Here is a 72,089-nt window from a genome sequence, read left to right as displayed (position 1 = left end):
TTAATATTACTTGTAGGTGATGAAAGTGTTCTTTATCTTTGAATGTGGAATGACAAGTGAAGTTTGCATTAGAAAATCCTAGAACACAACTTTCTTCAGAAGATATCTTACCACTCCATCCACGTTTGAAGGGTAGAAAGATATGGAAGGAGGTTCATGATTTAGTGCTGCTACAAGCCGTGTTGAAGTAAGTTCTAACAGATAATTTTCCCTGCATGTGTCTCTCTCCGAGTTTAAACAATTTACTGTGAAATATGTTCCAAGTTCCATGTTATTAAACCATGAAAGAGTTTTTTAGGCTTGAATACCATAAATTTGTATTGGTATTTCCATTTCATTTGACGATTTGTGAGACAAGAATTTGGATTGGAAGAAGGTATTTTGCTATGCTGCAATGGTGTAACTTCTATTAACTTGATTATTTTCTGTTAAGGCATGGCTATGCGAGGTGGCATGATATTGTTGACGATAAGGATCTGAAGATTCAGAAGGTTATCTGTGAGGAGTTGAATATTCCAGTTGTAGATATACCAGTTGAATTATATTGTTTGTTTTTGATTCATGATAGGTTATATAGTTTTATAACAAATTCTTATCAATCAGTGTTTTTATCAATGTGGTGGGAGCAACAAGACATATGATAGGGGAATGCTTATATTTATACGCTTTTGGTTTAGAGTATTATGAAAAAATACACACTCTTTGTTTAGGATTTAATGATGTGATCCCAACAAGGCTTATAGCTTGGATCAACGCCTAGGCCCAAATCATGCTTAAGGCCTAATACATGGCCCACATGCACCTTCAAGCCCAAGCCCATCAAGAGGCCCAATAACAAGGAGCATGCTCAAAAAGATCCAATTAGGCTTCATTCAAGATGGCCCAAACCCACATGGGCTTCTCATACTCTTCACATGGACCAAAGAAGATATGAAGATTTGAAGAGGTGTCTCAAAGAGCAATAGAATAGCAATAATATTGACCCATTGTTTAGGCTTTGCTTTCTAGAATAATAGGTCAAACAATGAGTAGTTCAATTGATAAAATTGGGCTTGACTAAGCCCAATAGGAGATTTGGCCATGAGCTATCAAAAGAGCCAAGGTGGACTAAGTGGAAGTCAACACTTCTTCCTACACCTCATGGATCCAAAGCATCCAAGGGTTAGGAATGCTTCCTCCTTTTCCAAGGCATCATCCAATGGCCAAGATCAAGCCTCCTTCTCCAAGCTTGATCTAAGGGCCAAGATCAAGGGCCAAGATCAAGGCCCACTCCATCCAATGGCTCTCCTTTCTCATGTGTAAATGGCTTCATATAAAAGACAAAATTTTACTCATTTGTAGACACTTTTGAAATTTTATGCAATAGATGCAACTTGAGTTGAGAGCACTCCTCCCTCTACTGCCTTTGAGAGTCACCACTTTCTAGAGATTTCCTCTCTCTACCTCTAGCCACCTTCCTTAGGCTAGCATAGATTAGGAAATCCTATCACCTCTTTCACCTTCCATTGCTTGCAAGTGCCTTCCAACTTGCTTCCATTCCTTCATCCATTTCCGCTGCCCATGGAGTTCTTCATGCACCTTTGGAGCTCCACCATTTAATATGTCTATTTTATGCTATTTTCACAATTACATTTGAACAAATGCACAAGCTCCATTATGTTTCTACCACCAATGACTCTTCATATGAGGATATCAGTGAAGAATACCTTTCAGCAAAGCTCATTTGGTAGATCTAGCTGAATCTGAACGAGCTAAAAGAACAGGTTTTGATGGAATTCATTTGAAAGAAGGTTTGCAATACATGATTAACTTGAATACCTTGTATATCTGTCAGTTTCATTTGCTTGCCTAAATAACTCGAATTCTTTTGATATTGTTTGTTCGAGTTTGAGTTGTAATAGGCATATATAGACTTAAGTAATGGAATGTAATTCGGATGCAATTATAAGCTACGTTATTTACCTACTTAAACATGAAATTTTTTCATATTGAAGATAGTACGATGGTCAACTAATTCCCCATCATAAACTTTCACATTACCTCCGTTTTGGAAAACTGTAAACCTTAATATTTCAATTGGTCTTATTCTATTGGTTATATTATATATCATATAGTATTCATACCATACGTATCAGCTCTACATGATAATATACTATCATCATTTGCAACGAAAACTCAAAGCAGTTTATTTATGCAGATGATGTCTTAAGGAAAGGATTGCTTGGCTTGAGGCCACTGATGAGTACCTTTATAGAGAACTTCATGAATATCGTAGTAGATGTGCTTCTGTAGAGATGTGAAATTGATGAACCAACAATATGTGAATAGGAAAATACTTCAAATTTAAATGCGATTTTTAACCGTTAAAATTTGATATATTTTGTGATAGTTTTTACTCGTCAAAATATGATCAAATATAAAAAAATAGAAGTAAATTTTGTAGCGGTTTTTGAACACTAGTAATTTTTTTTTTCGTTTTTGACAACAATACCAAGTTAGATTTTTCTTGTCAAAATATGTTTTTGATATGCGTAATTTTGACGATTTTTTAAACCGTCAGAAATTTCATCTGTGATAGTTTTTAACTTCTAAAATTTGTAATTTTAACGGTTACAAATATTCACTTTTTTTATAGTGAGTATGGTCATTGTTAATAAATAATGAGAGAAATAATGTTATTGATATTTTATTTTATCTATAAGGCATTTTGAATTAGACTATATTATTATACATTCGAAGTAATAATTATACTTAGCAAAGAAATGAAGAAGTTAACGAAAATGGTATTTATTTATGAATTTGATTTTTCACTCAAGAAATTAACATAACAAATTGAAATTAATGATTGAAATTTTAGTTTATGTAAGTTTAGTTTCAAATATAGTAAAAGTTCACAATCATTTGATAAATGTATAATATATGTAATTTTTTATATTTTTAGTGTTAACAAATACAATGTAAAGTTGTTGAAATAGTGAGTGTGACTAACGTAGTAAAGTTTGTCACAGAAAACAAAATTAATGTAGATTTGACAAAATTGTGGTTATTTTAATGCATTTAACTCTATCTTTTAACACGTGCGTGCACATTGGCATTTTTTCTTTTAGTGAATATTTTTGTTATGTTAGAAAATATAATATAATTAAATATATTTTTGAATAAACAAGTTTTAAATTTAGTTTAATAATAATATATAAGTACGGTGAAGAAGCAAAAGGCATGATAACATAATGAAAGTCAATAATTTATTTATTAAATAATAAGAAGTACTAAAACCATTTTTATATATAAATTATTGGATATTAAATTGTGTAATGGTAATCAAATGAATATATAATTAGGGGTTTAATAAGATTTTGGTAAGTGAAAATTGAAATTAGCTCATCTTCAAAATTTTGGCATAATTTAGTCCTTTAACTTTAGAAATACGTGGAATTAATCTTTTTAACCAAATTTGATTAAGTTTATTTGATGTTTCAAATACATTTTATTATAATATTTGAGTTAACATTGAAGCAAAAATGTGTCAAACGGTGTAAACAATTGAAATACTATCATGAAATGCACTTGAAACGTTAGATAAACTTAATAAAATTTGGTTAAAAAAACTAGATCCACACACTCTTAGATAGAGCTGTCATCTTTTATTTCAGCCCCTGGGCTGACCCTAGCCCCCTATAGAGCTAGGCCCCATTTTCGTGGCCCATTTATCAGGGGGCTTTTTCAAAGTCCCTGGCTCCCAAAGCCCTAAGTCGGTGGGTTGGGACAAGATAGGACCGGGTCAGCCCCTCAGATAGCTCTTCGCTAAAAAAACAAGGGAAACACATCTTCGTTCAAAACTATTCTTCTTCTTAAATTTCTTTTGCCCAAGCTCAAGCCAATATCTTCCCCAACTGCCATCATCTACGGTGGAGCTTGACGGTAGCATACAATGGTATACGACGGTGGTGATAGTGATAGATGAGTAGAATCGAGAATCATCAACGAAAAAGTGATATCAGAGGTAATCCTTTTGTGTGTGACTAATACCTCTTTGAAATCTGACTACAAAACCCTTTTTACATTTTTTCTTCAATTTTGGGGATTCCAATTCTGATATAGAGTACATTATTTGAATTATCCTTTTTTGCATTTTTTCTTGAATTTAGGGGATTGCAATTATGATATACAGTACATTATTTGTGTTGTATACGTTATACAGGTTGTGCTTGTAGCCTCTGATAGTAGCCCACGATGGCTGACGAAGCATCTACTAAGTTTGGCTTCATGAAGGAGTGTGCCCTTTGTGTTTGTTAGAGATATTAAACACGGTGAACTTGTGCTTTATCATGCTAAGGAGTTTGGCTTCAAATTAAGTGAACTTGTTCAACTCTGTCATTGCTATCGAAATTAAGGTGAGATCCTGGCATCACACCAAGTCTATAACATGTTTTGTTTCTACTATCTTTAGAATAAATTTCACCTGTTATCTTGGTGTCACAATGCAGAGCTAGGCTTTGGAGTAGTCTTGTAGAAAAACCACCACAATATTAAATTTGGAAGGTTTTTTGTTTTGCCAATTTTGTATTTTGTTCTTAATATGGACTCGGTCATTTTGCTTTTGGCTATATCTTAATGAGAGAAGAAAAAACATGATTTCTCTTCACAACCCAGTAACAAGTGAAAAATACTAGGTATAATTATTTTGTGTTCTTTACATTGAAAACCGCAAGTTCTAAATCTAATTCCACCTTAGGTATAAATACAATCAAGCACCATCAGATTGCATGGATATTATAGGGAGTGTCTATAGTGTATAGTGTATTGTTTAAAAAAGTTTAAAACTTATAATATTCTTGCTTTAAACTGTCGAATAATTTAAGCTATACTTTGAAGCTGATATCAATTGTATATGGCATCAAATATAATTGGTTTATGGCTAATTGTCTTTCATGCTCTGTTAGAATTAGAAAATGGTTGTAGTAATCCTTTTCTGGTTGTTATTATTGAATATCGTTATAAGAAATTAATCCAAAGCACTTCTTACTGCTGTCAACACCCAATTTCGTCCGGGTAACAATGATAAAATAAAATAATTAATTAATTAATTAAATTTCAATTGAGAAGAATAAATAAATAAATAATTAAGAAAAGAAAAGAAAAGAAAAAAATATGTTTTGGTTTGAGAAAAATAATTATCTATTTATTTTATTATTATTATTATTATTATTTTATTTTAGTTTTGTTTTATTTATTTATTTGTTTATTTGGGCTTATTATTTTGATTATTACATTATTTTTTCTTTCTATTATTACAGCTCCTTTTTTGTTTTACATCTCTCATTCTAGTTTAATAAAAAGAAAAAAAGAAAAAAGAGAGAGAGGGGAAAGGGGAAAGAAAGAGGTAACGTAAGGCCTCTCTTTTGTCAGACCCATGCATGCTACGCTATCATGGTTTTGTAGTATGGGGAAGGGCCTGTAGCATGGTCATGATGGCTGAAGGAGCAGGAAGCAACATCTGCTCTCAGCCTTGTCCCAAATTTCGAAATTGGAAGGTGCAGAGGGTTACATAATAAAAAGGGGAAAATTCATGAGAGGGGGGTCTTTTTTTTATTACTACAGAGAGGGGAGAGGGCACCAGAGATCAGTGAGGGAGAGAAAGAGTCAAATTTGGAAACGGAAACAAAGCTGCTGTTAGTGCATTAAGTTTTATTTTCACGGTAGGTGTTCTTAACTCCTCTTTAGTTTATGTTACCGTGACTTGATGTTGTTGTTGATGTTCATGGGTGTATGAATTAGAGCTTATGTTAATTTGATATTAATGTTCATGAATGTATAGATAGTTTGAAATGAGCATGGTTACATCTCTTATTCATTTTGTTTATTCCCATCGTACCTGGGTACAGTAAAGAACAGAGCACAATGTTCTTTATTATTATTGTTTTTTTATTTTTTTTATTTTTTTTTTGCCATTGTTAAGACATGTTCTTGTTTAGTGTTATTGTTGTCCGAATGAGTACTGGAAATTGCCAAACCAGAACCCAAACATTTCACCAACAGTTATATTCTGCAGAACACATTTTTCACTAACTTTCTCGTCACGTGCATAAAAATAAAAAATAAAACATGACCCGAAAGCAGTACTCACACACTGCATTCCATCATCCTTCGTAGTCCACTCATCCTTTCATTTTCACTCCACCCCCATTTTTTCCGCGCAACACAAACACAAGATTCCTCCATCATCATTTTCACATTCACCTGTGGCGCTTTTGGCAGCGGTTGGCGCCGTCATCGGTGGCTCTGGTGGCATGCGAAGCTTGCGAGAGAGTGAATCGCGTTTGGAGGACAAGATGCGATTGAGGGAGCGTTCGCGCGCGCGGAAAATTAAAGGAAAAAACTGCAATGCGAACGCCGACGGCCTTCAACGGTGGCCGGCGTCATCGATGCAGGTCATGGCCTGCCCTGTGATGGAGGTCAGCGGCGACAGGATCTTGGGTCGAGAAGAAGGAGCTGCCGTAGTGGAGGGAATGAATTTTATTTTCAATTAGGGTTTTTCTTGAAAAAGAAAGAAAAAGAGCTTCAGGCTTCATCACTACATTACCACACGCACCCCCTCTTTTACCTCAACCGCACCCTCCTCCTTTCTCTCCTTCGTGTACATCCTCTTTTTTTAATTCTTGCACCTCCATTTTGTGTTTCCATAGCACACCCCTTTATTTATTGCACGCACCCCACCTGTTACTTCACGCACCTCCCATATGTGATACTCCTGCACCCCATGTCTTTGTCTATTGTTTTTGGGTTTGTTGTTGTATTTGCTTTGTGCACCCCACCAATTACTCGTGCAACCTTACTTTTTTGTTTTCCACTTTTATCCATCTTAAAAATTTTCATCCTTTTATAAATTTACTTATTTATTTATTTATTTTTATTTATTTTATTTAAAAAAAAAGAAAACAATTATATTTGAACATTATAAAAATTAAAATATAGAAAAAAAAATCAAAAAATGGTTCTCTTTCATTTTTATTGTGTCTGTCCGACCGTCCGCGTCGTGTGACACTTTCTTCCAAATAATTTAAAAAAATACTAAAATAATTTTCTTTCCCTTTTAGTGTTTGCCCGATCGCTCGCATCGTATGACACATGTTTTCAAATAATTCAAAAACACCAAAAAATATATATAAAATTTCAAAATACAAAAACATCGACGTTTTTAAACAAGATATCTTTTTAAGAACTACGTGATCCTTGATTCTCCATTGTGAGATACGTAGGAACAAGGCCAGTCCTTGTCAGGTTCACCTCCAAAAATTAAATCTTTTTTTTTAAATGTTTTCCAAATATCTTTTAAAGAACTACGTAACCCTGATTTCTCATTTTTAATGAGAATACGTAGGACCAAGGTCAATCCTTGTCGGGCCCAAAAAATTAAAAAATATATTTTTGTTTCTTTTCAATATTGTTTGTCTCATTATTTTTGGGGAAAATTAATATTTCGAAAACCACATCAACTTTGCACTTTTAATTAAAGGTACCGCCTTCGGGCGGGCGCGGTAGGGTGCTAACACCTTCCCTACGCGTAACCGACTCCCGGATCCAAAAATCTGGTTTTTTTGCAGACTTGCTTTATTTTTATGGTTTTCCATAGTTTTCCAAAAATAACTGTGGTGGCGACTCCCAATCTTTTTAAAAAACCTGTTTTCTTTTTTTGATTCGCCTTCTCGTCGCGATTCCGGTTGTGACAACTGGCGACTCTGCTGGGGACGCTAGAGAGTCAAGCTATTTAATTAGATATGCGGACTGAATGTGGTTTTCCTTTTTTCTTTCTTTTTATTTATTTATTTTCTTTAATTTCTTTTTTCCCCTTTCTTTTATTTCATTATTATTATTATTATTTTTTTGTCTCTTTTTTTATTTGTATATTCTTGTCTCTATTTTAATTTATTTATATCTATCTCTTGGAATGATTGTGTGTAAATTGTTTCGCATATTTTGCTATATATCTGCCTGGGAAGTTTTCTGGTTGTTTTGCAGGTGGGGGTTATGGTATGCATCATCCTCCCTCCACACACACACACTGTGTGCATATCATGAGCGGGGCCCTATACCCGGGTCTGTGTAACTTAGAGTTAGAGGGGATTGTGTAGCAGTGCCACAGTGGATGAACTTCCCAAGTGGTCATTGTGAGAACCCCAGCTAGAGTTTGTTTACTTCGTTGGTACTCCCACATCTTGTTGTCTACCAACTATTGTGGGAAATGCCTAGAAGTAGGCCATAGCTCTAGTGACCTTGATCCTTAAGTATTAGGGAACTATCTTGGCGAGCGCATATATTTTACCTTAGGACCATTAGGCATCGAACCTCTGATAAGGCACAAGGGAAGACATGTGCATTACCTTAATTCTCATATTATTTTTCTCGCTTTATTCGAATTAGCAATGAAGCCATGTGTCTGTACTTTCTTTCACGGCATCATCATACATGCATTTTGATTATTTGTTCATGCATAACATGTATTTTGTCATGCCATGCCATAACATTTCTTGTGATTCTAGGTCATAAATTTTAAGTCTGTGATTGAGTTTGTGAAAAAAAAAGAAACACAAGAAATTAACATGGGATTTCAAGTCAGAGGGAATTTAGGGTCGGATGCCTTGAAGAAGAAGTTACCTATCAGGGTTATAGATAGCAAACTGAATGGTTTAAGAGAAATAGTGCAACAAATGAAGACTATATAGAAGAATGCTTTCAAGAAGCGGTATGGGAACTTATTGAGGTTGTTGAATGTGGAAGTCCAAGCGTCGGCAGTCACCGCTTTGGCCCAATATTATGATCCGCCGCTCAGATGTTTCACCTTCCAGGATTTTCAGTTGGCACCAGTAGTAGAAGAGTTCGAGCAGATTTTGGGTTTTGTCGGTGGAAGATAAAGTCCCTTACAGATATTCTGAGCAACGAGCATCTATCTCTACGTTGGCAGGAATCTTGAAGGTACACCCTGCTGAGCTAGAGAGTAAAATGGCCTCCAAGGGCAACTCGAAGGGGATCCCCCAAGGGTATTTAGAAGGGCACTTGCGTCGTTTGGCTGAGAAAGATATAGGGGAGACGTTCATGGATGTGTTGGCTCTCACACTATATGGAGTCGTGCTCTTCCCTAACATGGAGAATTTTGTTGATCAAGCGGCCATCGATGTGTTTGTCGCTTACAAGATTCATTCAGAAAGCCCAGTCACTGCGGTTCTAGCTGATGTGTACGGGGGTTTGAATTTGTGCTACGCACTCAAGAGGAAGAAGATGTTATGTTGTGTACCTATATTGTATGTATGGTTTATATCCCGAGTCCGGTTGGGTACAGTAAATGATGAATGTCAGATTGGGGAATTGCCACATGGCGGCGTTGAAATTCGAGGGGCGAAAGAATGAGCCCAATTCTGTGCAGGTTTGAATGGGGGAAAGATTAGATGGTGTGTCCCTGGGCTGCCCAAGTCGCATGTCATTTCTTGTGGGGATTTCCCTAACGTCCCTCTGATAGGTACCAGAAGTTGTGTGAATTATAACCCTGTTCTGGCTCAACGGCAGTTTGGGTGTCCAATTAAGAGCTCTCCAACTCCAGAATCTTTGGTCGCCATATGGACTTATTATGAAGAAGGAATTTCTCAAGATCTAATTCGACGAGTTAGGAGTGCCTGGGGTGAGGTTTTGCGTGCAGAAAAAGACCCAAGGCCATGGGTAATGGACGAGAAAATATCTTACCGACGATGGATTCTGGAAAGGGTTAATATGATCAAGTTACCTTTCAAATCGGACTCTCCTGCTCCGGAGCGATTGGAACCTGCTGAGTCTGAGGAGGTGAAAGGGCTAAAAGAAGAGATCGAGAAGATGAAATTAAAAAATGCCAAATTAATTAACGAGCTTCAAAGTCTCCGACATGAGTATGTGGATCTGAGGCGTGATAATGAGGAAATGACAAAAGCGTATGAAGGGATTCTTAGGCAACAAAGAGAAGAACGAGATCATGCTTTCAGAGTGAAACAGGATTTGGCCGCAGCAAGCACCGCATTAAAATCAAGGGACCGAGAGAGATGCAGCAGTAGCATCTAAGCGCCAAAGGGATCAGTTGTGTGAAGAATTTAAGAGAGAGAAAACTGAAGCACTGAGACGGTTGCACAATGCTCAAATGAGAATTAGTGAGGTTGAACAACAAATGAGAGAGGTGGTGTCGACCTATGAGGTGAAGATGGACGAGGAGCGTTGGCATAGAGCTGAATTGGAAAAGGAACATCGAGAGGTGATCAGTCGGATGAATGAGTACACAACCGAGCAGGAAATGATTATAGAACATTGGAAGAGATGTTTCTCACAGCTAGCTGCCTTGGCGAATGGAGCAATTGAAGAAATCCCACGATTATTACCTGAAGCAGAGGCTGCACTACCGATCTTCAATCCGCCAAGGGAGATTGAAGCCTTCTTTAATCATTGCAAGAAGTTGATGAGGGAGATGAAGAGCATGATAGTCAGAGTTAGGGAATAGGTTTTATTTCTTTTCTTGTTTAATGAATGTAGAAGACTTGTTAATGGTTGGGTTGTATCAGTTTCGTGTTAATTTCTATGACATATTTACCTTAACGTTCTCACAGCTTTAAAATTTCCGACTAGAATAAATGTTTTGCATTCATTTTATTTCTTTTCATTCTTCATAATTCATTTCATTTAACGAAATAATAGAGCAAAATCAAATACGATGGCAAAATTTCCACGACACCCTTATCGCACACGAGCTAACCATAGAAGTATGGAAGATTGGGAAGAAGCCCATGAAGCTGTGAAGGCTGACATTAACGAGCTAAAAGATCAAGTGGGCCAAATCCTAGAGGTTTTGAAGTCACTGAAGGCTTCAGGGGAGGCCTCATCCGCTAGGGTCGAGGAGAATGCTCATTCTTATGGTACGCCTCTAAGCGCGTCAGTTCCGTTCCCAATGTACGGTTTGCCTCCGGGATACACTCCTCCAGTTGGAGAATATTCAGATGCAGAACAAACTTCTTTCTCTTTTCCTACAGCTAACAACGCACTATCGAACGGTACTCAAGGGCCGATGTTAGCTTCGACACCCGTGACAGGAGCGGAGATGAATGAGGCAGTCACATTCACAGGACCGAGGATGATTGTGGCGCCCCAGCCTCCAAAAACATTCATCAATGCAGATGCTGCGACTAAAGCTGCACCACACGCTACAGTCCAAGCAATATCCACTGTTGTTGATGGGGCTAAGAGTAAGCTTGAAATTCTTGAGGAAAGGATTCGTGCCATTGAGGGTGGTGGAGGCTATGGGTTCGGTGATGTGGCGAGATTAAGCCTGGTTCCTGGTGTGATGATACCACACAAGTTTAAGGTCCCAGAATTTGAAAAGTATCACGGCACCACATGCCCTAAAAGCCATCTGACAATGTACGGTAGAAAGATGGCTGCTTATGCCTATGATGAAAAATTGCTAATACATTGTTTCCAAGATAGTTTGGCTGGGGTAGCATTGAATTGGTATACACACTTGGAGCCATCTCGAATTCATTCCTGGATGGATTTGGCCGATGCCTTTGTGAAACAGTATAAATACAACACAAATAGTGCGCCAGATAGATTGCAATTACAAAACATGGCCAAGAAGGATACTGAGTCCTTCAAGGAATATGCACAACGGTGGAGAGAGTTGGCTGCTCAGGTTGAGCCACCTCTACTTGATAAGGAGATGGTGGCGACGTTTGTAAACACGCTGCAATCACCATTTTATGAGCATGTATTGGGGAATGTGTCTTCCAATTTCGCTGATATCATCATCATAGGGGAAAGAATAGAAATCGGGTTAAAAAGTGGAAAGATTGCATATGGCCCATTCGCGGCTGCAACTCCTAAAAAACCTAATTTTATTCCCGGAAAGAAGAAAGAAGCGGAAGTATAAGCGGCCTCAGTGATGCCTGTGTGGGAAAGTCGGGCTCCTACGATTAATTATCGACCACACTTGAACCAACCTCCTTATGTGGCCAATGCAGTGTCTGTTCATCAAACACGACCTCAGCAGCAAGGGTTTTATCAACCGTCGAATCTTTATCAACCACAACGTGCTCCAAACAGTGCTTGGAAAATCGAACCTAACTCGAATTTCAACAGAAACGCGGGACAAAACGCTAATCTAAGGAGGAATCAAGAGAGGAACTTCGTTCATTTCACTCCTATTCCTATGTCATATACGGAATTGTTGCCTCATCTCCTCCAAAAGCGTTTGGTGGCCATTTGTCCGATGAAGCCTGTGCAACCTCCGTTCCCCAAGAATTATGATCCAAACGCCAAATGTGATTATCACGGAGGGGGAGTTGGTCACTCTATTGAGAATTGTGTGTCCCTTAAACACAAGGTGGAAGCTTTAATCAACTCAGGATGGATAAAGTTCCATGAAGACAAACCTAGTGTTGAGGCTAATCCCCTTTCTGGTCTTGGGAACCCTTCGACAAATGCCATTGAGGTTAAGAAACACCGACTGGTGAGGGATGTGAATGAAATTCGAAGCTCCAAGTGGTTTGTTTTTGAGACACTGTTAAAATTAGGTTTGTTAAAAGGAGAATATAACCTGAGTAAAAAGTGTGGATTCCATCCGAGTGCTAAACATTCTATCGATGAATGCACAGAGTTTGAGGATGTTCTACAACATCTTATAGACAGAAACTTTGTGCAAGTATGTCACAGACACATGGAGGATGAAGTATTTGCACAAGATGGTGCGGAACCCGGTGTGACTTTGCCAGAGCCATTGGTGATTCATTTCACTAGATCCACCTCTACCCCTACAATTCAAGAAAGACAATCTATTATTATCCAAACACCCTCCCCATTTCCCTACAAAAGTGAGAAAGCTGTCCCATGGAAATATGGTGCATACGTGTTGGGTGAGAAACAACGGGTAGGTGGTCAACCTAGCAGTGGTGAGTCAGTGGTGAAAAATATATCAGGCATCGGTGGAATTACGAAGAGTGGTCGAATCTTTACGCCTCCAAGCTTGATGAAAGATGGCGTTGGCAATAATGAATCGACGAATACCAAAAAGGCTAAGGAACTCTTGAAAGGGAAAACCATCCAAACCGACGAGGGTCTAAGAAAAGACGATGGGAAAGAAGTATCTCACGAGGAGGCTTGCGAGTTCTTGAAGTTCATACAACAAAGCGAGTATAAAGTGGTCGAACAGTTGAATCGCCTGCCTGCTCGAATCTCACTTTTAGAACTACTCATGCATTCAACCTCTCATAGAAAGTTGTTAATGAAGATACTCAATGGAGCGCATGTGGAGCAAAATATTTCTCTGGACAGTTTTAAGGGAATTGTTAACAATATCACTGCTAACAATTACCTCACGTTTACCGATGAGGAGATACCTACTGAAGGGAGGGGACACAACAAGGCCCTCCATGTCTCTGTAAAATGCTTGGATCATGTCATAGCACGTGTATTGATCGACAATGGATCTTCCCTGAATGTAATGCCAAAAACAACATTGGGAAAGCTACCGTGTGAAGGTATTCACATGAAACCAAGTGCAATGATAGTGAGAGCTTTTGATGGGAGTAAAAGAGAAGTAATGGGAGAGGTAGAATTGCCGATCCAAATAGGGCCATGTGTCTTTCAAATAACTTTCCAAGTGATGGACATCCTTCCAGCATACAGTTGCTTGTTGGGTCGTCCTTGGATTCACTCAACGGGCGTAGTACCTTCAACCTTGCACCAAAAGTTAAAATATGTCATGAGTGACAAATTAGTGATTGTTTCAGGAGAGGAAGATATTTTAGTAAGTGGGCCTTCATCTTCTCGCTATATTGAAGCAGTAGAGGAAGCCCTCGAGACAGCCTTCCAATCTTTGGAAATTGTGGGAAATGCCTATGTGGAGCCCTTTCCAATGAACCCACACTTGTCGCGTACTTCCCTTATGACGGCCAAGGTCATGTTGAAAGAGGGATATGAGTACGGAAAGGGGCTAGGCAAGTACGAGCAAGGATTGATGTATCCTTTAGAAGTCACCGAGAAAAAGAATAAATACGGCCTTGGATACAAGCTTACTAGAGAGGATAAGAGGAGACTGTCGGAAGAAAGGAGAGAGCGCGGTGTGGCTCGAATCCAAGGAAAAGAACTGGGGTTAGGAAAGATTCGCATCTGCGACATCAAAGATAGCTTCCGCAGCGCGGGATGGATCAACACTAGTCAAATAGCAGCTGTCAGAGATGAAGATGAACCTGAAAGCTCGATTTTTGTGCAGCCTTGTGCTCCAAATGCGCTACTCAATAATTGAGAGACTTTGGATCTACCCGTGGTGTTTAATTTGGTTAAAATGTAATATTTTTAATTTGTCCTATTGCTTTACCCGGAGCTTTAGGATTCTTGACTTAACGGGATGACACCTTTTCCTTTATGCTCAGCGTGATAATCAATTTGTGTTTGCTACCTTTGTTATCTTTGTTTGCATTTTTCACTGTTGTTTGTTTATTTATCTTTTTTATAAACTCAAATAATGCAGATATGATAATAAATGTTTTGAAAATAACAATGTCGATATCCCTAACTTCGAGCACCCTATCAATAATATGGAAGATGATTATGAAGGTGACTCGGAACCCTCCCCTGAACTAATGAGATTAGTGGAACAAGAATCTAGGGAAATAAAACCCCATCAAGAAGATGTTGAAGTGCTTGACCTAAGTGAGGGGGATGAAAAGAAAGAAGTGAAAATTGGCACGAGTATGAAGAAAGAAGTGAAAGAAGAATTGTGTGTGTTGCTAAAGGAGTTTAGGGATGTGTTTGCTTGGTCGTACAATGATATGCGTGGTTTAGATACTGATATAGTACAACATAAGCTTCCACTCAAACCGGAATGCCCTCCAGTCAGACAAAAGCTAAGAAGGATGAAGCCAGAAATGTCATTAAAGATTAAAGAAGAAGTGCAAAAGCAATTTGACGCTGGATTTCTAGCTGTGGCAAAATACCCTCAATGGGTGGCAAATATTGTACCCGTGCCCAAGAAGGATGGGAAGGTTCGAATGTGCGTTGACTATAGAGATTTGAACCGGGCGAGCCCAAAAGACAACTTCCCATTACCGCACATCGATACATTAGTGGATAATACAGCCAAGTTCTCGCTATTTTCGTTTATGGATGGTTTCTCGGGATATAATCAGATTAAGATGGCACCTGAAGATATGGAAAAGACCACGTTTATCACATTGTGGGGGACATTTTGCTATAAGGTGATGTCTTTCGGGCTTAAGAATGCTGGGGCCACCTATCAAAGGGCCATGGTGGCGCTTTTTCATGATATGATGCACAAAGAAATCGAGGTTTATGTAGATGACATGATCGCCAAGTCTGAGTCAGAAGAAGAACACATCCTCAACCTAAGGAAATTATTTGAGAGATTGAGGAAATTTAAACTTAAACTAAACCCAGCAAAATGCACATTCGGTGTGAGATCTGGAAAGTTGTTGGGTTTTGTTGTCAGTCAAAAGGGGATAGAAGTCGATCCCGACAAGATGCGTGCGATAATCGAAATGCCTGCTCCGAGTACAAAAAAGGAGGTACGGGGTTTCTTGGGCAGACTGAACTACATTGCTAGGTTCATCTCCCAGTTAACCGCCACTTGTGAACCAATATTCAAGCTATTGCGTAAAAACCAGGTTGTTGAGCGGAATGAAGACTGTCAGACTGCTTTTGATAAAATCAAACAATATCTACAAGATCCTCCTGTGTTACGCCCACTCGAACCGGGGAAGCCACTCCTTATGTATTTGACGGTACTCGATGAGTCAATGGGTTGTGTGTTGGGTCAACATGACAAAACTGGAAAAAGAGAGCATGCCATATACTACCTGAGCAAGAAGTTCACGGAATGTGAACAACGATACTCGTTTTTAGAGTGAACTTGTTGCGCATTGGCATGGGCTGCCCATCATCTAAGACAATACATGTTGAGTCATTCTACCTGGTTGATATCCAAGACTGACCCTATCAAGTATATTTTTGAAAAGCCCGCTCTCACTAGAAGGATAGCCCGGTGGCAAATGCTATTGTTAGAATACGACATTGTGTATGTCACTCAGAAGTCCATCAAGGGTAGTGCTTTGGCTGAATATCTGACCCAACAACCCGTTAACGATTACCAGTCGATGCAACCCGAATTTCCGGATGAGGACATCATGACCTTGTTTGAAGATGACCAAGAAGATGAGAACATAAAGAAATGGACGTTATTATTCGACGGGGCTTCTAACGTCATGGGACATGGTATAGGTGTAATACTAATATCTCCAGAAAACCAATACATTCCAATGACAGCAAGGTTGTGTTTTAATTGCACAAACAATATCGCTGAATACGAAGCATGCGCTATGGGCATCCAAGCTGCGATTGAGTCAAAGGCAAAATTTTTGAATGTATATGGAGATTCAGCGTTGGTTATCCATCAACTAAGGGGAGAATGGGAAACTAGGGATCAGAAGTTGATTCCCTACAAAACTTATATCATGGAATTGGTGGAGTATTTTGATTTCATTAAATTCCACCATATTCCGCAAGAGGATAACCAATTGGCAGATGCCTTAGCTACTTTATCATCGATGTTCAAGATTAATCAGGATGGGGTAATGCCGATGATCCAAATGAAGAGTCATGAAGGGCCAGCATATTGCCATTTCATTGAAGAAGAGTTAGACGGTAAGCTGTGGTATTTTGATATTAAACGCTATATAAAAACCAGAGAATACCCTGAAGAAGCATCTGAGAATGATAAAAGGACACTGAGAAGGTTGGCTGCAAATTTTATCCTGAGTGGGGATGTGTTGTACAAGAGAAATCATGATATGGTTCTCCTTCGATGCGTGGATGCAAAAGAGGCCGAGTCAATATTGGAGGAAGTTCATGAAGGAACTTTTGGCACACACATGAATGGACACTCGATGGCTAGAAAGATCTTGAGGGCTGGTTACTTTTGGTTGACTATGGAGAATGATTGTTGCACACACGTGAGAAAGTGCGAGAAATGTCAGAAGTATGCAGATAATATCAATGCGGCACCCACCACTTTAAACTTAATGTCTGCCCCATGGCTGTTTTTAATGTGGGGGATAGATATCATCGGGGCTATAGAGCCAAAAGCCTCAAACGGACATCGCTTCATTCTAGTTGCAATTGATTATTTCACTAAATGGGTGGAAGCTGCTTCCTACGCTAGTGTGACTAGGAAGGTTGTGACTAAATTTATAAAAAGAGAGTTAATTTGTAGGTACGGGTTGCCTAGCAAGATAATCACTGATAATGCCACCAATCTGAACAATCAAATGATGGCCGAATTGTGTGAAGGATTTAAAATTCAGCATCATAATTCTTCTCCTTATCGTCCAAAGATGAATGGGGAAGTCGAGGCTGCTAATAAGAATATCAAGAAGATTGTACAGAAAATGGTGGTCACGTATAAAGACTGGCATGAGATGCTTCCCTTTGCTTTGCATGGGTATCGCACCTCAGTACATACATCAACTTGGGCAACACCTTTTTCTCTGGTGTACGGAATGGAGACAGTACTACCCTTCGAGGTAGAAATCCCATCCCTACGAGTGTTAATGGAGACCTAGTTGGAAGATGCAGAATGGGTTCAGGCCCGATTTGACCAGCTTAATCTCATCGAGGAAAAAAGGCTAGCAGCAGTGTGTCATGGACAGTTATACCAAAGAAGGATGAAAAAGGCGTTCGACAAGAGGGTGCGCCCTAGAGAGTTCCATGAAGGCGAGCTAGTCTTGAAAAAGATCTTACCTATACAAAAGGATTATAGGGGCAAGTGGACTCCAAATTATGAAGGCCCGTATGTGGTGAAGAAAGCATTTTCTGGTGGGGCACTAATTCTCACAAGGATGGATGGAGAGGAGTTACCGTTACCGGTCAATTCTGATGCGGCCAAAAAGTTTTATACGTGATGATTCCTTGATAGGAAGTGCTACTAGGGGATATTGACATTGTCTCCAAATTTTGTTGTATTCTGCTTTGTTTTTCATTCAATAAACACCATTTGTTTCTCTCCATAAATTTAAAGTAATGAATGTCACGCTGAGTTCGTAAAGAGAATAATGAACAAAAAAGAAGGGAATAAAGTATGTGCATACTAACGAGGCATCACGGGTACATTCACTAAGAGTAGACTCATTTTTGGAGGGTGTCGTGGAAAAAAAATTAGTAAATAAAAAGGCAAAAAAATAAAGCTTCATATGAACTTTATCCATGCATCCATGCATTTATGCATCCTCACCGCATTACATCTTTTGCCTAAAGATTGAATCTTGTCGGTTAAGCATTCAAGCAGTGTTTACTAACACATCAAAATCAAACTTCGGGTTATCCTTTCATATATGGACATTCTCCCCTTAGTTTTCTTATGTTTACATCAAGGCCCTCTCCGATGGAATGGTCATTGATTTTCTTATGTTTACATCAAGGCCCTCTCCGATGGAATGGTCATTGATTTTCTTTATTTACATCAAGGCCCTCTCCGATGGAATGGTCATTGATTTTCTTATGTTTACATCAAGGCCCTCTCCGATGGAATGGTCATTGATTTTATTTCTTTACATCAAGGCCCTCTCCGATGGAATGGTCATTGATTTCCTTATGTTTACATCAAGGCCCTCTCCGATGGAATGGTCATTGATTGTCTTTCTTTACATCAAGGTCCTCTCCGTTGGAATGGTCATTGATTTTCTTTGTTTACATCAATGCCCTCTCCGATGGAACGGTCACTTATTTCCTTCTTCATATCAAGGCCCTCTCCGATGGAATGGTCATTGATTTCTTTGTCACAACATGATCCTCTCCTTTAGAATGGTCGAGTTTGTTTTCTTCTTTTGATCACGACCCTTTTCTTTGAATTGGTCTTTGTATATGCTTGTTTTGTTTTTCCTCTTTTCCTTTAAAACCCAAACGAAATTAGTGTTTTTATCTTTACTCATCTTTTACTTTGATAACCTATGAAAGTTAAAATTTCATACTATCAAGTAAAATCAAAGTAAAGAGGGGCAGCTGTCAACACCCAATTTCGTCCGGGTAACAATGATAAAATAAAATAATTAATTAATTAATTAAAGTTCAATTGAGAAGAATAAATAAATAAATAATTAAGAAAAGAAAAGAAAAAAAATATGTTTTGGTTTGAGAAAAATAATTATCTATTTATTTTATTATTATTATTATTATTATTATTATTATTTTATTTTAGTTTTGTTTTATTTATTTATTTGTTTATTTGGGCTTATTATTTTGATTATTACATTATTTTTTCTTTCTATTATTACAGCTCCTTTTTTGTTTTACATCTCTCATTCTAGTTTAATAAAAAAAAAAGAAAGAAAAAAGAGAGAGAGGGGAAAGGGGAAAGAAAGAGGTAACGTAAGGCCTCTCTTTTGTCAGACCCATGCATGCTATGCTATCATGGTTTTGTATGGGGAAGGGCCTGTAGCATGGTCATGATGGCTGAAGGAGCAGGAAGCAACATCTGCTCTCAACCTTGTCCCAAATTTCGAAATTGGAAGGTGCAGAGGGTTACATAATAAAAAGGGGAAAATTCATGAGAGGGGGGTCTTTTTTTTATTACTACAGAGAGGGGAGAGGGCACCAGAGATCAGTGAGGGAGAGAAGGAGTCAAATTTGGAAACGGAAACAAAGCTGCTGTTAGTGCATTAAGTTTTATTTTCACGGTAGGTGTTTTTAACTCCTCTTTAGTTTATGTTACCGTGACTTGATGTTGTTGTTGATGTTCATGGGTGTATGAATTAGAGCTTATGTTAATTTGATATTAATGTTCATGAATGTATAGATGGTTTGAAATGAGCATGGTTACATCTCTTATTCATTTTGTTTATTCCCATCGCACCTGGGTACAGTAAAGAACAGAGCACAATGTTCTTTATTATTATTGTTTTTTTATTTTTTTTATTTTTTATTTTTTGCCATTGTTATGATATGTTCTTGTTTGGTGTTACTGTTGTCCGAATGAGTACTGGAAATTGCCAAACCAGAACCCAAACATTTCACCAACAGTTATATTCTGTAGAACACATTTTCACTAACTTTCTCGTCACACGTGCATAAAAATAAAAAATAAAACATGACCCGAAAGCAGTACACACTGCATTCCATCATCCTTCGTAGTCCACTCATCCTTTCATTTTCACTCCACCCCCATTTTTTCTGCGCAACACAAATACAAGATTCCTCCATCATCATTTTCACATTCACCTGCATAAAAAATAAAAAAAAAAATAAAAAAAATAGATTCACTATCCTTAGCGACCGCTCCAACGTTTTCACAACACACTAAACCTTGGCGTCTCAAGACCCAAAAATCCAAATTCCAGAATAGAGAAATAGAGAAGAAAGAGAAATCGCCGACGGCAATGTCGCCGGCGAGTCGGACTTCGAACGGGCTGAGCAGCAGCGGCTTCAATCACGGTTGGGGCGCGACAGTAGGGGCGCGACAGCGGGGCTCGCGTGGTGGATTCCAGACTTAGCGTGGCTCGCGCGAGAAGAAGACTGAGAGACTTGGAACGCAGCGGAGGCCGGCGACGCTTTCGGCAGCGGTTGGTGCCGTCACCGGTGGCTTTGGTGGCACGCGAAGCTTACGAGAGAGTGAATCGCGTTTGGAGGACAAGATGCGATTGAGGGAGCGTTCGTGCGCGCGGAAAATTAAAGGAAAAAACTGCAATGCGAACGCCGACGGCCTTCAACGGTGGCCGGCGTCGTCGATGCAGGTCATGGCCTGCCCTGTGATGGAGGTGAGCGGCGACAGGATCTTGGGTCGAGAAGAAGGAGTTGCCGTAGTGGAGGGAATGAATTTTATTTTCAATTAGGGTTTTTCTTGAAAAAGAAAGAAAAAGAGCTTCAGGCTTCATCACTGCATTACCACACGCACCCCCTCTTTTACCTCAACCACACCCTCCTCCTTTCTCTCCTTCGTGCACACCCTCTTTTTTTAATTCCTGCACCTCCATTTTGTGTTTCCTTAGCACACCCCTTTATTTATTGCACGCACCCCACCTGTTACTTCACGCACCTCCCACATGTGATACTCCTGCACCCCATGCCTTTGTCTATTGTTTTTGGGTTTGTTGTTGTATTTGCTTTGTGCACCCCACCAATTACTCGTGCACCCTTACTTTTTTTTGTTTTCCACTTTTATCCATCTTAAATATTTTCATCCTTTTATAAATTTACTTATTTATTTATTTATTTTTATTTATTTTATTTAAAAAAAAAGAAAACAATTATATTTGAACATTATAAAAATTAAAATATAGAAAAAAAAATCAAAAAATGGTTCTCTTTCATTTTTATTGTGTTTGTCCGACCGCTCGCGTCGTGTGACACTTTCTTCCAAATAATTTAAAAAAATACTAAAATAATTTTCTTTCCCTTTTAGTGTCTGCTCGATCGCTCGCATCGTATGACACATGTTTTCAAATAATTCAAAAACACCAAAAAAATATATAAAATTTCAAAATACAAAAACATCGACATTTTTAAACAAGATATCTTTTTAAGAACTACGTGATCCTTGATTCTCCATTGTGAGATACGTAGGAACAAGGCCAGTCCTTGTCAGGTTCACCTCCAAAAATTAAATCTTTTTTTTTTAAAAATGTTTTCCAAATATCTTTTAAAGAACTACGTAACCCTGATTTCTCATTTTTAATGAGAATACGTAGGATCAAGGTTAATCCTTGTCGGGCCCAAAAAATTAAAAAATATATTTTTGTTTCTTTTCAATATTGTTTGTCTCATTATTTTTGGGGAAAATTAATATTTCGAAAACCACATCAACTTTGCACTTTTAATTAAAGGTACCGCCTTCGGGCGGGCGCGGTAGGGTGCTAACACCTTCCCTACGCGTAACCGACTCCTGGATCCAAAAATCTGGTTTTTCGCAGACTTGCTTTATTTTTATGGTTTTCCATAGTTTTCCAAAAATAACTGTGGTGGCGACTCCCAATCTTTTTAAAAAACCCGTTTTCTTTTTTTGATTCGCCTTCCCGTCGCGATTCCGGTTGCGACAACTGCATATACATTTAAAATATGTATTTGTCTAAATTTATATCCAGGCAAAAGTAATAGTATCCATCTAATTGAACATGTGTTAATAGTTGGTTTTCTATTCTCTGTTGCTTTTGCTTGTAAACTTCTCAACTTACTGAATTTTCAATCAATTTTCTTCAAGGTTCTGGGAAAGATTTGGATTGTAGCACTCAAATATAATTTTCGTAGCCACCATATTATACAGTTGTCTTGCGATCACTAGCTTCCTTGGAAGGTACACTATAAATACGACAACAAATTACTTCTTCTAATGTCCTAGCCAGAAATTTCTTATTTAAATTAAATGAACAAAAGAATTTATGTAAAACCTCATTTATTAACAACTTCTTTTTCCCAAAACGCGAGAAAATTTAAATCCAAAGTTAATTTGTTGTCCAATAATTAAAATGCGGCATCCAATAATTACAAACATAATTAAGTTCTTCAAAACCATTACAAAATAATTCATAAATAAAGCTGGTAAAAAGTCCCCTGACGATTCCCCCTTCCGACTCTACGCATCCTCACGCTCACCTGCATCAACCTCTGCTCCCATGTAACAAGTTATATGATCATCGCCACATACACACATTTAGGGTGAGCTCATTTAAATAAACCAAACAACATATCATAATACATACATCATCACAATATTATAACTCGGGTTAGTATTTTTTTCCTTTTTCCTTAGATCCTCACTTCTAACCCTTGCATTAGACCTCTATCATTCCTATACCCTTTAGGTGAGATTGATGATGAATCTTTGCTGCACGAGTGTCTACTCGCCCCTCCGACTACAGGCCACCACCTGATAGTCCACATGTGAGAATAACTTTGCCACGACATCTCACCGCGACACCAAGTGGAGTTCCCCAAAACGAACCTAAGTTCATAAGTCTTCCCAGACTACCAAAAACTCTATCAGATGCACTGAAGAGGGCAATCATCCAAAACCTCGCCGTAAGAGCCACAACTCGCACACTCCTCTAGACTTCCTAAACCACCAGGCTACAACCTAGAGTGACCACGTGTTACGCCAATACAAGATACTCTCGTAACTGGACCCCTAGCCAAAGCATCACATCATGAACTTCACCTAAAGCTGTGTAGAAATCCTCCTCGCGCACCAACTCTGCATCTAAAACTGCCTGGCGCGCCTCTCGTGTCACTAGGCGGAACTTGATTCCAGACCGCCTGGTGCACCTTTCGCGCCGCCAGGCGCCAACACCTTACAGTTCTCCTGCCACACCAACATCACCTGGCGGAACCAACTCTACCGCCAGGCATCACGCGTAGACAATGGCCACTACCACTATTTTGAAATTCTATCGCCTGGCATTTCCCCCTGTGTCGACAAGCATTACGCCAGTAGCTACCACCACACGGTGCATCAGACTCTAAAAAAAAATCTAGATTTCATTGATCTTACGAAGAACTCTAAGATCTCAAAGTTTCGATCCAATCATTTAATTGACCTGAGAATTCATCCTCGTCATGTTTTTCTTACTAATATATCAATACTTAATATATATATATATATATATATATATATATATATATATATATATATATATATATATATATATATATATATATATATATATATATATATATATATATATATATATATATATTAATTAAAGTGAATCATGATTTCCAATTAGAAATCACGTAATCCATCACGTAAGAAAACAAATCACTAGTGCAGATTTGGGATTTTACCTCGCCTTATAGGCCTCGGTTATGGCGGAACCGAAGCCTATAAGGAGGCGGTGGCAATTTTGAAATTAAAGGGAACTTATAGGCCTCGGTTCAGTCAAAAACCGGTGCCAAATGTCGCTTTAGGCCTCGGGTCTTAAGAAACCGGTGCCAAAGAGGGCTTATAGGCCTCGGTTAAGGAGGCCCGAAGCCAAAAGGTTGCCAGAAATTGACCTATAGGCTTCGGTTAGGGAGAAGCCGGTGCCAAAGAGGGGTGATAGGCCTCGGGTGTTAGGAAACCGAGGCCAAAGAGGGGTTATATGCCTCGGTTCTGCGTGGAACCGAGGCCATATCGTTTGATTAGGGCTCAAAAACAGAACCCCTTCTTCCTCGCGTGCGCAGCTGCCATTTCTCCTCTGCAAATTCCAGCGACCACGCGAGCCTCCTGCCACCACGCGAGCCTCCACGCGAGCCACCACCAGCCACCGCAGTCTCGTCGCGCCTCCAGCCACCACCACGCGAGCCTCCACGCGAGCCTCCACCAGCCACCGCAGTCTTGTCGCGCCTCCAGCCACCACCACGCGAGACCACCACGCGAGCTCTTGCGCCGTCTCGTCTGGCGTCCGTCCACCACCACGCGAGACCACTGCCGCTGTCTCGTCCCTCTCTCTGTCTCTCTGCAAGTGTTCCGGCGTCCCTCTACCACCACGCGAACACTTTCGTTCTTTTGCCGCAATTGTCGCGCCGCGGTTTTCTTTAAGGTAAATTCCGAACGCGTTTTTGTTTGATTTTCTGTTTTTGTGTATGTTAATTTTAAATTTTAGTTATTGTGAGTGTTAATTTGGATTGAGATAGAAATTGTTTGGAGTGTTTTGATTAATTTTGTGAAAGGATTGAGTCTCAATTTAAGAGCATTGTGTCTTCAGACGTAGAGCATTAAGTCTGAATTTAATTTAAGAGAATTGTAAAAACACTATAATTAAATAGGTAATATATGATGTTAAGGAAATTGTTGTTTTTGCTTTTATTTGTTACTTATGACTTTCTCTTGTGTTTTTTGTTATCTCTTGTAGCTTTCCAACGCGTTGAATTGCATCATATTGTTTGCTTTATATATTTTATTAATTATTTGTTAAAACATGTTGTTTGTTTTTTCTTATATATGAGTTAGCCTTAGTTTCCCGTTTGAGATTCAATACGTAAATTATGTATTGTCCCCGAGTTTTCATTTTGAAAAAATTACATTTTTTTAAAATTAGATATAAGGGGATACAATACTAATAATTTAAATGTATTGAATCTTGAATTGTCCGATTGGACAGTTTAAGAAGATTAATCACTTTCTAGTAATTTATTAGTGCATATATATTTAAAATACATATCTTAAAATTCATGAATATTTGTCAATTGTGTTTTGTATTGATCTTCGGGTGCATATTTGATTGTGGTTTATAATCACTTTCATTTCGTGTATCCTGAAGGCCAATGCGAAATGCTGGCAAAATTTCGTGAAATTTAAGATATGTATTTTAAAAGTAATATGTACCAATAAAATAAGGAAAGTGAATCTTCTTAAATGGGATAGGGTCACACCTTGATTACGACGTGAGCATTGATTCAAAGATTACTGAAATTGTTCACGCAATTTCAGTATGGATCGAGATTGGATTAATTTACCACGTATTAGCGCTGAGTATGAGAATGGAGTAGAAGAATTTATAAAATTTGCGCAACGTTATGAGGGGAGAAGTGATGATGAAGTGAAGTTCAGATGTCCGTGTGTCAACTGTTTGAATGGAAGAAAATTGAATGCAACTCAAGTTAGGGAACATCTTATTTGTGATGGTTTCCTTAAAAGTTATACAATATGGACATGGCACGACGAATTAATACACATTCCAACTATTTCTCGATCTGAATATCTTGCCAATTCCTCCATGAAAGAGCGACGAGAAGAGCGACGGGAAGAGCGATGTGAAGAGCGAGTAGAAGAAGATAATATAGAGGACATGATACGGGATGTTGGCGCAGAAGCTTTTACACAAGCGCATGTGTATGAGACGATGTCTGTTGATGCGGAAACTCCGTTGTATGTTGGTTCAACTAAGTTCACGCGATTATCAGCGGTTTTAAGACTTATGAATTTGAAAGCGACCAATGGTTGGACAGATAAAAGCTTCACAGAATTGCTCGTGCTCTTGAATGAAATTCTTCCCGAAGGAAATACTCTACCCACTCGAAACTATGATGCCAAGAAAATTCTTTGTCTGATGGGTATGGAGTATAAAAGGATACACGCATGTCCTAATGATTGCATATTATACAGAAAAGAATTTGAAGATTTGAAAAAATATCCAAAGTGTGGGTCATCACGGTACAAGCAGAAAAGAAACAGTGAAGATAATGGTCAAATAGAGAAGGAAGGATCTGCTTTGAAAGTAGTCTGGTACCTTCCAATCGTGCCTAGACTTAAGCGTTTGTTTGCAAATCCTAAAGACGCTAAAAACCTTAGATGGCATGCAACTGAGAGAAGATGTGACGGACTCCTTCGTCATCCAGCTGATTCAATGCAATGGAAAAATATTGATCAGGAATTTCCCAAGTTCGGTGAAGAATGTAGAAATATTCGTTTTGGCTTAGCTACCGATGGAATGAATCCATTTGGTAATTTAAGTACAAATCACAGTTGTTGGCATGTTATATTATTCATTTACAACTTATCTCCTGGACTCTGCATGAAGAGAAAATACATGATGTTGTCTATGATGATATCTGGTCCAAAGCAGCCTGGAAATGACATAGATGTATATCTCAATCCTCTAGTTGAAGACTTGAAGGTGTTGTGGGTTGATGGTGTTGAAGTATTTGATGTTGTTGCTTCTGAAACTTTCATGATGCATGCAATGTTATTTTGCACCATTAATGACTTTCCAGCTTATGGTAATTTGTCAGGGTACAGTGTCAAGGGTCATAAAGCATGTCCTATATGTGAAGAAAACACTGCATCTCATCAATTGAAAAATGGAAGGAAGACCGTGTATCTGCGCCATCGAAGGTTTTTACAAGCTAATCATCCTTATCGAAGGTTAAAGAAAGCATTCAATGGACATCAAGAGAATGACAAAGCACCAACTCCATTAACTGGCATTGAAATTCATGAAAAAGTTAATAAAGTACATCATGTATTTGGTAAAACGTCCAAGAAGTCATCTGCATCGAGCCCTTGGAAGAAAAAATCAATATTCTTTGACCTTCCATATTGGTCGAAGTTAGAAGTTAGGCATTGCATAGATGTCATGCATGTAGAGAAGAATGTGTGTGATAGCTTGATTGGTACACTACTCAACATTCAGGGAAAGACAAAAGATGGAGTAAATGCTCGTTTGGATTTGGTTGAAATGAAGATCCGAGAAGACTTGGCACCAAGGGAGGTTGGTAGGCGCACTTATTTGCCCCCTGCATGTTACACTATGTCCAGACAAGAGAAGATAAGTTTTTGCTTATGTTTAAAGAGTGTCAAGGTACCTCAAGGATACTCTTCAAATATTCAGAGTTTAGTGTCCATGCAAGACTTGAAGCTTGTTGGCCTCAAGTCTCACGATTGCCACATCTTAATGCAACAATTGTTACCTGTAGCTATTCGTGGAATTTTACCCAAAAATGTTAGACAAACTATAACGCGTTTGTGTGCATTCTTCTCTTCAATTTGTAGCAAAGTCATTGATCATTTAAAGTTAGATGAACTTCAAGCCGAAATTGTTATCATCTTGTGTCAGCTAGAGATGTTTTTCCCTCCATCATTTTTTGACATCATGGTACATTTACTTGTTCATGTGGTGAGAGAAATCAAGTTTTGTGGACCAGTATACTTAAGATGGATGTATCCCATTGAACGTTACATGAAGATTTTGAAAGGGTATGTGAAAAATCAATATCGTCCAGAAGCTTCAATGATCGAAAGATATATTGCTGAAGAAAGTGTCGAGTTCTGTTCAGATTACATGGCAAAAGCAAAACCGATAGGAGTTCCTCACAGATCATGGTTGAACAGGTGTTCTATAAGTAACAGCATACGAGGTGTGAGTGTGGTTACCAAAAATCGCGAAGAGTTGATGCAAGCACACCTATACATTTTGAACAACACAAATGAGGTAATGCCTTACTTATCTGCACACAAAGTCATTGTGAAAGAGAACAATCCAAGACAATCAGAGAAATGGCATTTGATGGAACATAATAGAACATTCATGCCTTGGTTTAAATCTGAGGTTTTGAAAGATGCGCAATGCTCTGAGACTTTGATGTGGTTAGCAAATGGGTTGAAATTTGATGTCATCTGTTGTACAGGTTATGAAATCAATAATTGCACATTCTATACAAAGTGTCTTGATGATAAAAGCACAGTACAAAATAGTGGAGTCAGTCTTGAAGCCGAGTCGCTACAATTTTCTACATCTAAAGATCAAAATCCCGTAGTAGGATCAATGACATACTATGGTGTAATACAAGAGATATGGAAGGTTGATTATACCATGTTTACTATTCCACTGTTCAAATGTAAGTGGATTGACAATAAGAGTGGTGTCAAAATAGATGAATCAGGAATGACTCTAGTGGATTTTCGAAAGGTGGGTTATCGAGACGAGCCATTTATCATGGCACAACAAGCATCTCAGGTTTTCTATGTTAAAGATCCTGCGTCTGAACATTGGTTTGTCGCTCTTCATGGAAAAAAACAAATTGATCCTAATGAAGAGAATATGAGTGATCTTAATATTGTTGTCACCCATCCATTTAGAAGAACGACAAATATTGATGAAATCCATCTAGTTGATGATGTACATGCAATTCGAGAAGATCACGATGAAGGAATATACATATGACCAATCAATAACTTTATGTATGAATTTCATATTCTTGTTAACATTTAGGTGTTTTGTTAAATAATGTTTTATATATTAATTTGTCAGTTGCTTATTAATGTTTTTTTATGTTTTCATTTCACAGATACATGGCTGAACATACTTCATCAGAGGATGAAGCACCTACTAAGAGACCCACTAGAGGAGCCACTAGGTTGAGATAGCTCTTAATTAGAAGAGCTAAAGGTCAGAAAACACATGTTGATATTAACGTCGACACTGATGAACCTAGTGGTCGTTATGGGGACGTCTTCAAAAGCTATTTAGGAATGTTGGCACGAGAGAGAATATCAATCCTTACGCCATCTTTTGATCATGTCACTGAAGTTGATCGGGAAATGATATGGCAAGATTTATTGGTAACTAATATTAATGTTATTAAAGTTATACTTTGACTTTGTTGATAATATGATAAATATTGTTGATGACATTTTCTATATTGCAGCTAACATTTGATATTCCAAATGTGCCGACCTTAAGACAAAAATGTTTGTCATCGGTGGCTGAGAAATTTCGTGGTTTTAAGACCAAGTTGACGTCAAGGTATGTCTTTGGACATAAAAAGAATGAAAATCCATTGTTGAAATACACTTGGATTGATGAAGACACATGGCGTCAGTTTCTTGAGCTTCGGACATCTGAGGGATGGCAGTTATGTTTATTTGAAATCATGAATAGCACAATTGATAATTATGCAAAATTTTAACTAATTCATAAAATGGGTTTTATATGTTACAGGTCAAGAGGAAAAAGGCTCAAAGCATAAGTGCTCAAAATACAAACCCGCACATATTATCTCGTGGTGGGTATAGAAAACTTGAAGAGAAGATAATGACAGAAAAGAAAAAATCTAGGCCCCCCACCTTCTGAGGGTGAAGATACTGAGCCTCCTTCACCACCATCACGTCATCAGAAGTGGAAGTTAGCCCGTTTACGCTCATCAGGCAACTACACTTCTGACTCTGCACGAGAAATCTCTGAGAAAATTGTAAGATACAATTCTTATCTAAATTGCTCGTTCATGTTTTATATTGTATTTTGATTTATAAATGTTTTTGTTACCTTGTAGGATTCGTTGGTTGAGCAGACCTCCCAAGGAGGATTCATTCCAGAAGGTCGTCATGACATACTTGCTGCTGCGATTGGACGACCTGAGCACCCTGGACGTGTGCGTGGTGCTGGATCAGGAGTCGGCATACGCCAATTTTTTGGTTCCTCCTCTCGTCAGTCTTCATGCAGTCATGGTGCTGATTATGAACAAAGACTAAAGGAAATGATCACGACGCAAGTGAGAGAAGAACTAATGCGCCAATTTGAGCATTATGGCATTCGTTCGCCAGTGGATCATCCGTCAGAACTAGACCCATTTGTGCCTCCCACGGGTAAATTTGTTTTCTATAAGTTATGAATTGAATAAATGATATTTAATAAAGTAATTGAATAACATTAATAAATCGTTGGCTCTAACAGGTAGAAGCGGAAAGGGGAGTTGTTCAGCTCCACCCGGGGATGACATGGATGACACTCATCCATGTCAGCTATATATTTGGGATGGTACAGAGAAGACACTAGTGGCTCGTGGAAAAGTATTTGAGGCAGCCACAGTTCTTCATGGCATGGAGTTATCAGAGGATGAGGTTAAGGTCACGGTAGAGGAGGTTCTCATGCCGTATGCTTTAGTTCCTGTGCCAACAGATGAGGTGTATACTGTGGCACAGGCATTCCAGTGTTTCCTCGCCTGGCCTAGAGATTTGGTTGATACTGACCCCCCGGTACAGACTCTTAAACCCACAAATATACTACATTTTTAAGTTTACATGTTTATTATATTCAAACTTAAATTATATTCCATTTTAACTGAAATTGCATCAATATAGGAAAAACCTCAATCAAAGAAGATTCTTCTCTCTTTGGATGATCCTCTTGGTGCATTGCTCCAACTTGCAGAAATCATAGCTGATAAGCCGATGCAGGTTCCTTGGGATGCTAACATTTTTGGGAGAGATCTTGACATCCCACTTTACTTGCATTCCCAAGATGTCTTGGAGCTTGCACGAGGACAAGAAGAACTCAATATTACCATTATTCAATTATGGATGATGTAAGTCTTTTAGTCATTATATATAGTTATTTGATATATTTATGTATTTACTTATATCAAATCAATTTTTGGTTTAGGTATCTGTCTGGTGTCACTGAAACTATGGGGCTGAATGATGTATATGGGTTTATAGACCCCCAACTCACCCATGAAGGCAACAAGTTTGATGACATTCAAGCATATGTGACCAAATGCTTTCAACGTGGAAAAGAAATTTATTTTGTCCCTTATCTTGCTGGGTAAGTCATTTTTGTTAACTTATGAATATAATAAGTCATTTTAATGCATAACAATGAATTTATTTTCTTATCAGGCGTCATTGGCAGTTACTTGTGGTTTCCCTAAAGGAGAACCTTGTTGTGTGGTTTTGCTCTTTGCATCGCCCTCCCCCCAACCATCTTAGACAAGTGATAGATTGGTAAGAACCTCAATATCAATCTTATGAATATGACATGTTATATAAAAATATCCTAACTTATTCCCTATATCATAGTTCAATTGCTGCACATAACATGTTGTTAGGGAGATCAACGGCTAAGGCAAAAGGTCTTGTATGGTGTTCTCTCCAGGTTTGATATTTCTATCCATATCTTCATGATTGTTTGCTTGATTTTCTTCATTAATTAATTGTAACGTTGTTAATATAATGTAGTGTAATAGACAAACCGGCTCATATGAGTGCGGTTACTATATAATGCAATGGATGACAACCACTGTGCGTGCTCGTATTACAACAAATTGGGAATTGGTAATATATATTTGAATTAAAATGAATACTTTGCAATATTTCCTTTTTATATACTAACTTAACTTAATCTATTATTTTGTAGACATTCAAGAGTCCTGCAGCAATTCCCGCAAAGTCCATCAAGTTTGGTAGGATAGCATGTGCCAAATATATAATTGAAATGTACAATACTATTGATTAGAACATGTATCTTGATTGTAAATGATTTGTAATTGTCTTTTAAATGAATTTGAATTGTGGATGTGTTTTAAAATATTTTGTTCTGGTCTATTCTGGTCTGTGCTGAACAAAATTTGCAGGTTTAAATGTGGGAATAACACCAAAACAGAAACTGCATTTAAAAAAAAACAGAGTATTAGGCCTCGGTTCATACCACAAACGAAGCAAAAAGTGTGCTTTTGGCCTCGGGTGCAGCCAAAACCGAGGCCAAAAGGGTATCGAATTTAAAAAAAAAAAAAAAAAACACCATATGGCCTCGGGTGCAACAAAAACCGAGGCCAAAAAGAGCCCATATGGCCTCGGCTGCAGCCAAAACCGAGGCCAAAAGGGTATCGAATTTAAAAAAAAAAAAAAAACACCATATGGCCTCGGGTGCAACAAAAACCGAGGCCAAAAAGAGCCCATATGGCCTCGGGTGCAGCCAAAACCGAGGTAGAAGCGCCCTCTATGGCTTCGGTTCTTAACCGAGGCCAAAAGCTATGACCTTTTGGCCTCGCCCCAATATGCTTCGGTTCCCGAACCGGTGCAGAATATTAAAAACAACCGCTGCCAAAGGCCCTTCCTGCACTGGTGAATAGATACCATTTTTTTTTTCTTTTATAAATTATAAAAGATATAGTACACGTATATCTATAACACCATAATGAACTTTAATTAAATTTTAACAACCAGCGGGACCCACGTCTAAATAAACGAAGGAACTTGGAATAACCACTTAAAGAACCCATGCGTATATCATGCACTCCCCTGGCAGAACTCGGAGACCCCAATTTCGTGTACAAAAGTGGTTTTCTTAGTTGCTTTAATTGGAACAAAAGGCTTGCAGTAGTCACATGTAAGATTGGAGAGAAAAACCAATGACTTAGGTGAAAATGTCCCATCAAAATAATCATTGCCTTAAACAAACTAAAGAAATGAAACTACTAATGTAATCCAACCTGGTCGCATCACCAACGAAACTAAAAAAATAAAACTTAATAGCTCATGGATCCTATGTTCAACACCTCATCAATTTAAGTGAAAGGAACCCATATTGCACCGCAGACGTCATGAAACCAATAAAAATCTAACTCACCAATGCCCACAAACATCCTAACCATTAATCGAAGCTATAACAAATTTTCGGATGTTGCACCACCACCAAATCATGGCGTGAACCCTCTAATGGTGAGAGAACGCGACGTGAAAAGAAAAGAAGAAAGGAATAAAAAAAACAACCAACCCATGCAGACCCTTCCACAACCATGAAAACTTGGTTTCCTATAACTCACTCCATCACATAACAAAGACAGTCGCAGGCCACCGTTGCTGCCTTCAAGATTCCAACTTGCTTTACACATTGATGTTTATGACTATTTATTTAATATTTATGATGCACCGCAACCATTAACGAGAGAGAAAAACCAACAGGATTAAGGGTCCTTCATAGAGAACCCCAACACTGATTGTAATACAGTTTTGTAGCACATATATACAAAAAAAGAATGCAATCTTCCCAACACACCACTCCACACGCAAGGAAAGCAACTTAAGACACTCAAACATAAAAAAAAATGTATGCGTAACCAGAAAAAGAAAATACGCCAACGACACAGTACCACATTCATCATCATTCTATACAATTATGCATACTTTCCAAAGCTTCATTCATCAAATAATATATGATCAAGGAAGAAAACAAGGTCGAGCTCCCCTGACCTGGAAATTCCGCTAAAAGTGCTCAAATATCCTTCTTCTTTGCTCCCACGTTGAACCCCACTTGAGACCCTCTTCCAACAATCTCACTCTCCTCCTTCAATTCTTTAGTCTGCTAAACTCCTTAGATGGAAGCCCCACGAAATTCCCTCGATTCCTTCTTTTTCCAACCCTAAAACTAATTAAACTACATTAAAACAAAAATCAATTCCCTTAATGCCTAATTAAATTTCATTAACCCTCTTGTCTGCGTCCAGTTCATAGTACTTACATTACTTACATTCAACTCTTCACCTTCTCATATTATTTCCTAAGGCATAAAAAAAATAAGATGTTATAAATTCACTCTAACCAAGGTTTGAACTCACGACTTCACAATTACTAAGCACATGCACAACCATTAATCCAATTCATGTTTCTTGATATGATTTATAAATTTAGAAATTTATACTGTCTTATCACGCCCAAACATATACTAAGAAAATAATAAAAATTAATTAACACACAGATGGCATACATTAGACTTGAACCCAAGTCCTCTCAACACAATCAAATATTAAGCTAGTACTATTCCACATCATAAAGGCTTCCACTATCCGCATTTATTAAATAATTATTTATTTAATTATTTAAATTTCTTGGGTCTTACACTTCTTGTCTTTCTTATTTAGAGTCTTGCTAATAGTTGTGCTTCTATTTCTTATGTATCATCAATAACTAGTAATTCAAAATATTTGTTTTGTCTTGAACGAACAATCTCAAAAGCTCAAGTTATTTATTCCTTCTATCCTGGGTTGGCTTAATGGATACAGAAGATAATGATAATTTTCTATTATTTCAGATGCTTGCCTACCTGTTACATTTTCTGTGTGATCTTGCGTTTCAATTTTTATTTGAGTTTTAGATAGTGGGTTGAAGAGTTTTAAATATGGACCACCCTAAGAGTAACTCTTTAGTTTTGGTTGATGATCTTGCATCTGAAACTCCTGGTCCATCTAAAAGTGCAACCACAAATAAAAAGGAAGTCTCAAATGTTTGGAATTTTTTCATAAAAGTAGGAAAAGACAAGGATGGCATTGAAAGGGCTACTTCTAAGTATTGTGGCAATAACTATAAAGTTGGAAAAAACCCTATTACTAAAAAAAATTATGGGACTTCACATCTAAGTCGGCATGTCAACGTGTGTAGAAGTATTCCAAACTTAGATATGGATATGAATCTTTATCAAGAAGGAAAGTTTGGGACACGAAGAATCAATCAAAAGATTCATCGTAAGTTACTTGCAAGAGCCATAATCAAACATAGTCTTCCTTATAATTTTGTTGAATATGAAGGAATTAGAGAGTGGATAAAATACATTAATCCTAATGTTGACATGAAATGTAGGAACACTACTATTTTAGATGTGGAAAAGGAATACATGGAAGAGATGGATAAAGTTAAGCAAAGCATGTCTAGGATTCCTAATAGAATTTGTTTAACTTCTAATGTTTGGACTGCAGCTACTTCTGAGGGCTATATTTGCCTAACTACACACTTTGTCGATGAAAACTGGAAATTGACAAGTAAGATTCTTAATTTTTGTCGAATGAAAGCACCACACACTGGTGTTGAACTAGAAAGTGTTGTGTTTGATTGCCTAAAGCAATGGGGTATTGAAAAGAAAATTTTCTCAATTACACTGGACAATGCTTATGCAAATAATATCTTGCAAGACATTTTGAAAAGCCATCTTTGTGTTCATAGAAATTTATTATGTAACGGTGAGTTTTTCCATGTACAATGTTGTGCTCACACCCTTAATTTGATAGTTCAAGATGGTTTAAAGGTGGTTGACAAAGCACTTCATAGTATTAGAGAAAGTGTTAAGATAAATCATCAGATGGAAGAACTCTCAAATTCAAAGAATGTGTTAGTGATGTTAGCATAAATATAACATTGGTTTGAGATTAGATGTAACTACAAGATGGAATTCGACTTATTTTATGCTTGAAAGTGTAATCAAATACAAGAAAGCTTTTGAAATTATCAAAGTGGTTGATAGGAATTATAAAAATTGTCCATCTTCTGAGGAATGGAATAGGGGAGAGAAAATGTGTCAATTCTTAGAACCATTTTATGAGATCACAAACATGATGTCTGGTTCATCTTATCCCACTTCAAACTTGTATTTTATGCAAATTTGGAAAATTCAGCTTATCATTGAAGAGAATTTGTTGAATGAAGATGTCACCTTAAGGGAAATGACTTTGAATATGAAAGACAAGTTTCAAAAGTATTGGAAGGAGTATAGTATTGGGTTAGCTTTTGGAGCTATTCTTGACCCACGACTAAAGGTTGATTTTATAACGTTTTGTTATAAAAAATTGGATCCTTTTACCTATGGAGAGAAAACAAAGAAAGTGTTAGAGAAGTTCAAGAGGTTGTTTAAAGAATATGTAAAAAACTTGTCTATTCCTGGTGTTTCTCTCTCCCAATCACCTACTGAATCCATCTCAATGTCTCAATCCAATACTGAAGGGAGAAAGTTGAAGAGATCGAGGATTATTTCTATAAGCATTTATACCTAGTGTTCATTGTTTTAATATTTTCTTGTTTCATTTTGATAATTAATATGTGATGCATTGTAGGATTTTAAAATGTATCAGAATGAATCAAAATCTATCGTTGGCAAGAACGAGATAGATGCCTATTTAGGTGAACCAACAATAGATGATGATGAAGACAATGAAGATTTTGATGTGCTCAAATATTGGAAGACTAGTGAGAAAAAATTTCCCATATTGTCTATAATGGCTCGAGACGTGCTTAGTATTCCTATTACTACAGTTGCATCAGAATAAGCTTTTAGTAAAGGTGGGCGTGTACTTTCTAAATATAGAAGCTCCATTCTTCTCGATCATGTGCAAATGTTAATTTGTACTCAAAATTGGTTACATGGATTTTCTGAAAATCCTAGTGGTAAGTCTATATGTTGTTAGTTTTAAAGTCACTTTACATTAAATAATTAACTCTAGAATAATGATTTTATTGTATGAATTGGTTATGTGATAGATGAAGTTGTTGAAGATATTTTTGGCCATGAGGAAATCATTGATGAGTCTAAACTTCTTGAAGATGTTGAAAGTCACCAACAATGATACTTCTTCACGTTCTCTTATATGCTTAGTCCATTATCTCAATATATTTGGTGTTTAATTCTTTAAGTAAAACATTTCATTTGTAAAATAGATTAATGTAAAGGAACTGTTGAGGATCTTCCCAAACATATTAAGATTGAAGTTGAGAAATCAATCTCAGATTTTAATTGTCTTAAAAAGACAAATTCTTTGAAGATCAATTAGCTTTTACTTTTTAAATCCTTGGTATTTAATTCTTTGAGATAAACTTATTTATACTGTGTGAAATGTGTCTAATGTTGACATAAAATTGCACTGTTTTTTAGATTATCACAATTGAATTTCTGGACAAGTATAAAAAACAATGAAGTTATATTAGAAGTGTGGATAAACTATTTTATGATTTGGTCTCCTCATGCATTTTCTTATTGCTTTTCCGAACTGTGCCAAATCTATGGGTGTTGAAGTAGACTAACTGAGGCTAAAATCCACTGTGGCAAGGTTACAAATTGTGGCATGGTAGTTCAGAAAATGTCACAGAAACGTGTTAACAATATAAATGTGGATGGTTGGTGATGCTACCCTTTAGTCAATTTTCTCGTACTTTTGTGCACTTTACAATGTCAATGTTGGAATATTTTTTGTTGTTTACAGTGCAATGAGTATCATATTGTTTACAATGCAATAATTTTTTTTTTCATTCTGATACATATGGATGCAAAACAGGGAAGATGCATATGTTGTTTTATTGTGTTTTTTTCATTTATTTCCATTTTTTTGTATTCAGAATGAATATTTTTTTCTAAAAAAAGGCCCATGGACTGGCCCTATACCACAGGGCTTTTGTGGACTTTTGGGTCTTGTGGGCTTTTCCCATAAGGGGCTTTTTGGCCCTGTGGGCTTTTCTAACCCCAGTCCATGTGGGCCAGGGCCAAATCATGAGAAATGGGCCAATTTGACAGGTCTACTCTTAGAGATAAATGACTAAATTGGTCAAAAGTTTCGAAAATGAACTAATTCTAATTTTCACTTAGACTTCATGAAGTAAAAACATATCTACTATATATCTAAGACAATCTTAGTATAGGTAAGTTACTGAAATAGACATTTTAATTTATTGATGTTGTTGTGCTTTTGCCGCCTGAGAGCCTTCTTTAATTAATGATTGACGGCTGACATCAACATCCTTCTTCTCCAAGGCCATCTGTTTCGTCCAATTTAGTTTATGTTTTGCTTCTTCCATTTTACTTCTTCTTCTCAGATCCTTCTTCTTTCTTCTAAGTTAATTTTTTTACTCACTGTTTGTTGTTGTTCCAGCAAAACAAAATTTGTGTTTGGTTAAGGTTATTTTTTGTTGTTGTTCTTCCTTTTTTTCTTCTAGGGTGCCAAAGTTTTGTTTTCTTCTTTAATTTGTGTGGTTATTTTTTGTGGCAAAAATTGTTTTCAATAGACTTGCATGAGAATGTGATCTAGGGTATTTGGATTGGGATATTGGTTGAACTCGATTTGATTTTAGAGTTATTTTTTGTTGTTGTTCTTCCTTTTTTTTCTTCTAGGCCAAAGTTTCATTTTCTTCTTTATTTTTTGTGGTTATTTTTCGTGGCAGAAATAGTTTTCCCTAGATTTTCAGGATAAGGTATTCTAGGGTATTTGGATCAGGATATTGGTTTAACTCGGTTTGATTTTAAAGGAATGTGTATGTTGAAAAATTAGTGATTTTTTTAGAGAAACAAATGTGTTTTTTTTCAACTATTTCTTTCTCTAAAGAATGATTTAAGCTTTCTATTGTGATTTTATTGATTATTAGGTTCAATGAATAAAGTTGTTTTGATTCCATTTATAAAGCCAAACAAGATAGAAGCTAGTAACAATATCTGAAAGGTAAGAAACAATTAGAGATGTCAAAATGGGTTTCAACCCGTGAGCCAACCCGGCTCACCACGGGTTTGAGCCGGGTTGGGTTAAGAAAAATTCAACTTTTTCAAAAGTGGGTTAAATTCAACCCGGCTCACTTAACCCATGGGTTAAACGGGTTCGAGCCGGGTTGAAGGTGGGTTGGCCCACTTAACCCACCAACATTTTTTTACAATTTTTTTTATTTTTTTTTAAATTTTCTTTTAATTTTTTTCAAATTTTTTTAATAATTATTTACTACTCCTATTATATTTGTTCACAATTTCATATTTTTAAATGCTAGAATGTTGCTTAATTATATTTGAATAGTTTGAATGTTTAATTAATTTGATTGTCAAGTTATATATATGTTGATACTTTAATCTTTAACTATAATCTTTATAGTAAATTACTCAAGTAACCATCTTATAAACATTTTTTTCTAAATTAGCATGAAGAAAATGTATAGTTTTTTATTTATATTTTGTTGAATAGCATGACAAAAAATTTGTAATATTACCCGTGCTTTCTTAGACTAATGGATACTTTCTTGGAAATAATTTTTCATATATTAGTGGTGAGCATGATCAAAACATTGGTTCTTGATTTTACTATGATTGTCATCTCATGAGTTACTTAAAAATTTATTTAAATATTTGAATACTAGAAAAAAAAATTTTTTAGGTGGGTTGGTGAGCCAACCCACTTAACCCACCAACCCGTGGTGGGTTGAGCCGGTTTACAAAATTTCTGGCTCACCAGAAAGTGAGCCGGGTTAGGTTCACTCATTTTGAACCCGGCTCATGGTGAGTCAAACCGTGTGAGCCGGGTTGGCTCACTTTGACATGTCTAGAAACAATATATGCCCAGCTTCCATATTGTTTTTGTAAAATATCATATATTGTCTTGTAATGAGGATCTTTGCTATGCTTAAAACAAAATCTAACATTTTTCAATTTTTTAAACAACCTGCATCTTTACGCATTTGTGATTGATTACCCATTATTTCATGACATGCAGTAAAAAAGTTATCAACAAAAAAAGGAGGTGGTGATCTCTACCATTTCAAGCAATGTAGGGAAAGAGTTTCTTAATCAATTTGTTTAGAATGTCATCATTATTATCTCTATGTCTAAGGTCTGAGACATATAATTTGAGTCATTTTTTAGCTGATGAATCCCGTTTTCCATTCAAATTGGCTTTCTGATTTTCCTATGAAATTTTTTGACTAAACACTCAAACAATGACTATAAGGAATTGATCAAAAGCTAAAAGTAACTGATCAACGATTGCAAGAAAATGATCAGGGTTATGCAGAATTCAAAGGTCAATTTTAATCGTTACAGAATATACTCCTCACATTGTTGCCTCTTGACCAATAAGTCCTCCAACAAGCTATATCCAACCTAACGCAGCGTCAACAACAACCTTCACCTACCCAACCTACAAAAGTGTAGCCCAGCCATGTCTAACCAAGTCCAGAGCAGTCCAGCCAAGTGCAGCCCAACCCAGTTCTAGACCCCGAAGACCTTGTTGATTTTGATGACTATGTAGATTATTAGGGTTTCTGACTTATGAAAGTTATGTTTAGAATAATTGTACCTTGGATATATTCACTAATTACTAATACTTTTATGTTTGATTGTCTACACTAAATTTAGAAGTTAATTAATGGATATTTGACATGAATTTCTGTAATTGGCAGATATATGTATGGTTTGAATTGTTTATGTAGGTCTAATTGTGTTTGATTGTGTGTGGTAATGGAGAAATTAAAACTAATTCTACATATATAGTGTTTCCACTACCGACGATGCACAGGATAACACGGTCATTCGTCCTTTACCGATGGATTTATCGATGGCACGTTCGTTGGTAATTACTGATGGACACTTATCCGTCGGTAAATATTATAGACTAACAGTTTACCAACGGATTTTCGCCCGTCGAAATTCTGTTTGTAAAATCATATTTTCGACGGATAATGTCCATTACAGACAGAATCTAGCCATTGGAAATCAGTGATTTTTTTTGTAGTGTATACCATTAGCTATATTTGTAAGACCCGTGAAATTTAATTAATTAAATAAATGATTAATTAATAAATGTGGGTAGCGGAAGCCATTATCACATTAAATGATAATTGTTATGATATGGAGTAGTACTAGCTTAACTGGTTGAGAATCTTTGATTGTGTGAGAGGACTTGGGTTCGAGTCTTATGTATGCCAAATTGTGTGTCATTTTAATTGTGCATTATTTTAATAATATAATTGATTGTGTTGAGTGATAATAAAATCCTAGATTTGTAGGAGTTATCATGAAACATGAATGGGTTGAATGGTTGTTCATTAATTTGACATTGGCATGGTTATAGGTTCGAATCTTGGTAGAACCAAAGTAAACTTTCTTTTTGCCAAAATTCTTTTTTTGGCATGGAAGGGAAAGATAATAGAAACCCTAGCCGTTAGAGCAGCTAGGAGGACTGCGAAAATGATCATGAAACAACCATTGAATGACCATTAAGCTAAGTTTAATGCCAATTTTCGTTTTTAGACATTAAGCTTGATTAAGGTAAAGTTAAGAGAACCATTGAAGATGAAAGAAAGGGCTTTTGAGACTACCAATAGTGAGTGTTGTGAGGAAAGGTTTCTGAACACGTAAAACTGGAATTTGAGAGACGTTGTAGTAAGGAGTGAGAGTGGTAACAAAGGAGTAAGGAGTGTTCACATATGCAGTTTAAGCAAGGAATCCAGGTTAAGGGAGCTAGAACTGTTCCTTTTAATTCGTATTGGTTAATTGTATGAAATGTATAATTCATTGGATGCATATACTCTGTCTAGTTTGTGTATATTTCGTGTTTTCTAGAATTTTTCCAGAAACCGCCAGGTGACACGAGCCAAATTGGTTCGATTTTGATGTTTTTGGGTGTTCTGGGCTATTCTGATCCGAGAGGGTGAATCTATACTTGATGATGTACTGGTGAAATACTATAAATGGTTGAATGGCACGATGAATTGAATTAATTGGAATAAAATTGGTATGGATAAATTTTAGGGTTTGGAATTTGGGGATTGGGAATTTAGGGATGATTGATGCACATATTTAATTGAGAAATCGTAGGTACCCTTTCAAACTAATAATAACTAGTGTTGGGTGTATTGGTTACTTGCTGAATTGTGTAAACCATTATAGGAACGCGTTATGGAAATTTTGGGGAGGGTTGTAGGTGTAACAAAATCTGGGATTTTCCCAGAAACTGATGCACTTCTTGGCGGAAGGCAATTTGTCGCCAGGCGACAAGTGTTGACCAACAGATTGGTGGTTGACTTGAGAAGGGCAGATTGGCTTGCGATATGGAAGAGTATTAAGTAGTGAATCTGATTGTATGGACAAATATATAGTGGAATCAATGTGGTATTAGGAAGGAACTTATGACTTGTAAGGTTAAGAGTGGGAAGCCCTAGAAGATGTTTAAGTATTAAGATGAATCGGACAATATAATGATTAGATTTAGTGCATAGGATCATGTTTGAGCCATAAATTATTCCAGTCCATGCATTTTATATATTTTGACCCATTAAGTACATTCTAGGTTTTCTAGTCTAGCTAAAATTGGGAATTTCATTCTGCATTCATTCTTTTGATAAATTTTCTGTTTTCACAGTTCATTTGCATCATATTTAACATGTTTACATGATAGGTCCATGCATTTATGCACTGTTGTATGTTTTCGACCATGATTGCACAAAAATAGGCATAATTAGCATGGTTTTCTCTTTTGAAAATCGTGGTTTGCATAGTGTTTTTGTGAGTTTGTAGCTACTGGACAATTGTGATATTTATTTCTCCATATTTCGGTGTATTAGAAATTTTCACACCATTCACAGTTTAAGAAACTCAGAATTCATATTGACATGCATAATTTCATCCATTTATAGTAGATAGTTTGCATTCTTCTAAGTTCAAATTTGCAGTTTCTGAATTCATGCATATCTTAGGCAATTTTGTGTTTTAAGAGTTAGTTTGCATCATATTATACATGTTGAAACTATAGACACAATATCTCGTACAAAGCACACAACAGAGCATGAAATCTGCTCCAATTTTCATGTTAAACACTTTTTTTTATTAAAAGTGCTATCAAGCTTGTTTTGATAGGTGATTTTGTGATTCCATCAATTTGATCATGTTTAGGCATTTCATTCCCATGCTCATGCATAAAGAAACATGTCTAGACCTTTTTCATTGCATCTAGTCCAAAAAATCTACATGAAACACATATTCTAAAATGCTATCAAAACTAGTTTGGATGCATTTGTTGTCTAATTTAGTTTGAAACCTGAATTTTGAGCATTTGGAGTATTTGGTTGAGTTTGATAAATCATTTTATGAATTTCTACATATCAAAACATGTTTAGCTCATTCACATTGCATAAAACTAGACCTTTGACTCTCTAAGACCTAAACCACATGCTGGACTAGTCTAAAATAGGTTATAACTTAAGAATTGAACTCTTTATGTATTTTAGCCAATTCTGTATGTTTCTTTGTATTTAAGCATGTTTTTTAGTGCATAGGATCATGTTTGAGCCATCAATTATCCCATTCCATGCATTTTATAGATTTTTACATTCTAGGTTTTCTAGTCTAGCTAAAATTGGGAATTTCATTTTGCATTCATTCTTTTGATAAATTTTTTGTTTTCATAGTTCATTTGCATCATATTAAACATGTTTACATGATAGGTCCATGATTTTATGCACTGTTATACGTTTCCAGCAATGATTGCACAAAAATAGGCATAATTAGCATGGTTTCTCTTTTGAAAATTTTGGCTTGCATAGTTATTTTGTGAGTATGTTGCTATTGGACAATTGTGATCCTTTTTTCTGCATATTTCAGTGTATTAGAACTTTGTCACACCATTCACAGTTCAAGGAACTCATAATTTATATTGACATGCATAATTTTATCTATTTGTAGTAGATAATTTGCATTCATCTAGGTTCAAATTTGCAATTTTTGAATTCATGCATATCTTAGGAAATTTTGTGTTTTAAGAGTTAGTTTGCATCATATTATACATGATCAAAATATAAACACAATATCTCATACATAGCACACAAACAAAACACGAAATCTGCACCAATTTTCATGTGTTGTGAAACAATTTTTTTGATTAAAAGTGTTGTCAAGCTTGGTTTGATAGGTGATTTTGTGAGTCCATCATATTTGATCATGTTTAGGCATTTCATTCCCATGCTCATGCATAAAGAAACATGTCCAGACCCTTTAACCTAGAAGTACACATGACTGAACTTCATTTATATGCATTGATGCATTTTACATTGAAATTTGTATTATCTTAGTGAGCACATGATTTTAATAAGTTTAAGGTGTGTCAATCTGTCTTAGATCACAATTTTTATACTCATGCACATATTTATCCCTTTTCTTTTTGTGGACAGAGTTGCACCATCTGAGATTCTTGCTTGGCTTTGTTGTTGGTGAGAAGGTTAAAGTTCTGGTCCTGAAGTCACACTCTCCTCATAAAACTTCTTTTTAGTACTAGATTGATGACTTTTTGACTAATATCTATTATTTTTGGGTGCATCCATTTGTTACTATTTAAAATTCTGATACAAAAACTTACCACATATTATATATTATATATGTAAGAAATAAATACTATAAACACTACGATAGTTAAATAAATTATATATGTAAGAAATCTAAATAATAATAAACTTATTTTCGATATGGCATTGGTATGAATGCCTCCTCAAAATTCATCCACCAAACACTGTTTTGCTTTCCTAATTCATCTTGGGTGGATCTTGTAGGATGAAGTTAATTATGCGTTGCTAGAATCTTTTTCAAGTTCCAGGTTTCATGTATTTTATTTACTGTTACTAAGTTTCATGTATTTTATTTACTGTTACTAAGTTACTTTTGGTGTATTCATCACTGTTGTTATTTTAATATTGAGAACCCCTTGCTTTTCTTCATACATGATTTTACACCATACACTTTATAATTTGATGTTATATAGATGTTTCATCGTATTTATTGGTTGCTAGTAATTTGATCCTTGCTATTATGTATACCTGTGTTAATTGATCAATGGGTTCAATGATTTGTCTCTTTTTGTATTTATCATTTTTGTAAGTTACACTAGTCCTATTATACTGAAAAAAATAAATACATTTGCATAAGTATCATTAGTTCTGGTGTAAATCAGAATTAGAGTTTTTCCTTCCCTTTATTCATGATAGCATAAAGATATTCTAATATATATATATATATATATATATATATATATATGTATCTTTTTAAAATACACAGATCATGACTTCATTTCCTTCAAGTCGTGGTTGGATGTATGATAGGATGTATAAAGGTAGAAGAGGTTTGAAACCTACTTTTGTAACTGGGGTTGAAGAGTTTGTCGAAATAGCATGTCAACAAGAAAGTTATATTAATGAAAGGTAGCTTAAATGACCATGCAAGAAATGTGAGTGTACAAGGATTTATGATGTTCAAATAGTCAAGGTCCACCTCTACAAGCATGGTTTTATGTCTAACTACTTTATTTGGATTGATCATGGGGAATCCATAGAGTATAATTCCCATAATGTTCATGATGGTTTAGGAAGTGGTATACATGTGACTGAAGGTGAAACAATTAACTCGATGCATGACATGTTGTGTGATGCTCTTAGACAACATGGGTCATTTGAAATACCAGAAACGAACTTAGAAAAGCCTCCAAATGAAGCAACTCAACGATTTTATAATGTATTAGTTGAGTCAAATGAACCATTATTTGAAGGATCATCAAAGTCTAAATTATCAATTTGTGTTAGACTTTTAGCATGCAAGTCGAATTGGAATGTACTTGACCAATGTGTAGATTTTATAACAAAAATGCTTTGAGATATAACCTCAATGAATAGAGCTTTGCCAAAAAATTACTATAATGTTAAACGATTAGTATCAAAGCTTGGACTGATTGCTAGAAGGATAGATTGTTGCATACAAGGTTGCATGCTATTTTATGACAATGAATATGGGAAAAATGATGGAACACCTCTCCAATGCAAATTTTGTGAAAAGCCTAGGTATCGTGATCGCAACATAGGAGCAAACATAAAAAAGCTTATTCCGGTGTAGACAATGTTCTATTTACCTCTAATTCCAAGGTTGTAGAGACTGTTTGCATCAATGGAAATTGTTGGTCACATGTCTTGGCATCACGAAAATAGAAGTAGCTTGGGCGCGTCATCCCTCAAATGGTGAATCTTGGAAGCATTTTGATCGGGTACATCCAGACTTTGCAGCCGATCCACACAACGTACGCCTAGGTTTATACTCTGATGGATTTAACCCATTCATTTAATCAACAATCCCTTATTCTTGTTGGCCAATAATTGTCACCCCATACAATCTTTCTCTCGAAATGTGCATGATAAAGCCATTTATGTTCTTAAGTTGTCTAATACCTGGCCCATGCAATCCAAAGGCAGGAATTGATGTGTATCTTGAAACTTTAGTGGATGATCTAAAGAAGTTGTGGACTGGTGTAGAAACATATGATATTTCAAGAAAGAAGAATTTTATCATGAGAGCCAATTTAATGTGGACTATAAATGATTTCCATGCATATGGGATGTTATCTGGTTGGGGTACTCAAGGTAAATTGGCATGTCCACATTGTATGAAGCATTCAAAAGCCTTTACATTAGAAAATAGGGGAAAAAATTGTTGGTTTGACTCACATCGTAGGTTTTTACCTAGAGGTCATGCATTCAAAAAAAATAAAAGGCTTCTTAAAAGGGAACGTTGAAACTGATTGTCCACCACATACAATGACGCTTGATTTGGTTTGGGGAAGAGTAAGGGATTTACCAATGGTCACGGAAAATCCTCGTTTGTCGAAATTACAAGGATATGGCGAGTTTTATAATTGGAGGAAAAAAATTATATTTTGGAATCTTCCTTATTAGAAAGATAATCTCTTATGACACAACCTACATGTCATGCACATAGAAAATAATTTCTTTGACAATATATTGAACATTGTCATGAATGTAAATGGTAAAACAAAAGACATTGAGAAAGCAAGGATGGATCTCGCTTTGTATTGTAGTCGCCCTGACTTAGAGCTCAAATCGCTAGCTAATGGCAAAAGATTTAAGCCAAAAGCCAATTACTCTTTAAGTATAGAGGAAGCAAAATTAGTTTGTCGTTGGATAAAAGAACTCAAGGTGCCTGATGGTTATTCATCGAACTTGGCAAGATTTACTAATGTTGAAAATGGAAGGATACATGGCATGAAAAGTCATGATTATCATATGTTCATGGAGTGCTTACTTCTTATTGCATTTAGTACATTGCCAATGCATGCTTTGAATCCCCTAATCAAAATAAGTCATTTCTTTAAAGACTTATGCTCTACGACATTGAGGCATGAAGATTTGGTTAAAATGGAAGAAAACATTTCACTAATTCTTTGCAAGTTGGAGAGAGTATTTCCCCCTGCCTTCTTTGATTCAATAGAACATCTCCCAATTCATCTTGCATATGAAGCTAGACTTGGTGGCCTAGTTCAATATAGGTGGATGTATCCTTTTGAAAGGTAATACATGATCAATGTATTTCATATAAAATGCATTTCTTTAACTATTGTGAAGCATGACCCATTTATTATATTTATATAGATTTATGGGAGATTCAAAGCGATCAATCAAAAATAAGGCAAGGATTGAAGGATCGATATGTGCATCTTACATACACCGAGAAATAACTTATTTTTGTTCCCATTATTTCAAAAGTTATATGTTGTCAGTGCGATGTAGTAGAAATGAAATGGGAGTTGAAAGCCAAAGGTTACCATCGTTATCCATCTTCAACCATCCAACTCGTCCTTCCGAGAAACCATCAATTCATTGGTTAACTTAGAGAGAATGAGATTCGGTCCATGTTCATGTGTTGATCAATTGCCAAGAAGTGAAACCATACCTTGAGTAAATATTTTCCAACTATCCATTCCTTTCTTATAATAAAGTTAACTCTTTTATTAAATTAACCTTCTAAATGACTTATTTGAATAGGTCATTCCTTCAATCTCAGGACTCAACTGCTTCTAGTCGCGTACATGCTGATTTTCCTAAATGGTTCAAGAATCAAGTATGTACTTGAAAATAAATTAACTTGTTCAATATCTAATAAATAAAATGACATTGAATGTGTGTTGTAATGTAGGTTTACAATGAGGCTTTAAGTGTGACAAACCAACACTTGAGAGATTTATTGTTAGGTACTTTTATCGAGGTTAAACAATGGCACACGTTATATGTTAATGGCCATAAGTTCCACATTGATGCATGGAGTCAAGGTAAAAAGACAATAAATAGTAGGGTTTATGTAAAAGGGGCTAATAGATGGAGGTGAAGATGATTTCTATGGGGTCATTAACACACGTCAATGAAATCATAGAAGTTGAACCTATTTTAGCCTTCCAAGATTTAGAAAATGGCGTTGAAGTAGAAGACAAAGCAATAGAAGAAGACACTGAAGAAGACGAAATTCAAGACAATGATGTAGAAGAAGAAGATGATGAAGGATAATTTGATGATAATGAGTCAGAAGAATACAATGAAGATATGGAATTGGATGATGATAATTCTGAATAGACGTACTCTCATCATTTGTAATCAATTCATGTTTGGAAGTTTTGTTGTTAGATTGGACTTTTGTATGTGAAAGGCCCGACTTGTATTAAGTACTTTTGGATGACTATAATTTCTCTTGTATACTTATTACCCTGTACAGCACAAGCAAGACTAATCTAAAATAGGCTAAAACTTAAGAATACCACTACGCTAGTTGCTTGAATAGAGCAGAAAAATACACTACTGAACCTCAAAAAAGAATTTGACCATCTAAAGCTAAGACACCATTGTCCAACTATTCTAAAAATGTATAAATATAAAACTGCACTAAATTCATATAAGCAAGTGTAAAGAAACTCTAAAAGCAAGTTTAATTGCGAAATTCACACTTAATACATTTATTAACTTTTACTTGCAACTTACCTATTAATATTTAAGTATATTTAACTATGAATATAAGTGTTCTATATCTCCTTTATTTTTAGTTCTCATTTGCTTGCTTTTGACCGAGTTTTACTTCCTTAATACTCAAGAACTAAAGAAGGACACTTTTGTATACCTAGCCTAGTTCTCCTGGACTATTGCCATAAGGTTCTTCAAACAACCCATATAAAGAGTAAAAACATAATGCTAAAAGAAAATATGCCTATAAGAACCTAAAAACTACACTACTTAACAACCAAATAGAGCACAAAAATAGGCTAACCTTAAAACAACAACCTTAATCTATCTAGACTACTTCCTACGACTCTAAAAGTATAAAATGAGACTGCAATTATCATAATCACTATTTGCTAATAAACTTAGTACATGACTAAATTATATTCTTAAACTGAATATGATTTATGTAGTAGTTTCTCCTAACATACTTAACCACTAAGTTATCAATCTGCTTAGATAATGGGAAGCTATGATTGTCAAATAGTTAATTTACAAGTTTCTAACATCATTTAGGAGTCAACAAAACAAGTCTCATATTCTTTTTTCAAATCAAATGAAGGAAAATCCATTGTTATGAGTTGAAAATTAGTTACACAGATTAATTAGGTTCTGTATTGGACTTAAAAATCCAAGTATTTAATGGTTTCTGATACTAAGGAAACCTTAGTTGTGTGGCTTTTAGAGCAACAATGTTCAAACCACAAGTATCTCAAATGAAATTCCCTCAAATTTTTGTGGACTGTGATGGATGTTGATATGTGTAATTGCTTGCCCCACTTTATGATATAACTAGTGGATACTACTAATAACCATTGCTCTGCTAAAAAGAGAAATATACCCCACCTTTCTACACAATTTGTGAATATTTATTATATTAAAGATAGTCAAAGCAAATGAATAAAAGAGCAAACTTGATCTAATCATAAAAGTTTCTCTTGAATAACAATAACTTGGCCAGCATAGGGAGACACTATACCAATGTTGAGTTTCTTCTTTGAGCTCAACCATGCTACAACAAGCAAAAGATGTTTGTTAGATATCAAATATCATGTGAATTTCTTAAGCTAGAATGATTTTTTGAAATACTAGACATTATTACTTTAGCTATATCTATCTGCTCTTTCCATTTGGCTACCCTACTTAGTAAATAAACAAGTGAAAATAACAAAGTTAAACCTTTTCACATTTTTTGATTCACTTATAATCAAGCGTAACAACTTATAAAACCAGAAAACAACTTTAAAAAATAAATTAAGGAAGGCAAGAGATATCATAAGTTCTGAAAGGGCATCTAGACCAGAAAAAACAGCAAAGATAAAGCTTTGAGTTTGGTTTCCTCAATAGAACATTAGGAGCTTCAATTTCCACCCCATAGGGTATAAAAATAGCAAAGGTTTTCTTCTTAGGAGTTCTGTACTCAAAATATGTCTGCCTAGCAATCTCATTCTGCAAAAGCAAAACCCAACAATTTTGTTTTAATATTTTGAGCAAATGCTTGGCTTTATGGTTGGTATGTATCTGAAAGTTGCACATATGTAGAGTCCATGACTACTATATTAACTGGAAAAGAAAAATAGCATGGCATTCATGTATATTAAATTGGACTTGATATTGTCATGCATGTTTGAGTCTCGATGCCTCTTATAGAGTTAATTAATAGGTATTTTCATACTGCAGGAACTGCCTTCAGCCTAAAAAAAAGAAGGAAAATAAGTGTGGCTTGACCCTTTTAATTAAGGATTCTCACGAGGTTTTGAAACTATACATTTATCTAAGGGAACTATAGGCTCTGAGCCATTTTACTCTTTATGTTCCATATTCGTTTGAGCCCTTTTGCCACCAACCATTTGTCTTAGGCTCTTATAAGAGGGGATTAATTTCATCCTTGTTTATTTTCTTCTGTGCAGTTATAGATATGTCATCAAGATGTAATAAGGACATTCCTACTGCCAAAAAGAGGAAAAAGTGGACAATGAAAGGAAGACGACCAAAATATGTTCTTAAGTTACCATTAGAAAAAACACCCATACTTCAATCCCCTACCAATGTTGTTCCAATTCCTTCCCAACCATTAATAGCCGAATCAACCCCTTCTCAACCCTCGATTGATCAACCCATGCCATCCCAACCCCCCATTGTTCAACCCATGCCTTCCCAACCCCCCATTGTTATCCTTATGCAACCTAATGTTAATGAATCTATACCTTCATTTATGGCATCCCAATGTGCTCGGGCCAGATTGACGTCATTGTCTTCCCCCTCTGGACAAAATGATTCACCAACCTCAATACCCTCCCGACTTGTTCAGAATGTACTTCAGGAAGTGATAATGTTAATTTTTACCATTATCCAAGCTATATTTCATTAGCAAAATCATCTCTTCCAAAGCTTTTAACCTACTTAATCCTCAATTTTACCTTACTTTTGTAAATAAATACATTTTGGGTTATATTTATCTAAATATACCACTAATCCCCATTTTTGTGTCCTTTTTGTAGATGGGAAGCTTTGTCCAAAAATCTAGATTAATGAGTGACTCGGAATAGCAAGGAGAAGAAGAAAAATGTCAACAGGAAGCGCCTGGCGACACGAAGCAAGCGCCAGGCGGAACAGACCGTCAGTCAAGCGCCAACCAAGCGCCAGCCAGGCGCCCCTGTTACGAACCGCCTGGCGGTAACTGGACACCGCCGGGCGATAGCTGCCAGTTTTGCCCCCTGTTTGCCCGATACCGCCTGGCGGTGAGACCCTGCCGCCAGGCGCCATTGTTCGCTGATGTGGCAAGTTGGCTCCTTTTCTTCTGTTTTCGCGAGGGGAAAAGGATCTTTGGTATTTTGGGAGGCACGAAGAACACATTTGGAGAGCTTGGAGGAGTGCTAGGGCTCGTGGGAACAGCTCCATCTTCCTCCTTGTATCTCTTTCTCTCCCTTTTCTTCCATTTTTAAGCTTGAGCTCTCCATGGCAATGGAGAGCTAAACCCATTTTTGTTGGGGTTAGATGTAGCCACAAAACTCTTGTGTAAATGCAAATGTTTTGATTATATATATGACTCTTTCATTAATTGCTAGTCTTCTTATTTCTTCACTTAAAGCTTGCATTGATCTAGCCATCTCTTGCATGATTTTTGGTTCATTGGGTGTGGAAATATCTTTTGAAACCTAGATTTGAAATAAGAAAACTCAATGGAGCTTGTACCTAGGAATGGGGCTTGACCCATTGGTTGCATTAAAACCTTTGTGCATAAAGCAAATTTGCTTATTAAGAGTTCAAGGAATTGACTTTTAATAAGGAAATTTAGGCTCAATTCATTAAGGAATTAGGGTTTGAGTAATTTTGTGGGTTGGCATTAGCATATTAATGAAGAGGATGTTAAATTGTAGTTGCATGAGAGCATAGTTGGTGAATTCTAACCCCGGCAATATCAAGTCATATCATTTCTAATCTTTTCCATTCACTAAGTGCCTTTAACTTCCAAAGTTCAAGTTTAATTATTTATGCAAAGTTTAACTTCATAAGTTGAAACTTAAAATATGGATTTATTCATTAGCTTAAATTAGTCACTAATTACGCAATTAATTAGTATACACGAGTCTTTTGGGAAACGATATCCCGGTCTTACCGGTTACTACTTGCGCGACTTGGTACACTTGCCAAAGTCTTTAACAAGTTTTTGGCGCCGTTGCCGGGGACCCGTGTCTAATACTAGACTTTTGTGTGATTTTTGACTTATTTAGACTTAAATTCTTTTGTGCATATTTACTGTTTTTATTTACTTTTATACGCACATTAATTTTGGGCTAACTTGTAGTTCGAGCTTGCTTTTGTTGTTGCTCTATAGTTTATGCAGGGTAGGATCCGTACAAGGAGGACTGCATCTTCAGAACCACTCCTTGTTGATCCTGAGATAGAGAAAATTGCCCGCAGAAACAATAGTGCCACAAGGAGAAGACGAGCTCAAGCACAACAAGTTGCCCATCACTCTTCTGCTTCAGACACTCTTTCATCTACTTCTCAGAATCCTGATCCCTTGCCAGAAGAAGAAATGGCAGACAATCCTCATGGTGATGGTAGAGGTCGTGAAAGACGCACTTTGGAAGATTATGTAGCGTTCACAGGCCATATTAACTTCAACAGTATTGCTAGGCCAGCTGTCAATGCCACCAACATGGAGATGAAGCCAGCTCTTATTCATCTGGTGCAGAGTAATCAGTTCAATGGCCTGTCTCATGAGAATCCCTACACTCATCTGGCCACATTCTTGGAGATATGCAATACTGTGAAGATCCATCAAGTTCCTGATGAAGCCATACGCCTGAGTCTCTTCCCGTTCTCTCTAGCAGGACCCGCAAAAGCCTGGTTGAATTCCTTTCCTGAAAATAGCCTCACTAACTGGGATGATGTGGTTGCAAAGTTCTTGAGCAAATATTTCCCCCAGTCCAAGGTTAATAAGGGAAAGCAGGAAATCTCGGCATTTCAACAAGATATGGATGAGTCATTGGGCCAAGCATGGGATAGATTCAAGGGACTGCTGAGGAAGACCCCCATTCATGGGTTTGATCAACCTACACAGCTCACTCTTTTCTTGGCAGGACTTAAATCCCAGTCAAAGCTTATGTTGGATGCCTCTACCGGTGGGAGTATCAAGTGGAAGACGCCAGAGGAAGCTTATGAGTTAATAGAGAATATGGCAGCTAATGATAATGAAGCCTATACTGAGAGAGCCCATTCTCAAAAGAAGGGTATTCTAGAGCTTCAATCTCAAGATGCTCTATTGGCTCAAAACAAGATTATGACTCAGCAGCTGGAGACCCTGATGAAGAAATTGTCACAACTTCCTCAAGAGCTTCAAAATGCCTCTGTAGCTCAACTCCAACAAGTGCAAAGTTGTGAGTTATGTGGAGGAAACCATACTAATGGGCAATGTGCTATGCCAAGCACATCTCAAGAGGAAGTTAGTTATATGGGCAATCAAGGCCGACCAGGGAATTATAACCAAGGATGGAGACCTCATCAAAACATGGGCCAAGCTGGACCTTCCAATAGGCCCCCCTCCCCCAATTTTTTTTTTCATTATTTTGTATTTAATTTTTTTAAAGTTATATAAACTTTTAAAATTTTAAAATTATTTTTTATTTTTTTAAAATTAAATAATATTATATTCAAAATTAATAAAAATTGAATTAAGTATTTTTTTATTTATTTTATAAAGTACAATAATAAATAATAAAATATAAAACTAAATATATAAAGTAACAAAACTATTAAGATATTTTTTTATTTTCTCTCTCGTTGTCTTTTGAGTTTTTTATATGTTGTATTCTTCTTTCATGCTTATTTATTTTCTTTTGTTACTAAAAAAAAGTTAGACATAAACTTAGTATTTTTATCCTTATTTTTTCATATTTTTTCTTCCATTATTAAATAAATAAATAAGGTAATTTTCTCTTTTCTCACTTGATAGTGAACTATTTGTTTAACATTTAGCATTATTTTTTATCTCATAACCTTTTTGTAAATTCATTTTTTATTAATATAGAAGAAGAAACAATATAATGTGATTTTTCATAGTCGATTTTCAATTGTAACTTGATTATCATAGTTTTTTTTAGTAATTATTCTCTCAACTTTTTATTAGATTATGATAAATTATTTTTTAGTCTTAAACTTATTTTTTTAAATAGGTATATTAATGAAAAACAAAAGAATAAATTAATTTTTTAAAATTGATAGATAAACTACCGGTGAAGATGAAAACATGATAATATGATTATTTATCGCATAACAATGAAATGAAAGCTTGTGAATGTTTTTTGAATCAAATGCATGTTAATAAAATGGAATATGAATATTTTGCAGATAATATGGTTATTTACATCGAAAAAAGTTAACTGAAAAATTTAATTATTATTCAATTACCATGAATTCAAAAATATGAAAAAATAATAGACATTCCTTTAGATATGTCTAATTTCTTTGATAATTGTAAATGTACTAGATTATGTATTCATTTTTATTGAATTAGTCACAATAATATTAAATATATAAATTTTGAGTATATTATTTTGACTTCCCCAAAAAATTTGGTGAAGATTCGCCAATGGTCCCAACCTTGACTTTGAGAACTTGGAATGCAATATGGTGGTTTGGATCCCATTCTGATGTGTCTTTGTGGCATACTGCTGCAGCTTTAACCCTAGTTCCATCTTCTCCCTCCAATGGCATAAAATGTGCACTGCTATTTTATAACTTATGGCAGTAAAAGACAACATATGGGTATTGCATTGGGTGACATGAAATTATCTGCTAAAATCTTCACTCCATCTTTCACTAAGAACATTTGGGACTTGCCTTCATTTTCTGCCTCTTTAGAAGTAACATGTACGTTCTTGCCAAGTTTAAAGTGACATAGTCAACCATGGATTCTACTGAAGTTGCACAGTGTTTTACTTCATTTATTGCAGGCTCTTCACACATATTCAGAGCGTTCTCTGTATTCTCAGCTTTCTCTGACTTTGGCTTCACTGCCAAAATCTCTAATATTTCATTTATCTTTTCTGATGAGAATGGTAAGCGTTCTGCAATTTCTCGGGGGCAACAACGGGGTTGAATATTTTCTTATAGGGAAGTTTGCATCCAATTTTGTGCCAGGCCTCAATCTTTCTTCTAAGAAAAATATATTAGATTTTGAGTGATCGTGGTGATGATGATCACAACTGCAACTACCTTTCGTATAACAACATCTGTCTTTGATTGAGGGTCAAAAGGTGTCTCGACTTGTGATGACATATCACTCTTACCATTTGAGTTGAGGTATGGATTTTGTGTGAAAAGGTGATACTGATGGCAGCTTATTAGGCTGCCTTACCTCCAGAGATTTACTGGGAAAGGATGCTTCCAAACACACCAATCCCCAAAGCAGTCACACAACTTCCCAAGCTTGGTTAGTACAAATTTTATTATATCTAAAACATGTAATAATTCTGTTTAACCACCAGTTTAGATTATTATATCTAAAACATGCATTAATGTGGGATCATGAAAAGTGATACTCTTGAGATAGAAAAAAAAGAAAAAAAACTCTTTTAATATGACCAATTAATGGAACCGAAAATTCTTCACAAATGGCGAAGTATATTTTTATTTTATTCCTTGATTGTTTTGAGAGAAAAAGACGAGAGGTTATGTGTTGACATGTTTGGAATGGAAAAATAAAGTTTTTATTTTTTTATGGTTAATGGAAAAGGTTATGGACTACTATTTCATTATTTTGTCATTTGTATTATGAGTTAACATTATTCTTCCAAATAACTAAAAAGTTTATAATAATATGGAAATTTAAAAATAAGATCAATAAACTAAATTAATAATTATATCAGCTAATATTATAGTTAGAATTAAAATATGATTTTTGTCATTCGATTTTGATATGAATTTTGAATTCATTCATGTTTAAAACTTTCATATATTTTTATTTTCAAACTTTAAAAATAAATTAATATAGTTATTTTTTACTCAATTACGTTAAAAACTTTAATATAAGTCGCAAATCTTAACCAACATTATTTGGGGAGCCAAAATAATACATCCAAAATTTATACATTTAATTATTATCACTAATACAATAAAAATGAATACAAAATTTAGTATAATGATAACTATAAAAGAAATCACACATATATAAAAGATTACCACAAGAAAATTCGATTATAATACCACACATAAAATCCAGTTATAAAAAATATAGAGTACAATACTTTTTCTTCTATGTTCATAAAATAAAAAATTAATATATAAGAGCCTCATTAAATAAATGATTAAATTAATATTTCACTATCAAGTGAGACAAAAGCGAATTACCTTCTTTATTTCTTCGAGAATGGAAGAGAACAGCTAAGAGATGAGAGCAAAAATAATAGATCTTTTTCTCTTCAAAAACAAAAAAAAAAATAGGTGAGAATGGGAGCTGAGAACAATTTGTAAGAAACTCAACACATATAATTGAACCACAATTAAAATTTGGTTATAAAAAAACACTCAGTAGAATACTTTTTTCTTTTATGTTCATAAAATAAAAAATTAATATATAAAAGAGGCTCATTAAATAAATTATTAAACTAATATTCCACTATTAGTTGAAATGAAAGAATTACATTCTTCTTTTCTTCCTCAAGAATGGAAAAGAACATAGGAGAAATAAGAACAAAAGTAATAGATATTTTTCTCTTCAAAAACAAAAGAAAATAGATGAAAATGAGAAATGAGAACAATTTGTAAGAAAATCAAACCATAATGGAAAAAATAATAAAAAATATATTGATAAATCTTTTTCTTCTTTATTTTTTATTATGTTTACTTTTATATTTTATTATTTATTAACATTAATTATTATGTTTATAAAAGAAATAAAATATTTGCTTTAATCATCACTAATTTATAATTTATCTTCTAATATCTATAATATAATAAAATTTAAATATCAATAATACAAAAAAAATTCAATCATTCAAAATCAATATGTTAATATTTTAATCATATTTTTTTATTTTTTTTTATAATTTAAATTAGAGTATAGTGGGTACGAGTATCCACTAGTACGGATACTATAATCCCGTGCTCGTCCCACCCCATTAACATGCGGGTAGTACTCGTTATCTGCGGTATCTATTTACAAGATACATTTCCTTCCCATTGTGGGTTTTATCCGTGGGTACATTTTTTTTAACATCCCTATTCACAACTACATTGAAGCGAAAATATGTCAAACGTTATAAACTACTCAAATATTAACATGAAACTTTCACAACTATCATTGAAACAAAAATGTGTCAAACGTTATGAATTACTCAAATATTAACATGAAACACATAAACACTCAATTTCTCACTAGTAACCACTTTGCTTTTGGTGAGTTTCACTTATCTTAAAATTTTATTCTTTATTATATTTGAGTTTTTTGTTTTATTATTTATTAACATCGTTTTATAAAAGAAATCAAAATTCATCTAATTCAATTCTCATAAATTTTCATTAATGCAAAGGACTTGAAAAGTCTTGCAAAATAAGTTATCTGCGGTTCCCATGAGAAATTAAAGAATACATCTATACTACTATTAAATATTTGATATGTTTCCTTTAATATTAGACTAGCACCGTGTTTTCTTTTCTGGTATTAAAGGTTATAAAGAGATTCAAGCACCGGATGAGATTCTTTTTCTTGATAGTGAGAAAACTCAATTACAAGATGAAGTCAAAGAGATGTTATCATCACAAGATCAATTTCCACCATTATGGTGTCAAGAAAAATCAATTACAAGATCGTGTCAAAGAAATTTCGTCACAAGCCGAGACACCTTTTGACCGTGAATCAAAGGCAAATGTTGTTATTCGAGAGGTAGTTCCAGTTGCTAATTATCATCACCATCATCACCCTGAATCAAGTATATTTTTCTTAGAAGAAGGATTGAGCCGGACGCAGAATTGTATACGCACTTCCCTAAAAACAAATATTTAACCCCGTTGTTGCCCCGCGAAATTGCAAAACACAGTACCATTCTCATCAGACGAGATAAATGAAATATTAGAGATTTTGGCTGTTAAGCCAAAGTCAAAGAATGCTGAGACTGTGGAGGAAGCTTTGAAGATCTGTGAAGAGCCTCCAATAAAGGGTGAAGAAAAACACTGTGCAACTTCAATAGAATCCATGGTAGACTTCGTCACTTCTATACTTGGGGAGAACGTCCATGTTACTTCTACAGAGGTAGAAAATGAAAACAAGTCTGAAAAGTTCTTAGTGAAAGATGGAGTGAAGATTTTATCACAAAAAGAGATAATTTCATGTCACTCAATGCAATACCCATATGTTGTCTTTTACTTCCATAAGTTATCAAATAGCAGTTATGCCATTGGAGGGAGAAGATGGAACTAGGGTTAAAGCTGTAGCAGTATGCCACAAAGACACATCAGAATGGGATCCAAACCATAATGCATTTCAAGTTCTGAAAGTGAAGCCTGGGACCGTTCCTGTGTGTCATTTCTTCCCTGACGGTAATCTTCTTTGGTATGCTAAATAAAGTTAACTAAACTTATTATCATTGCCATGAATACTACCCTTAAATTAAATAAGGCATTGTGTGATGATGTGTAATCTTTCAGCCTACATTGTATTTCTCTTTGTTCGGAATTATGCAAGACATCAAGAATAATGTAAAAATAATGATGATATGTATGGCTTGTGGTAGATTATTGGTGCTATTTGAATTTTAAAGCTTCCTGAATAATGTAAAAAATAACACTCCAGCACCATGTGACTTTCCAGCTCGTTTGTGGTACTAACTGTTTTTCCGTTCGTTTGGTTCAGCTTCCATGGACCATTTTGCCTCTCTCTCTAAACCCACCTAGAATCGATGTAGCCATTATATTGACAAAACAGAAACATTGATGTTGGACCACACTACTGCTCTCTCTCTCACAATCTCACAAACGCTACAAACAAGGAAGCAAATGAATAAAGTGCCGTGTGGAAAAGGACGCTATTAGCTACGGCTAAGCCGACGACAATAGCAACGCTAATGTTAAATACATTTTATATTAGTTTATATACACGCATAACATTGACTAGAATGAATTAGACTTTGATAAGTTACAGTAGAGGTACATGCACCACGCGAAAAATGTTCTTTTAAGTAACAAAATTATGTTTAAAGTAGACAATGATTGTATTTCTCATAGTGTAAGTCACATGAGAGAATCAGAAAATAATGACGCGAGTATTAGGGTGCAAGGAGAGAGGAAAGGATGTAGTAGCAAACAGCAAAACCCTTTTACTTTCATCATTTTGCGACATAGTTTAAGCTGAACAAAGTGTTTGGGTGGGTACCATGATGCCCTTTCCTTTCACAAAGATAACTCTTAATCCTCTTGTAAGGAATAGAATGTATATTGCAACTACTGCCAATCGAGTGATTTTATTGAATTCAAAGAGACTATTAAATAGCCAGTAACCGAATACATTGGAATAACAGTGAAACATAAAATGCTCCTAAAAGCTAGGCTTTATTATGCAGTAACAGAAAACACTCCTAGAAACTAGGCTTTATGCAGCAACAGCACTGCAGTAAAGATCTTCTCATTCCCTCCCTTAAACTGACAACAATATGCAGTTAGTTTATTTCAGAAAAATCAACCATTCCCATCTTTTTCCTGAGAGTCTGGAAAGTCTCGAGTTTTAAAGCCTTGGTCATTAAATCTGCAACCTGTTCTTTTTAGTTCCGCAGTGCACCAACTCAATTTCTCCATCTTGCACAAGATCTCTTAAAAAATGAAAACGCACTCTAATATGTTTGCTCCTACCATGCATTACTGGATTTTTGGAAAGTTTAATTGTTGAACTATTGTCACACATAATAATTGTGCTACTGTCTTGAGTATGCGTTAAGTTTCTCAAAACTCTTTTCATCCACATTGCTTGACAGGCACTGGCAATAGCAGCCACAAACTCTGCCTCTGTACTTGAGAGGGTAACAATTGGTTGTTTCTTGGACATCCATGACACTGCTCCTGAACTTAGCAAAAATACATAACCAGAAGTGCTTTTAGAATCATCCTCATCTCCTGCATAATCAGAATTTGTGAAAGCAAGCAGATTTTCCTCTCCCCTTTTTTTGTAGAATATCCCATAACTAGTAGTTCCTTTTAAATACCTCAAGATTCTTTTAGCAGCTTGTAAGTGCATCTCTGTTGGCTTTGACATGTATATGCTAATTAAGCTTACACTGAACATGATATTTGGCCGTGCAGCTGTCAGATATAGTAGACTTCCCACAATTTGCTTGAAGTAAGTGTCATCCACAGTTGTACCCTCCACATCTTTGTTAAGCTTACTACCTGGAACAATTGGACTTTGTACAGGTTTGCTCTCTGACATTGCATACTTCTTCAACACATCTTTGATATATTTCTGTTGACACACAAAAATTCCTTTTGGTTTTTGTAAGACCTCAATGCCAAGGAAGAATCTCATCTTTCCTAAGTCAGTCATATCAAAGGCATACATCATAGACTTCTTGAATTTAAGCATCATACCTATGTCATTGCCAGTATAAATCAAATCATCAACGTATATGCTAACAATTAATATGCCTTCTCCAACGCTTCGTTTGATGAATAAAGTTTGCTCACTTGGACATTTTTGAAAGCCTTCTTGTGTGAAATGTGCTTCTATGTGGCTGAACCAAGCCCTTGGTGCTTGCCTTAGACCATACAAGGCTTTATGTAACTTGTAAACTTTATGCTCCTTCCCCTTTTTGACATACCCTTTTGGTTGTTCTACATATACATCTTCGCTTAACTCTCCATGTAAGAATGCAGATTTTACATCTAGCTGAAATATGTCCCATCCTTTGCATGCTGCAAGTGCCATAATCAACCGTACTGTATCCATGCGTGCAACGGGGGCAAAAACCTCAGAAAAATCAATTCCATATTGTTGAGAATACCCCTTAGCGACCAACCTTGCCTTATATTTATCAACCTCACCTAACTCATTCAATTTTGTCTTATAAATCCATTTGACTCCGATGGTTCTATTTCCAGCTGATAGGTCCATTAGTTCCCATGTTTGATTCTTTTCAATTGAATTTATTTCGCTATCCATAGCCTTTCTCCACTTCTCGTGTTTGACAGCTTCCTCAAATAGAATTGGATCATCACTTATGACATCTTGTACTATGTATGCTGCTGTATCAACTTCTTCTTCACTTAATCCTTCTCCAGTGACAAATTCTCCCATCCAACTTGGCCTCCTTCTTTCTCTCCTTTGAATCATGTGTTCTTGTGAACTCACTGTTGCTTCATTTCTATCCCCATTGCTCTCATTATGCTCACTATTCGCACCATCACTATCATCTTCCACATCTTTCGCAAACCCATTTTCACCATTTTCACGGATGTTTTCCTCCGTAGAGTCATCACTATGTAACTCATCATCACCCCACACCAACTTAGTTTCTATTTGCTCTTTATAAGTTGAACCCCAATCCCAACTTTTATCTTCTTCAAATATAACATCTTTACTAACAACAATTCTCTTTGTCTTAGGATTAAATAATCGATAACCCTTTGACTCATCACTAACACCCAATAAAATACAAGGAAAACTTTTATCATCAAGCTTACCTCTTTTTGCCTCTGGTATGTGCACGTGAGCTAGGCATCCCCAAACTCGAAGATGTTTTACTGAAGGTTTGATTCCACTCCAAGCTTCTTATGGAGTGATGTTCCTCACAGCATGTGTTGGACAACGGTTCAACAGATAAAATGTCCAGTTGACCGCTTTAGGCCAAAAAAATTTAGGAACCTTTTTTGCAGAGAGCAAACAACGTACCATATTCATAACAGTTCTGTTCTTGCGTTCTGCGACTCCGTTTTGATGCGGTGTATAAGTCGTGGTAAGCTGCCTTTTTATTCCATGTTCTTCACAAAACAACTTGAATTGAAGAGAGGTAAATTCTCCTCCTCTATCTGTTCGTAAGCATTTGATGGATGCTTCAACTTCTTTTTCTACCATTTTCTTGTAGGATTTAAAGCACTCCAAAGCTTCAGATTTTTCAGATAGCAAATACACCCAACCTTTACGACTATAATCATCAACAAAGCTTAAGAAATACCTTTTTCCACTACTTGAAATGGGTTCTATTGGACCGCAAATATCTGCATGTATGAGTTCCAAGACCTTGCTAGCACGCCATTCACTCGCCTTAGGAATTGGATTACGATGTTGTTTGCCAGTGAAACAATTAACACACGTAATACTTGAGGCGCTGAGTTCAGGTAATCCATGAACCATTTGTCGTGTTTGTAGTGTCTTCAAGCCTTTGTAGTTTAAATGGCCAAACCTTTGATGCCAAAGGTAAGTCAGGTCAGAGGAGGTATGTAGACATTCTTCAATGGCATTAGGGTTAGAGCTTTCATTAAAGAGAATAAACAAACGGTTGATACTCATTTTTGTATGTGCAATTAATCCTTTAGAGGGATGATAGATGTTGCATATTCCATTTTGTATAAGAATAGTAAGACCCTTTTCTTGCAACTGTCCCATGCTCAACAAATTTTTATGAAGCTCTGGGACGTAGTATACATCTCGAATAAGAAAGGCAGTGCCATTAAACATCAATCGCACACTTCCTCTGCCAACAACAGTCATTCGAGAGTTGTTTCCACATTTGACAAAGTTTTGATCTCCTGATACCATTTCTACAAACATACCTTTATCACCACACATATGATTAGAACACCCTAAATCCAGAAACCATGCGCCATTCCTTTTGGACCCCTTTTCAACCGTAGCCATCAAAAGAAGCTCTTCCGTTTCATCTAACTCTGCATAATTTGCTTCTTCGTTGTTCCATTGGGGACATTCATATTGGAAATGTCCCAAGTTGTGGCACTTGAAGCATTCCACAGTGGCCTTTGAGAAATATTGTCTTCCTCTTCCTCGTCCACGACCTAGTCCACGACCTCGATGTGTGCCTCTTCCTCTTCCTCTGCCTCTTCCCTCCAATGTAAGTACTTGCTCATTATCTCGACAGACCTTTTTAAACTTTTGCTCATGGACCACCAAAGAGCTTTGAAGTTTGTCAATAGACATTGACTTTGTGTCCTTAGACTTTTCAATCGAAACTACGACATATGTGAATCGTGCTGTCAAAGTTCGAAAGATTTTTTCAACCACCTTTGCATCGGGCATAAGCTCTCCATTGCTTCGCATTTTATTTGCCACTGTCATGACTCTAGCAAAATACTCCGTGATGGTTTCTGTTTCTGTCATTTCAAGCACCTCAAACTCCCTTCTCAATGCATTAAGCATTGATTTCTTCACACGATCATTTCCCCCAAATTTCTTTTTCAGGGATTCCCAAACAATCTGGGATATGCTCCTTTCCAGAATTTGTTCGAAAACTGATCTATCAATGGCCCTGAAAAGGTAATGTTTGACTTTGTGATCTTCAGTTTTGGATTTCTCCAACTGCTCTAATTGTGCAACAGTCAAAACAGTACCTTCGATAGGCTCCTCAACACCATTTTGAATTAAATTTCATAGACCCTTGGCACGTAGAAGATTCTCCATCAATTCACTCCAATGGTCATAATGTTGGCCATCAAAGTAAGGAATTTTTGAAGAGAGTTTGTCGTTGTTCATTGTCGTAAGTTTCTTTTCTCACAGGTAAGCTGCGGCTTATGTATCAGGCCCAGTGGGGGCTCTCTAATACCAGTTTGTAAGGAATAGAATGTATATTGCAACTACTGCCAATTGAGTGCTTTTATTGAATTCAAAGAGACTATTAAATAGCCAGTAACCGAATACATTGGAATAATAACTGAATACATAAAAATAGCTACGTGATAACAGTGAAACATAAAATGCTTCTAAAAGCTAGGTTTTATTATGCAGTAACAGAAAACACTCCTAGAAACTAGGCTTTATGCAGCAACAGCACAGCAGTAAAGATCTTCTCACCTCTTATATCTCATTAGGCCGCTGCCTAGATTATAGTTACATGATCGATACTTACTTTCACTAATTCTGAAGTGAATGTGTTCCTGTGGCGAGCAAGTAAAGATGCATTCAGTTTTAATTTCTTATGAGTGTTAGACCATGATGACGCACTTTAAATTAAGGGTTCATACATATAGTTGTCCTGTCAAACTCCTTCATGCTTTAACGACTAGGAAAAATGCATCTCCAAATGTAAAAAAAATAAATAAATAAAATTATGAATTAACCCCTTTTTTTATGTAGAGTATAAAATTGTTAAGTTTGCTTTCAATTTATTTTTCAAAACGTCCTGGTAGTGTGCTTGTGTGATTGGTCTGTCTGATCTAAAGGTAATGTTCAAATTAAATAGTTGTTTTTGTTAGTTGTGTTTTGCTACCCAGTCTTAGGAAAATTGCTTCTAAAAAATCTGGGCGTGGGACCCACAATTTAAATAGTATCCGTAGGTACCTTGTTGCCAACTGAAACTGTGTAGTGATTTAGAAAACTGTTCAGTGAATAAGTTCATGGACAACGTTTATCAGTGTACACTCCGCAATATATATCACGTTGCATGCATGTGTTGCCTGGTGAAGATTTTTACATGTTGCTCCAATATTACGTTGCATGCATGGGTTGCTTGGTGAAGAAATCTTGGTTTTCCAATTTCAGATTAATCTTTTGTTTTCCAATTTCTAAAATAAATTAGTTTAGGAAATATACTAAATTTATATGCATGAATTACACAGATGTAAAAAAGTTTTTTTCAATATTGCTTACACAAATATTTAAAGCCACGACACATTTATAATAAGGTAGTAATTTTTGTGATTAAACAGTAAAAGCTACGTGCATTTTCTCAGAATAAAGAGTGTGTTAATATAGAGAGAGGTGAGCTCACCACCACTGAATAAAGTTCTTTTTTTCAGCAATCACAGAGAGAGAGAGAGAGAGAGAGAGAGAGAGAGAGAGAGAGAGAGAAAGAGAGGTGAGCTCACCACCACTGAATAAAGTTCCTTTTTTCAGCAATCAGGTTGGTTAATTTGAATCTGTGATTCGATGATAAGTGGGTGTGATGAATGGTTTTTCCCACACTGCAGTTGATTTTTTCATTCAGATGCTCATTTCAGAGAGCAGTTCATGGTCATGGACTTGTTTGGACAAAATTTTGGTAGTGTATACATGAATGACACCTCTATGTATTGGTCAATGGTAAGATATTATGGCATGTTTACGTGCCTTAATAACTAAATATTCTTTTTGCTTTGCAAGGGTATTGATTGTGAATTTTATTGACCAGGATATATAGCTATGCAGGGGTATGAAGTTAAAGAAAAATGCAATGGAATGGAAGAAAAAGGCACAAGATGCTACCAACCATGTGCTTCATCCTCTTTCTTAATGAACTCTTGCTTTTTTATGAGTTTTATATGGATATTTATGTGATTTTATTTTTTCTAATGTTAAGAATTTATATAATATATTATATTTAATCTTTAATATTATTAAATTATTAAATTATAAAATTATAATATTTTTTTATTATTTTATTTGAATTTTTATATATATATGTATGTATTAGATAAAATAGTTATTTTAAAATATAAATATGAATTTAAAATTTGATTTATAAAAAAATTGATTTTCATTAAAAAAATAAAGATCTAAAAATGGATTTGGAATACAACTTGATATAAATATTTGAATCTAAATTTAAATCTTAATCTAAATATATAGAGTTGAATTTTCAAAAAATATGAACTATAGTTTTTCAAAAAAAAGTAGATATGGATCTAATCCTAATATTTGGATTTAAAATGGATTTGAATTGATGATTTAATTTTTTTTTTCAATATAGACAAAATAAAAGATACTCTTTTTTTCGTTGGCTAATCTGGAAATTACATAATCATGCATTTTGTCGAACTCATTATCCTTCTCTTATATTCTTCTTTCTGATTTTGAACTGCAGGAAACAACTACATGTTTTATTGATCGATTAATGGATGCGTAATGTGGTGCGCTTTCATGGTCATGGTAAGGCTTTTAATGCGCCTTCTGACTTGCCAAAGACTGTGGTGCGAACTATGAACCAAGGCTCATCTCCTATGAGCATCGGCTTTCATGCAGTTCAACAAAGGCTTCTCGGTATGCTACTCTTTTAAGGCCTTTTGTTAGTGTTGACTTATTAGTTACATGTATTAACTATTCATGTTCTAAAGTGTGGGATCTTAGTACTTGTTCAATGCCCTTTCAGGTTGTCCTTTTCTCACCTCTGATTACCAAATCCTCATAATTGTTGAGTTGCAATGTGTAAGGCCTAATTTTTTTTCTACCCTAGCATTTTAAGGGCTGCCTTGCATCTATTGGGCCTGAGGGTTAGCCCAAAGGTTAAAAAACTATTTCTAGTTGTCCTAATCTGCACCTTTCACTCTTGCAGAAGAATCAGCCGCCACCCTTGCGCCTCTCGTACAGAACCCTCCGCTAGGGTGTACTCTGAACCTTCTTCGAGCTAACTCAAACCCAACTCCTACTCCACTTAAGTATTTCTCAGCTCATGTCTCCCCTTTTTATGGGCCTAGCACCACTGTTTATCGTTAGGGTTTGATAATAATTCGTCCCTGTTTCTATTTTTACCGATCTTTTCAGCTCCTTGGTCATCCTTAGGACAGTCGTGTTCACTGTGTTCGTGTCGGAGTGTCCCGCTAGCTGTTTTCCAGGTAAGGGAAGGTAGGACCTTCTGTTATTTGTGTTTTTCCGCTATTTTAGACGTCTTTTCGTGTTTGTATGGATTGGTTGGTGTTGTGTCCGATTTGGATTGAGTTAAAGCATGATTTGGTTCGTGGTTTTGGCTGCTGTATGAGAAAACAGTGGCGAGTACTGGTTTTCTCGCCCAAGCGAGTTAGTCTCACCTAGGCGAGATTATCAGAGGCTCGCCCAGGTTTTGTTGCACGAATTGTCGCCTAGGCGACGTGCATTCTTTTTGAGCGAGGAGTGCTCTCGCCTAGGCGAGAAGGGACTCGCCTGAGTGAGGCCTCGCAGAGTTCCCTGTCCCCTCGTTGCACTCTTGCCTAGGCGAGATGGAACTCGCCTGAGCGAGAGGGTCTCTCTCGCCTGAGCGAGCCCTATTGGCTTGAGAGAGACAGCGGGCGGGTTTTGATGTTGTTATTGAGTGGTTCACCGATATGTGGCTTGTTTATCTAACTCAAATGCCTTACTGTAAGGGTTGTCTGATGAAAGCATGATTAATATGTACATTTGAAATGGAAATGGCATGTTATTTGATTGGGTATGAATTGGAAAGCATGACTTGTATGAATTGTTAATTGTACATGATATTTGTGTTATGGGAAATTCTTGATTGGTGGGTGGAATATGTTTACGGTATGGGTAGGGTATAATTCCATGACTCTTGTAGTGAGAGATCTTGGTGGCGCCTCATCGGTTGGACATAATTCCATACACCGTCCAAAAGGGGGGTCTATGGTGGTGTCTCGACAAAAGGATGTAATTCCACGGGGGGTCGTGGTGGTGCCTCAGGGCCAGGGCGTAATTCCACGAAGGCCACGTGGTGGTGCCTCCTGTAAGGGTATAATTCCGTGAAGGCCTCGCGGTGACGCCTCATTATTAGGACATAATTCCACTGCCACATGGTGGTGCCTCAGATACGTATCCGGATAGTCAAGCCTTAGGTTTTGATATTGATGAGTACTTCACATGTGGGTGTCTACTATGTATGTTTGAATGTGAAATGGTATGTTGAGTGCATGATATGATGACTTCTTCGCTAGCTTACCCCTTTGCTTGCTTGTGTGTTATGCGTGGTCTCTTCCTTTGCAATGATCATCAACCTGGTTGATGTGAGCAGATGTGAGAACCCCTAGCAGTGGTGATGGTAATAGGGATGTTGCAACTTAATGAATGGGACAGGTGTTGGACCCACTGTAGGGCCTATTACTAGAGGATTTTATATTATTTATGCTTTTCTTGTCCGAACAAGGCCTAGTTATTTATTTGTTTTCGTTTCAGTATATTTCTGGTTGGGCCATGTTGGACCCTTTTTCTTGTAATCTGGGTATATTTGACATATTGTATACCTTCATACTCTCAACTTCGCACTTTCTGAATATTCATGTATATGATGTTTTATTAATTAAAGTTATTCAGTTTTGGGACGTTACAATATGACTGAAAATAAAACTAATCACAATCAATTCAGGTTGCATTAAAGATCCAGGCGTTTGTGTCAACTATGTGATTCGGAGTCCTAATGGGTTTATATGGTAAAATATTTTTTATTCTTCAGGTCTTTATGCAGATGTGAGTAATATATATTGTCAAAAGTCAACTAAAGGAATCATTTATAATTTTTTTTGTTTTGTTAAACAAGAGTTACTTACTCAAGGCACATTGTTCAATACTATTACCATGGTGGGGATGATGTTCGACAGCATTGGGAGGTATACGCACATGCAATCACTTGTATAAATGATAACCCCGTAAATGGTGAGTAGCACTCGGATTTGCATTGGTTTTAAGCTAATATTTTAATTTGGTGTTTCTATTTATTACACCAATGTTCTAGGTATTATCAATTAGTGGGTTAGGCTTAATACCCATATTTGTCTTGATTTTTTCATTTTAATCATGTTCTAAGAATTTTTAAAAATTTAAATATTTTTGTGATTTTTAATTATCAAAATATTATATATTTTGTGATGATCTTTAATTATAAAAATAATATATTTTAATTGGATAGAAAGTACTTAGTCCAATCCACGAGATTCCATATACTAATATAAATTATTAATGATTACCATGGAGAGGGACGATGAAACCCTAAAAAATAACTATTAGAAACTTTTATTTTTCTTTAATAGATGTCAAAATCCTTCACTAATTAAATTGTGGAAGTTTTAAAACTCTAGTATCTATAATACACTGGCGGTTATATATTCAGGAAGTTCTGCTATATATACATGTTATTATAAAAAAAGTTTTAATTAATTTCTAAACCAGACAAATATAGACATTTTTGTAACAGAAACTATAAATCTATGTGATCTTTCTTGTAAATCTAAGTTTCCAGTGGAGAATTTTGTTATAAATAATCTTATTTTATTTGTTTATTAATTTTGGTGTAGGTGTTTATAAACGTAATGTTTACCCATGTGTGATAAATGAAACATCAATATGGAGAATTTAGGAGTTTCCAAATATTGATAAATTAAAACTAAAGTTATTTTATTTTATTTGTTAAAAAAAATCTTGAAATTAGTAAGTTAACAATTTATAATAATAAAAACGTAGACATATATGGGAACATTTCATACATACTAGATAATATACTGTCATCATTATAAACTATCAATCATTAATGTATATGTACAAAATGTAGGGACAATTTTATCAATCATGAATGTATACGTTCCATCATTGAGGAATCTGGATATGAATTATGCTCATGCATGACATTAGAGATGACAAATAAATCCAGATGACAAATAAACCCGTTTTTGTAGGTATTGTTCGAACTCGTTTTCGTTTTGACGGGAAATTTTCACATTGACTGGGTATGGGTATGGGTATGGAGAATCCTCGACTTCTTCAATTAGATATGGAGTTGGGTATGGGGATGTACATATCTCCGCCATATTACCCGTCCCCGTTTAAATTATTAAAATATTTATAATTGATTAAATAACCATATATATATATATATTATTTTTTATTTATTTTAATTATTTGATTTGTCATGAAACTCATTCACATTTCAATTATATTTTTCATCTTATCATAACATTTATGTAATTATGTTAAAAATATGTATGTTAATTAAAAAATTTTATGTCTCACATTTGAATATTTCTATTATTTTTTAATATTTTTATTTAATGTATATTTTTCTTTCACATTAAAATGTTTAATACTCTTAATTTAAGTATTTAATAGCACAAACATTTCGATTACTATGTAATATAAAAAAAAAAAATCATTTACTTATTATTCTTATTAGGGTTAAATATGTTTTTGGTCCCTCATGTTTGCGAAATTTGGAATTAGTCCTTCATCAAAACTTTTGACCAATTTAGTCCTTCATCTTTCAAAATGCGTGAATTTAGTCCTTTTAACCAAATTTTAAGTTTATCTGACGTTTCAAGCGTATTTCATGATAGTATTTAAATTATTTACATTGTTTGACACATTTTTTCTTCAATGTTAACTTAAATACTATCATGAGATGTGCTTAAAACGTCAGATAAACTTAACAAAATTTGGTTAAAAGGACTAAATTCACGCATTTTGAAAGATGAAGGACTAAATTGGTATAAAATTTTGATGAGGGACTAATTCCAAAATTCACTAAAACTTGAAGGACCAAAAACATATTTAACCCTTCTTATTATTAGTTTTTGTTTCATTTGAATAACCTTTTTATTTCACTAAAAAAAGTTTTGTTATTTCTCAACCACTAAGTATATATGTTGATATTTGAAAAGTTTTCTTAGACTTCTAAGATATTTTTCAACTTATCATACCCTTAATTATACATTTGTTTTCCTTTGTGCGATTTCTTTCAAAAGTCTCTCCAATTGTTTGTAAACATTTGTTAATTTTTGAATATTTTTATTTCTTGTTTATTTTCATTATGTAGAATACTATTTCGATATATTTGATCTAATTATTTTTTATTTTTTAACTCATTATCAATCATACCGTAACTTTTTCACTATAATTGTATAAATAACTTTTATTTACTACAATATAAAAATTTAATGTAATTGTCATTAATATTTTTTTATCACCATCCAACATAATTGAAGTTCAAAAGATACAAGATCTGTGTTAAAATTTTATTATTATGATTATTATTTATTCTTTGTATATTATTTTGATTAAGTAATGTATTATAACTTTTATTTGTGTATAAAAAAGATATTCATTAGAATTTAAAAGATTGAAGTAAACAAACATTTAAAATATATTTTAATTTGAATTTTTGTTTTCCTTTTATATTTTGTTAAAAATATTTTTAAATTTTATCAACTAGGTTTCATTAATCTTTACAAATTTAATAAATGTATTGGTTCTCATGGAATTTTATTTGGTATTACAATCTAAAATGAAAAACATTATAATTTATTTTAAACTTTTATTATGATTATTATTTGTTCTTTGTATCATTTTGATCCAATGATGTATTATAACTTTTATTAGTGTATAAAAAAAAGATTCATTAGAATTTAAAAGATTGAAGTAAACAAACATTTAAAATATATTTTAATTTGAATATTTGTTTTTCGTTTATATTTTTTTAAAAATATTTTTAAATATTATCAACTAGGTTTCATTAATGTTTGTAAATTTAATAAATGTGTTGGTTCTCATGAAATTTTATTTGGTATTATAATCTAAAATGTAAACAATTATAATTTATTTTAAACTTTTATTATGATTATTATTTGTTCTTCGTATCATTTTGATCAAATGATGTATTATAACTTTTATTAGTGTACAAAAAAGAGATTTATTAAAATTTAAAAGATTGAAGTAAACAAACATTTAAAATATATTTTAATTTGAATATTTGTTTTTTTTTAAATATTTTTAAATTTTATCAATTATGTTCATAATATTTGCAAATTTAATAATTATTTTAGTTCTCATGAAATTTTATTTGGTATTATAATCTAAAATGTAAACAATTATAATTTATTTTAAAATATTTGATATTGAAGAAACAACCATCATTCTAATATTTGATAATATTATGTTTCCTTTATTATAATTTTTTTTATTATTTTATAAAAATTAATTAAAATTAATATTGAAGTAGTAAGAAAATGGATATGGGTACGAGATTATACCCATTACCCGGTGAAGATGAAAATGAGTCAAAAGTTTAATACCCGTGAAGTTTAGGTATCG

The 72,089-nt window shown here is 35.4% G+C and overlaps 5 protein-coding genes and 4 pseudogenes across 11 annotated transcripts in view; 8 read left to right on the top strand and 1 right to left on the bottom strand.

The window, feature by feature from the left end:
• LOC146883516 (kinesin-like protein KIN-14N) overlaps positions 1-615 on the top strand; it is a 4,019-nt gene extending 3,404 nt beyond the window's left edge. For 5 of the 6 annotated variants that reach the window (XR_014984494.1, XR_014984495.1, XR_014984498.1 and 2 more), the window contains 2 exons: positions 1-187; positions 434-615. The exon at positions 1-187 is cut by the window's left edge and continues 831 nt beyond it. The gene's annotated coding sequence lies outside the window, so the exon portion shown is untranslated. The other variant, XM_085666363.1, reaches the window with a different exon arrangement.
• Positions 616-8,634: 8,019 nt separating this feature from the next.
• Positions 8,635-11,028, top strand: LOC114165489 (uncharacterized). The gene is made up of 2 exons (XM_085666598.1): positions 8,635-9,391; positions 9,422-11,028. The coding sequence occupies exons 1-2, from the start codon at positions 9,001-9,003 to the stop codon at positions 10,081-10,083; spliced, it is 1,053 nt and encodes a 350-aa protein (XP_085522724.1). The 5' UTR covers positions 8,635-9,000; the 3' UTR covers positions 10,084-11,028.
• Positions 10,724-18,055, top strand: LOC114163438 (uncharacterized; annotated as a pseudogene).
• Positions 18,056-25,248: 7,193 nt separating this feature from the next.
• LOC146883515 (uncharacterized) lies at positions 25,249-28,703 on the top strand. Its single transcript, XM_085666094.1, has one exon. The coding sequence runs from the start codon at positions 25,473-25,475 to the stop codon at positions 28,701-28,703; it is 3,231 nt and encodes a 1,076-aa protein (XP_085522220.1). The 5' UTR covers positions 25,249-25,472.
• A 1,419-nt stretch (positions 28,704-30,122) lies between these two features.
• Positions 30,123-32,245, top strand: LOC146883514 (uncharacterized). Of its 2 annotated transcripts, XR_014984314.1 has the most exons (5): positions 30,123-30,514; positions 30,620-30,843; positions 30,921-31,082; positions 31,157-31,412; positions 31,496-32,245. XR_014984314.1 is itself a non-coding variant. In XM_085666077.1 (4 exons), exons 1-4 carry the CDS (start codon positions 30,257-30,259, stop codon positions 31,263-31,265), a joined length of 753 nt encoding a protein of 250 aa, XP_085522203.1. In that variant the 5' UTR covers positions 30,123-30,256; the 3' UTR covers positions 31,266-32,245. The 2 variants fall into 2 exon arrangements, 1 of the variants encoding a protein (XP_085522203.1); XM_085666077.1 differs by having other exon boundaries at positions 31,157-32,245.
• Positions 32,246-44,867: 12,622 nt separating this feature from the next.
• LOC146883513 (uncharacterized) lies at positions 44,868-47,489 on the top strand (annotated as a pseudogene).
• Positions 47,490-52,741: 5,252 nt separating this feature from the next.
• LOC146883512 (uncharacterized) lies at positions 52,742-54,523 on the top strand. The gene is made up of 2 exons (XM_085666597.1): positions 52,742-53,582; positions 54,488-54,523. Exons 1-2 carry the CDS (start codon positions 52,797-52,799, stop codon positions 54,521-54,523), a joined length of 822 nt encoding a protein of 273 aa, XP_085522723.1. The 5' UTR covers positions 52,742-52,796.
• Positions 54,524-54,688: 165 nt separating this feature from the next.
• LOC114163437 (BURP domain protein RD22-like) lies at positions 54,689-55,417 on the bottom strand (annotated as a pseudogene).
• Positions 55,418-57,263: 1,846 nt separating this feature from the next.
• On the top strand, positions 57,264-58,852 carry LOC114163436 (BURP domain protein RD22-like; annotated as a pseudogene).
• Positions 58,853-72,089: the final 13,237 nt, after the last annotated feature.

Source organism: Vigna unguiculata, chromosome 9 (genome assembly GCF_037176805.1).
Source record: "Vigna unguiculata cultivar grain cowpea cultivar isolate G323 ecotype 2 chromosome 9, ASM3717680v1, whole genome shotgun sequence".
Classification (NCBI taxonomy): domain Eukaryota; kingdom Viridiplantae; phylum Streptophyta; class Magnoliopsida; order Fabales; family Fabaceae; genus Vigna; species Vigna unguiculata.
This window is presented reverse-complemented; position numbering and strand designations above follow the sequence as displayed.

Coding starts and splice junctions, on each gene's coding strand:
- LOC114165489 (XM_085666598.1), top strand. CDS start 9,001: ATGGCCTCCAAGGGCAACTCGAAGGGGATCCCCCAAGGGTATTTAGAA. Junction 9,392..9,421: donor TGGCGGCGTTGAAATTCGAG/GGGCGAAAGAAT, acceptor AATTCTGTGCAG/GTTTGAATGGGGGAAAGATT.
- LOC146883515 (XM_085666094.1), top strand. CDS start 25,473: ATGGATCGAGATTGGATTAATTTACCACGTATTAGCGCTGAGTATGAG.
- LOC146883514 (XM_085666077.1), top strand. CDS start 30,257: ATGGATGACACTCATCCATGTCAGCTATATATTTGGGATGGTACAGAG. Junction 30,844..30,920: donor ATTATTCAATTATGGATGAT/GTAAGTCTTTTA, acceptor TTTTTGGTTTAG/GTATCTGTCTGGTGTCACTG. Junction 31,083..31,156: donor TTTGTCCCTTATCTTGCTGG/GTAAGTCATTTT, acceptor TTTTCTTATCAG/GCGTCATTGGCAGTTACTTG.
- LOC146883512 (XM_085666597.1), top strand. CDS start 52,797: ATGGAGATGAAGCCAGCTCTTATTCATCTGGTGCAGAGTAATCAGTTC. Junction 53,583..54,487: donor CAAGCACATCTCAAGAGGAA/GTTAGTTATATG, acceptor AATATTTTGCAG/ATAATATGGTTATTTACATC.